Source organism: Myotis myotis, unplaced genomic scaffold, assembly GCF_014108235.1.
Source record: "Myotis myotis isolate mMyoMyo1 unplaced genomic scaffold, mMyoMyo1.p scaffold_m19_p_3, whole genome shotgun sequence".
Classification (NCBI taxonomy): domain Eukaryota; kingdom Metazoa; phylum Chordata; class Mammalia; order Chiroptera; family Vespertilionidae; genus Myotis; species Myotis myotis.
Genome location: NW_023416335.1, coordinates 126,603,607 through 126,675,695, shown reverse-complemented (window position 1 = coordinate 126,675,695; position 72,089 = coordinate 126,603,607). Strand labels below are relative to the sequence as shown.

Sequence of the window (72,089 nt, the reverse complement as noted above, 5' to 3'; positions counted from 1 at the left end):
ACCCAGGACCGAATGATATTTTCCGAGTGGGGAGGAAGGACAGTCAGGAGACCTTACAGGCAGCCGGACCTTCAAGAAAGGTTCCTGTGCTGAGGAGAGGGGATGACAGGACATTCAGATGAAATCAAGAGCCCCAGTAATGGAGGAATTCATTCTTCGGTCTCCCAGAGAGCCCTGGGGAAGAAACACCAGCACACGGCATCAAGAAGGTGTAGGCCTCAGACAGCCTCACTGAGTTAACAGAATGCTTTCATGTTCCTGAGAACGATCGAAAGGGGCAGGCCTTGGCACCCTAAACTTTCTCATTGCCCAACACAGCTTGGGAACATACATTTCTGTCTTCCCAGGAAGGGCACGAAAGCTGGGAATTTTGCTAAATCATTTTGGAAATGAGGGTAATGTTAGAGCCACCTGTCAGGACTGACAGCCAAAGGAACAGTGAAGACAATGGGCATCAAGTGGAGGCCAGCAAGCATAGATGATGGCCGAGGACACCTCCCTAAACCAAATGCTTTCCTTCTATATGAGCCACGTACATCACATGTGCTTAAACATAACCCCAGAAAAGAGATGGGAAGAGTACCCTGCTTCCCCTAAGACTAGGTGTCTGACAAGAAGCACCACAAGGGTTCAAAATGTACACTTAAATTGATCAATAGAAAAGAATTATGAGTTGAAGTGTGTGCCTATTGCACTAAGATCAAGGTATGTCCAGGATCCCATGATTCCAAAGACAAGAGGCTAATCAGAGTAGGGTAGCTCAACGTTAGGACTGAGGATGAAAAGTTTTACCTGGGATCAGGAGTGCTCCTCACAGAGGCAAAACGGGTGCAATTGTACGAAGTGGGAATGGTGAGTTTGAGGGTAGCAAGTAATTTGATATGGCTTGTCTTACAGGACAGGTTGGGGAGTGGCAGGAGGCCCAGCTGAAAAGGAGAACCTGGGTCAGACCATGAAGACTATTATCCAAAATGCTCTAGCACTTTAAAAGGAACATTCAGGCAATTATGCATAATGTTACTTGGGAGGGAAGCGTGAAGGCCTAAAATTAGAGATCACAAGTTCAAACGAGCTCAGACAGAAAATGAAAAGAAAACCGACTAAAGGAGAAAGCAAAGAATGAAGCTAATGACGTCACCCAGCACACCTAGGAAGAATAAATATGAAAGAACAGGCAGAAACAGGTTTAAATGGTGTTTATTTAGTTCACTAGTGGGAATCCTAGCCGTGTTATTTAATTTAGTTTTTGTTTTTCAGAAAAGGATAAAGTCCCAGGATCAGAAATCTTGTTAGAAGTTCTTCTATAAAAAATACCAAATTCCAGACGTGGAAGATCCTGGCCACCAGGGTTGCCCTCTGGCCCCAGCTTTAGGAGCTTAGGGAAAGAAAGTCCCCAGACCCTTCTTTAAAGTGATCAGACACTGGGTCCCCAGCCTTCCATGGCAGCTGTGCTGTGTAGCAAGGTGGCAGCAGGCTAAGCTACATCCGTGTTCGTGGGTAGAGAGCACACTAGCCTCTCTCTGGCATGATGAGGGCTGGGCCCTAAGCCTTGGGAGCTCTGTCTTGGATGATGGGCCCTTACCTTTCACCCCAACACACCTTCTCCACCTCATCCATGCTGATGGGGACTCTGAGTTTTGACAGAGTATTTGGCTATGTAGGATACAGACTGCATTTTACAGAGTTCCTTGCAGAAGGGTGTCGTCATGAGATTAAATTCCAGACCATAAGTCATAAGCTAAAGTCCCATGTGGCAGCTTCCAGGAGCCTTTCTTAAAAGAGGAATGCGTGTGTACTCTCTGCTGTTTCTCTAACTCATTCTCCGGCCTACTTCTAAAACACAAGCTCCATTATCTTGGACGATAATGTGGGGTGAAGAAACAAGATATAAAGGGAATGTGTGTCTCTGATATAATGGAACATTATGCCAGCCCGGGGCCCACCATCAATCCAGACTTTTACGTGAATTAAAAATACACAACTATCTTGTTTTGTTTTGTTTTCTGTCACTGGCATCCAGATAATTCACATGGGCAAACTCTATCCAGGACAGAGTATACACTGGCCAATTTTTGACTTAAGCCCAAAAATTCAAGCTAGGGGCTCCTCAGTGAGAAGTTTCTCCCTGCAATGGACTCCAATGCATCCAACTCTCATAACCTTGAGATATTTGCATCATCAGAAAAAAAAAAATCCCCTTAGTCTGACCCCATACTCATCTGACAATTAATTTATAATTTGGTTTTCTGTAGAGCATGTCTGTAATGAGCGCATGTTCTGATCCAGAGAGGAGTGGCCCTGGTGCCCCTGACAGTATAATTGCATATTTGGTAAATTAGTATTCTAGTTTTTACTATAGTCTCCAGGAGCCCATCCCAGACAGGTTAAGCTTCCCATTAGACTGGCCATATCAGGTTTCTGTAGATGTGTAGGGCTAGTTCCCATGTGGAGTAAACTTGCCATGATTTTGGCAACCTATAAAATGTTTTTGGATAATCACCCCACCTCTCCTGCCACCTCTCCAAACTTGCCTCACGCTTGCTTTTCTAAACTTTAACCATTGCGGTCATAGTGGGACACAACCACCTAGACTGATAGGAGTGGGTGGTGCAGTCTGTTATACTGGCTCTCATTAGCCCAAAACATATGGTACACTAAGAACATGAGGGAAAAACATGTATTCACATTATCCTAAAATGGATTTTTATATGCATGTATTTTTAGAAAATATTTTGAGGTAAAATTATAATGGTAAACAACCATTAATCAACTCTTCACAGCTATGATTAAAAGATTGTTCTGGAGTCATGTTGTCCTTGAGTTTGATTACTGGCTACATCGCCTAGTAGCTGTGCAATAGTGGACAAGTGATTCAGTTTCTCTAAGCCTCCGTTTCCTCATCGGTAAAACAGGAGAGATAATGGTACTATCTCATTAGGTTCTCATCAAGATTTAATTAGTATTACATTATATATATATATGTATATGTATATATATACACATATACATACATATATATACATATACATATACATACATATATATATATATATATATAAAATCATTACTCTGAGAATAATGCCTGGTATATACTAATTGCTACCAGCTATTATTCTTTTGAGGATTTAGATAATCCATTTAAAATATTTATTGTTCTGCCTAGTACAATCATTATATGTTGGTCATTGTCATAATTATTAGGCGCAGTCACTCAATAAAGCCTTCTCTAGTCCAGTCAGCAAGGGGCAGCGATGGAAGCAGCAGGGGAGTGGACTCTTGCTGCTGTAGCAGCTGCCCCGGTAAACACAGCCTCAGCGCTATTGAGCTGTGTTCCCTGATAAGGCAGGCCTTGATACTACCCAACTCTGATAAGGGAGGGGAATTATCTCCTATGAAGGCCTTTTGGAAACTCAGTGAGTTCTCCTCTCCACTTTCCTTTCTTATTCCTGGTGGAGGAACAAACACAGGTCTAGAGCAGACCCTGGAAAGCTTATCTGCTAACCTTATGGCTCTAAACAGGCTGATACAGCATGGCCCTTATAGAGAGGCCTTGGCATCTGGTTTCTTTCCTCTCTCCTCTATGGAGATGAATGTTAATCTCCCCATGATGAGGTGATGATGCCCTTCATAACGTCAAAGAGCTTCCACATGAAGACACCTCAAAAATCCAAACAACTTGCATTTCTAATAGACTTTATTTTTAGAGCAGTTTTAGGGTCACAGCCAAATGGAGTACAAAGTACAGAGGTTTCCCATATACTCCCTGTCACCACATAGACAGGCATAGCTTCCTCCACTATCAACATCCCCCACAGAGTGATACATTTGTAGCATCCATGGATCTACTTTGACACATTATTACCGCTCAAAGCCCATAGTTTATATTGGGGTTCACTCCTGGTGGTGTACATTCTATGGGTTTGAACAAATGTGGAATGACATGTCTTGACCATTCTGGTGTTATGCAGAATCATTTCACTGTCCTTAAAATCACTGATGCCCTGCCTAGTCATCTCTCTCTCCCTCCACCCATGATCTTTCCATGTTCATGGCTTTACCTTTTCCAGAATGTCAGATAGTTGAAATCATATAGTGTGTAGCCTTTTCAGTGTAGCTTCATTCACTCAATAATATGCATTTTAGATTCCTCCATGTCTTTTTATGGCTTGATATCTTATTTCTTTTTAATGCTGAATAATATGTTATTGTCTGGACGTACTGCAGTTTACTTATCTATTCACCTACTGAAGAACATCTTGTCTCTAAGCTTTGGAAATTATAAATAAGCTAGAGACCTGGTGCATGAAATTCATGCATAGGCAGAGGGGAGGCCTCTAAGCCTGGCCTGATCCCTCTTGCAATCTGGGACCACTGGCTTCTAACTGCTCTCCTGCCTGCCTGATCACCCCTAACTGCTCACCTCCCTGCCTGATCGCCTATAACCACCTCTCCCTTGGCCCCCACAGCTGCGGTTTCGTCCGGAAGGACATCGGGAATGATGTCAGGAAGGTTGTTCGGCTCTCGGGTCTAATTAACATATTACACTTTTATTATTATAGATCTTCTATAAACATCCATGGACAGGTGTTTATGTGGACATAAGTTTTCAGCTCATTTAGGCAATAAGAAGGAGAGCAATTTCTGTATCTGTAACAGTATGTTTAGTTTCGAAAGCAACTACCAAACTGTCTTCCAAAATGGTTGAACCACTTTGCATTCCCATGAGTGATGAATGAGTGAGTTCCTATTGCTCCTTATCCTCATAGCATTTGATGTTGTCAGTGTTCCAGATTTTGGCAGTTATAATAGGTATGTCCTGATATCTCATTGTTGTTTGGATTTGCAATCCCCTAATGACATATGATGTTGAACATCCTTTCATATGCTTATTTACCACCTGTAGATCATCTTTGATGTAGTGTCTATTTGGCTTTTTTGCCTATTTTTTAATCAGGTTGTTTATTTTCTTACTGTTGAGTCTTAAGAGTTATTTGCATATTTTAAGTATCAGTTCTTTATTAGATATGACTTTTGCAAATTTTTTCGCCAGGGTGTGGCTTATTTTCTCATTGTCCTCTTGATAAAACTTACATTTTAATATCTATGTAAATATCTTCCTTTCCTTGCAGAAAGTCTATTGCTGTTGCTTTTTCTGTTGGCCATGAAAAGAACACAAAAAATGGCAGAGAAATCACAGTGAAAAAACAGCAAAACAAAACAAAACAAACACTTTGCAGACACACTCAACTCAGGAAGTATAGAATAGTTCTCACTGATCAAATATGGATAGTATAGCTTGCTGGGTCAGCTTTTACTGGATGAGAGTACTCAGTATGGAAACATTATGTGATCACAGTGTATTATAATAGATTATTACATATATTTTATTTTAGGAACATATTTCAGAGACAAATGTCATTCTAATGAGTTGAACACATTAAGAAGAATGTTTTGAGTAGGTGAGGAAGGAGTTTCAGGGGCCCCATCTCCTTCCAAGGTATTGTCCTTCCAAATAAAGGCTGACTGGAGAAAAGCAGATGGTCTTCATGGGGCCCTGAAGACCTTCTGAAACTGGATAAGGATTTATTCTGATTTGGTTAAGGAAGCCAAGAGTGCATAAATCCCTGAATCTGTCATAGAAGAAGAGGATATTCTGGGCCTGATATGGTCTTTGTGTACTATGCTGAAGAGCATCCAAATTTCCAAAAGAATATTCACAGAGGCAGATCTTAGGTTGCCAAAGTGCATTGTCCCTGAAACATGGAAACTACACATGAAGGTATTTCAGGTGTTGCCCAAATCATGTAGGAAGCTGGAAGTAGATAACGGTTTCTCCAATGCAAGGCCATGTACCAGACATACACATTCACTAATTTAATACAAAGTTTATTGTAAAATGCTGAACTCTGATATTAAACATAGGTAAAACACTTAAGGAGGTCCCTTGTTGTTGGAAGTATCAGCTGTTCGAGTCTAAGGCTCAAGATGCTGCATTTGGGAGGGGCCGTTTCCTTCAGCCATTAGGAAGGGCTGTGCAATCCTGAAAGTCCAGGGAATGAATACCAAGGGTTTTCTACCCTTAGCAGATCCTATGCTCACATTGTCATCATGTCACAGAGACCAACACAAAAGGGTGCATAGATTCTCCACTCTCAGTCTCACATACGGAGAGCTATGTAAGCTATGCTCCTTGAACTGGCCTTTCCAGTGATTCCCCAAACTCCAGGCTGGAAGTTGGTCCTGCAAAAAATCCTGATACACTTATGTTCTTTGTCCCTTTCTCCTTACAGTCCATCAAGTAGAGAAAATAGTGAGTTAGCATACAAAGGCATCTAGTATTGATCACACCAACTCTTAAGAAACTTTCATTTTCAATCAAACCTGAGACCTTTCTGTGTAGGTGACAGCGCTCCAACCAACTGAACCACAATGGCCAGGACAAAAGGTCTGAAATTTCTGAAAGGCTAAGAAAAAGATAATATATGATCCTGGGAGAACCAAGATGGCGGCATAGGTTAACGCCGGAGTTTGCTGCCTTGAACAACTACTTCAAAAGTGAAACTAAAAAACGGAACGGACGTCACCCAGAATCACAGGAACACTGGCTGAGTGGAAGTCCTACAACTAGGAGGAAAGAGAAACGCATGCGGACACTCAGAGGAGGCGCAGTGGCTGAAGTCAAATTCTGAGGTGCGGAGTGCGCGGAGCGGGCTGGCGCCGGAGGGCGCGGTTGGCGTTTTCAGTCGGGAGGGAGTCGCAGACTCTGAGCTCCAGATACAGGCGAGTCTTTAGGGACCCAGACTCAAACAGGAGAAGCGGGACTGTCTGGCTTCGGTCAGAGCGAGTGCAGCTTTCTCTCCGAGCTTTGCAGCGGGTGCTGGGACTCAGAGAGGCAGAGCCCCTGGGGACAGGACTGAGAGCCGCCATAACTGCTCTCTTCCGCCCACCCTGTTGATCCTGTGCGACCCGCCCCGCCCAAGCCCTGCACACAGGCATTTGCCGGATAGCCTCAGGCAAACGCCAGATTAGCACCTCCCTAGAGGACAGAAGTTCTCTCACTGCAGACACAGCTGATTCTCATAGCCACTTGGCCTGGAGGTCAAACCCTCCCTGGTATTAGCTATAACAATCAAGGTTTAACTATAAGACTGCGCACAAAGACCACTAGGGGGTGCACCAAGGAAGCATAACAAAATGCGGAGACAAAGAAACAGGACAAAATTGTCAATGGAAGATACAGAGTTCAGAAGCACACTTTTAAGGTCTCTCAAGAACTGTTTAGAAGCCGCCGATAAACTTAATGAGATCTACAAGAAAACTAATGAGACCCTCGATGTTATATTGGGGAACCAACTAGAAATTAAGCATACACGGGCTGAAATAACGAATATTATACAGACTCCCGACAGCAGACCAGAGGAGCGCAAGAATCAAGTCAATGATTTGAAATGCGAGGAAGCAAAAAACACCCAACCGGAAAAGCAAAATGAAAAAAGAATCCAAAAATGTGAGGATAGTGTAAGGAGCCTCTGGGATAGCTTCAAGCATACCAACATCAGAATTATAGGGGTGCCAGAAGATGAGAGAGAGCAAGATATTGAAAACCTATTTGAAGAAATAATGACAGAAAACTTCCCCCACCTGGTGAAAGAAATGGACTTACAGGTCCAAGAAGCGCGGAGAACCCCAAACAAAAGGAATCCAAAGAGGACCACACCAAGACACATCATAATTAAAATGCCAAGAGCAAAAGATAAAGAGAGAATCTTAAAAACAGCAAGAGAAAGAAACTCAGTTACCTACAAGGGAATACCCAAACGACTGTCAGCTGATTTCTCAACAGAAACTTTGCAGGCCAGAAGGGAGTGGCAAGAAATATTCAAAGTGATGAATACCAAGAACCTACAACCAAGATTACTTTATCCAGCAAAGCTATCATTCAGAATTGAAGGTCGGATAAAGAGCTTCACAGATAAGGAAAAGCTAAAGGAGTTCATCACCACCAAACCAGGATTATATGAAATGCTGAAAGGTATCCTTTAAGAAGAGGAAGAGGAAGAAAAAGGTAAAGATACAAATTATGAACAACAAATATGCATCTATCAACAAGTGAATATAAGAATCAAGTGAATAAATAATCTGATGAACAGAATGAACTGGTGATTATAATAGAATCAGGGACATAGAAAGGGAATGGACTGACTATTCTTGGGGGGGAAAGGGGTGTGGGAGATGCGGGAAGAGACTGGACAAAAATCGTGCACCTATGGATGAGGACAGTGGGTGGGGAGTGAGGGGCAGAGAGTGGGGCGGGAACTGGGAGGAGGGGAGTTATGGGGGGGAAAAAAGAGGAACAAATGTAATAATCTGGACAATAAAGATTTAATTTAAAAAAAAGATAATATATGATCCTAAAAAAAAAAAAAAAAAAAAAAGAAACTTTCATTTTCGACCTATGTTCAGGAATTCATGCTGGCCTTTATGCCAAATATCAACAGCCATAAATAAAGGCTAAATATATTCGTTTATATCCCTTTAATAGATTATATTTATATCATAATGAAACATTTTTTTTTAATTTAAGACTTTAAAAAATACACTTAGTCATAGGGTACAAATTAGAATGTGACCTTAACGTTCATGAATTCAACTTCTTTGTTGGATTCAATAGAGATGATGTGACTTTCCACAGCAAGTTGGTGATAGATAAAGCTCTATCAAAGATCTTATTTAAGCTAAAAGGCATGGTATAATGGACTCGCGGCTTCTGCTATACAGAATCCATTTAGCCTTTTTTGGTTCCCCAATTTTCCTGAGGAGACTGCTGGCCACCCCCCTCCCCCCGCCCCAAAAGGACACATATCTCCTTTCTCCGTCTGGCATTCCAGTAGAACAAGTGACATAAGCATGAACCCCTCAGCACAAAGCATTTGTCCCGATCACAATAATTGGTTCAGAAATAGGCAATGACCCCATCAGAGCAAAAGAAACAAAATGAGATTTTTCTGATAATATGGAGACAAATACCTTTATTCTTCCCATAGAGTTGAAGTACAAGGATGTAAGAATGAAAGACATACAGTGAAAAAGGCCAATCTATGAAGAATGAATCCATCACATAAAGGAGAACAGGAAAGAAAATGTTTTACTAATCCCTTTATCAAACCAGCCTGAAGCCAGCCTGAGCCCTTGAGTTTTTTCAGATACACTGAGCCAATAACTTTCCTTTTTTAACCTAGTTTCAGAAGTCACTATTAAACTTCATATTCCTCTGCCCAGAATACCCTTCCTCCAGATAACCACAATTAGCTCTATCCTTTCCTTCAAATATTCTCTTATATGTCACTTCTTCAATTAAACATTTCTTGACTGCCATATTTAACATTGCAACCCTCACCTTCAACATCTATAGCCGCAGGACCAGCTCAAAATGGTCCTATTCTTTTTAACGAGATACTGAGTTGCTTTTTAAGAGACAACAGACCAAAATGGCAAGTCATGCAGCCAAAGCATGCACAGAGGAGAGAATTCTGGCCTCCAGTTGCACCCAGAACCAAAGGACAAGGATACACTAGTAATGGGACTTGACTACCAGAACCATTTCAAAAGCAAAAGGTCCATAGTCCAGGAAGAACCTGTGCTGACACCACTTAACAAAATGGCTAAGCTCCAAGGTCCTCCAGTTAAAACCTGCCCCACCAGCATTCTCACCTACCTGTCCCCCTAGACCCTTAAAAGCCTACCCTGAACCCTGGCTTGGGAAGTTCAGGCTTTTGAGCATTAACTTTCTGTTCTCCTGGGTGGTGCCATTCTTAATAAAATAGCCGATCTTCCCCTGCTGCAATTCTTGGCATTTAGTGTTTGACTCTGCTAGCCCTGGGTGGACAAACTCTCTCTGTTCCATAACAAATTTTCTATCCTCCTTACCTTTGTTTCCCTCTGTGGAACTTATCTGCATCTAATACTTTATGGATTTTATTTACTTACTTTATTGTCTCTTTCCAATACAATGTTAGCTCATTGAGGTTACAGATCGTTGTTATAGGAACCCCAGGTATAGAGTAAACATTAAATAAAAAATGGTTAAATTAATTAATTAGTTAATTAATTAATTATTTAATCAACTCACCATATCTAACAGATTGTCCATATTTTTATTTTAAGTATTTACCTGGTGTTCATGATGGGGACAGGGAACAGCCACAATAGCAAACATGGACAGTTACGAAAGTCTCAGAACCTGTCAAGGAGCTCATTGTCTTTCTTTCTGATTTATAGATTCTGCCTCCCCACTGAGCATGTTACCTGGAACCCCAAAGACCCAACTTTCTCTTTTAGAGCACTGCAATTTGACTTCTCTTTCTTCTCTTATCTATCTGGTCCTCTCTTTACTGAAATCAAATAAAATAAGAAATACACTAGGTACTAAGTTAACAAAACTGAGTAATTTGTGTCTCTGAACACCCACAGAGATCAGAATAATACCTTTTCTGACTCTCAGAAGAATATCTCTTAGGAATTTTCTCATAACCTTCAAAAGCAACAAAGATAAATGAGTATATTTCTGTTATTAAAACCTACATCCCACCTTTCTAATGACTAACATGAGAAAATACCTCCTATGCGACCCTGCAAGATGCCATTAATATCTATCTCCTGTTCCTTCCCATGTTCTTTCCTGTGATTTCAAATTAGCATGCGGGCTCCAGGAAATTCTCTAAGCCCTCTGCAGTAGTCCAAAGCTAATTGTGCTATCTCACTTTTTGAACACTTTTTCATGTGTTTTTTTTTTTAAATACACCAGTTTTTATCCAAATGAAAGATGAGACAAAAGCAGTCTGAAGAATAACCCTTTTTGTTGTGAGTAGAATTAAAAACAATAAACCTGCAGCCTCAGTAAAACTCAAGCACTATCTTCCTGTGTGACAGCCGATTTAAATAGACAAAGGCCACATTTTTCCATGAGGGCTTATGTCCTCAGCTAAGATGCAGTTGACAGGATAAACATAGACTAGTTAATCATTACTTCCTGATCATCATTATCCACCAGAATTTATTAACAACATTATCAAGTTAGGTGTGCAAAAGAAAACCAAATAAAACTGTAAGAAGATATCATTAACCTACCAACACCGGGGCATGGATTCCTACTAGTGAGTGTGAATTCCCACTAAACTCATCACATATGCCATCCCAGTCTCCCTAATTAACACCCTCACACATTTGTGAATTGACTGGATAAGATTAAGGAATAGGCAAGGACAGCCATTCAGATGGGCTTCTGACCCAAACTTTGGTGTCATTAGAAGCATGATATAATACTCTGACATTTCAAATTTAACAAATATTTCAACTTCTGCAAACCTTTATTACAGTCAGGGAGGAACAAACTTTCCTCTACCCTCAAGGTCCTTCTGGCTGGTCTAATAATCAAATAAACATCAGAAAGATTAGCAAGAAAAAATAACCAAATTTAATGCCTACATATGTATGGGAACCCCACGTACGTGAGAGAGTCAGAGACCCCAGGTGCAGGAGAGGTTCAGAGATAGAAAAGGAGGTTGAGGACCTGAGCTAGAGATGAGATAATGCACCTTGGGGGCTTTCAGAAGGACATTGCGTAAGAAAAGCAGACATCTAGTAAAAAAAAGTTTGTCCTTCCTTATAGATAAGTCAAAAGAGGGTATCTCTGATAATCTCCAATTGTAAGCAAACCTCTAATACAAGTTCTTCTAGGTAGTCAGGGAGGGGCGGAAGTTTCTGTTGAGTCTGCAGCTAACTTTGCCTTTAGCTCAAAACAATCTGCATACCCCAGAAGCACCTCTTGGGGTGACTGGTTCTGAACTCCCATATCACTTTTATTAACAAAGCCTGTGTTAGTGCTCACCCTTAAACACAAACCTGGCCATTCTCCTGACCTCCTATGGTGTTTATCTATTTTGTACACAAGACAAGTAACTACTCTCTAGAACTACCACCCACCGGAGAAGAGGTCTAAATGTTGGGATTAGTGGAAAGAGAGAGATGAATTCAAAATGAGGGGTCTCAGTTTCTGAGAGGAGGCAGGGTAAGAATTATGACCGAGACTTTTATAGATATCGTTGCACTCATTCATTAAGTATTGCTCCTGGGCTGGATACAGGGGATACAACGGTGAGCAAGGTGGTCCATATCTCTTCACTCACAGAGTTTAAAGTGGGGGATCAGTCCTTACTCAAATAATCCCACAAAAACAGTGCATCTTTAATACTGGGGCTATGACAGTGTTTAGCCTGACTAGAATAGGGTGGGAAGCAGGGAAGGCTCCCTGGGAAGGACTTGTGGAAAGCCTCCTGAAAAGTGGTTTTGGAGTGAGATCTGGAGAATGAGTGACAGTTATACAACCAAGTGCAGCTGGCAGACAAGCTGGAGGGCACCGCTGGCAAGGACTGTAGTGGGAGGGGGCAGTCAACCGAAAAGAACTTGTGTGGCTGGAGCGCAGAGAGATGGAACAAAGATTTCAGCAACGAAGAGATTCTGGGGTTTGTCCAGGGAATACAGTCCACCACCCTGGCTAGAGAAAAATACGCATAGAAGGACACAGATCAAACTGAAAATAATGATTGGGGCCCCTCGCATTCTGGAAGAATATGCAGCACAGGTTAGAGGGTTTGCACTGTAATTCTATGGGCAACGAGAAAGCATTATAGGCACAGAATGATGAGGGCACATGTTTAAGGATGATTGTTCTAGAAGCAGTATTAAAATGGATTTTGGTAAAATGAGAGAGTGAGGAGAGCTCCTGGTGGAAGGCATGATGGGGGGGGGGGGGGATTGTAGTACCCAAGTGAGAGGGAGCAAAATCTCAAACTAAGGCAATAGATCTGAAAGAATGAAACGGATGTAGGAACACTGTAAAGTAGAATCAACAAATTTGATGGGTAATTGGCTATGGATGTGAAGGGAGTAGGAGAGAGAGACAGAAGAGAAGAAGCTAGAAATGACGAAAAAGGGTTGAGCCTAAATATTATGAGGAGGACACCAATATCAGAGAGAGTTTGGGAATAAGAAGAGTCAGAGGTTTGGGGGATATTGGATTTGTTTCAGATATGCTATAATGACATCTGGTGCAGACAAGTTGCTGATCCTGATAACCTAGCATTTTTCAAAAATGTGTTTGGAAATAAAGGGACACAGGTCAGCCCATCAACAATATTTTCTGCGTGCCTAATATGTATCAAACATTATTTTGTACACTGAAGACAGAATTAGAAATTAGACCTAATTTCTGTCTCCATGGAATATAACTTGCATATAAACAATAGTTTGCAAAAAAAAACCACAGGAACCCAAAGGTTAAATGATGAACCCCCAAATAAACCATAAACAAGTGACATATAAATAAGACCACAGTTCAAGACTTGTCTGTTGTCTGGTATAAAATTCACCAAGTGAATGTTGAGGCTTTCCTCTTAGGAGAGACGTTAGAATGCAAATTCACCAACTATCATTAAAGGAGAGGTAGACTTTAAAGGCCCCTTGTGAATTTCATCCAAGAATGTAGAGGACACAGCAAAGGACAGGATAAATAACAGATTGTTTGAAAAAGAAAAAAAAAAAGAGGACATTGGAAAGTCTCACTTAGCAAGGACACTTAAACATCTTGGCTCATTATCAACACTCAGAGTACAAATTAAATTTTAGGAAAGAAACAAATCTTTCCCATTTTTACTCTCAAGGAGGTGCCAGAATTATTTCATATAGAACAGCAGGAGTGCTAGGACTCTCAGGCCTTAACATTTTTGAAATAAATAAATAATGGACAAAACCTAATATACCAACTAAAATTATATTCAAAAGAAGTAAACAACAAAGAATCATTCCGGGTTCAAATTAAGAAAAAAACAATATAAAATAAAATAAACTTGATTAATTTAAAAGCTAAAACCCAAGCATATATTTACATATATAGTATATGTCTATATATGCAGATACATAGCTATATGAAGACTAGATGATAGAGATAAACAGATGATATATAGATAGATATAGATATAGATGATATAGATGATATAGATATAGATATAGATATAGATATAGATATAGATATAGATATAGATATAGATATAGATATAGATATAGAGATGGAGGTGGAGGTAGAGGTAGAGGTAGAGATAGATAGAGATAGAGATAGAGATAGAGATAGAGATAGAGATAGAGATAGAGATAGAGATAGAGATAGAGATAGAGATAGAGATGAGATAGAGATAAAATTAAGCTAAGATATTTTTTAAAATTTAAGCAGGAAATTAAAACTAAAATGTCTATATCATACAGCTAGTCAAAAAGTTATTAAATCTCTGGTTTGTTTAACTACCTGATGCTAAAGTTCCTTGGAAAAGTATATATGAGAAAATGTTGAAAGATAATTCTAATAGGTGGAAGAAGGGGCTTACTCAACTAGTATTTCTTTACATTTTTATCTATTGCTTTAAGAGAGAGAGAGAGATTTATTGTTCCACTTACTATGCATTCATTGATTAATTCTCATATGTGAACCAGCAACCTTGACATATTGGGACAATGTTCTAATCAAATGAGCTACCCAGTTATTTAACTACTTTAAATCTATAATAATTAAAAACAGTGCAGATTAGGCGAGCAGAACAATGAAATAAAACAGAGTCCAAACATAGGCCAATGTATATGACTTCAGTAAACAGAAAGGGTTCATTGCAAGTCAGTTATAAAGATTTATTGCTGCCTACATAAATGGTGTCAGAATAAAACGCAACTTATTTAGAAAAATAAGGTGCAGTCTCCATAGAAAAGGATCATCTTAATTCCACAGATTTGGCCTGAACAACCAAATCTGGTGTTATCAATAAAAACAATTTTTAAAACTTGCTTAGAAACAATTTTTAACCAGCCTTTCTATGTTTAACCCTAAAATTTGAAGTCAGACAGGGAGTTTGACTTCCTTACTCATCCTAGATGATCTATAACACTGCATCTTTCACATGTTACACGAGGGTGATCTGGGGGCCTAAAAATCAGGGTTTCTCACCAAGGGAGGAGGTGGGGCTAAGGGGCTGATTAATAACAGGTGTAGGTGGGGACGATAGCTAGTCAATATTCTGTGGAAAACACATGTGGGATTTGGACTTTTAAATCATTTTCATATATTTTTATCATTACAAGTGTAATTAATCCTCATAATTAAAAATTTAAAATAATCTAACAAGTTTAGCACAAAGTAAAAGTACCCATTACCTCTGAATCTACTGACAGAGATAATTACTGTTGATAATTTGATGAGTATCATTCCAGGTCTCTTTTTCAGTTTGTTCATCTTTTTATTTAGATGCTGGACCCAGAAACTAGAAGTCCGGGGTTTGTCTGCGTTATTTTTTTTTAATGCAAGTAAACACATGCTCAGATACTCTCCATCTCTCTCGCACACGTCATTTTTAAATGAAATCATATTATACAGAGTTGATTTACCTAGTTTTGTGGATTTAAATATCTGGGCATACTTTGAGAAGAGATGGAAAGAAGGAATTAAGACACTCAAAAATAAAGATTACTATTACACTGGCACTTCTAGGACTTTTTATAAAACTTTTTTCTTTTTGATATAAAATAAATACATTCCTGAGGAAACACAGGCAAGCACAAAGAAAGGAATAGTCACCCATAATCCACCACTGAAACTTTTGATGAAGAAAGATCCCATGTTTACTAGACCAAGAACAGCTGTGGCCAACAATCTTGCAAAAGCCAGAGTTCAATAACAAGGCCCCAGCGCCATAAGATAAAGAAAGGGGAGCAGGTCGGAAGCTATAGACCACATACCCAATACCCCCTGACAAACAGGATGAGGAGGAAACAAAAACGTGGTCAGTGGCTGAAAGAGAGGAAGAAAGAGAGAGAGAGAGAGAGAGAGAGAGAGAGAGAGAGAGAGAGAGAGAGAGAGAGAGAGAGAGAGAAGAAAGAAAGAAAGAAAGAAAGAAAGAAAGAAAGAAAGAAAGAAAGAAAGAAAGAAAGAAAGAAAGAAAGAAAGAAAGAAAGAAAGAAAGAAGTGAAGGAAGAAAACTGTTTGAATTAACAAAGGCTGAACTCTGAGCAGAAACACAAGACAGCAGTTGTGGGATGGGCAGATCCATTTCTGTTGGCTCAGATAAGCTTACAGCCTTGAGCTGCAAACCTGCACAACAAACACTGTGGACTGGCAGAGGGAGTCTGGAAAGTGAACATGCCACAATAAGAAGCCTTAGCATCAGATTCCTCCCAGACCAATTTTCCCCCTTAGATTTCCACTCAAGCTGAACAGACACCAGTGGGGCATTTCAAACCTGAAGTATTTGTTTAAAGACCAGCACAGGCGTTGACTGTTGGAGAGACATAATACAGAAAGGAAGCATTAGCAAGAATTTAAAAAACTGGTTCCATTTCAAGCTAGAAAGGAGGGGAAGTGTCTCAAATGGTAGCACTAACAACTTTTTCAGATAAAGGCGATGGAGATACTGGAATTATGGAGAACTTTTCACCCAGCTGAACATGCTCAGGCTTTGGAAATGGTCGGAAATGTGCATTAAGCACCCACTCTGTAATTCTGCCAAAAACTCGAGGCAGGGATCAGACTTTTTCTGTAAAAGGCCGGACAGCAAATATTTTAGGCTTTGCAGGCTATCCTGAGGTCTCTGAAGCAACTGCTCAAATCCCAGCTGTAGTTTTGCACTACAGCCATAGACAATACACAAATGGATGGATGTGGCGCTGAAACTTCACTTTCGGACGTTAACATTTGCTTAATAGAAGTATCCTGTGTCACAGAATGTTCTTCTTTTGATTTCTTTCCATTATTAAACAATACAAAAATAAAACACAAACGCTCCTTAGCTTTGTTGGTGGCACAAAAGCAGGTGCCGGACTGGATCTGATCCATGTGGTGGCTGGTAGTTTCCTGACCTTCGGTCTAAAAGCAGAGTTTCTGTTTCACGTTTACATTCTAACCACTGAGATAAGAGCAGAGAATCCAGGGGCATTTTAAATGGAGAAGATTTCTGCTCCTGTGGGAGTCCAAGCAGTGAAAGAATGTTTGGTGGCCACGATTCAGCTGGGATTGGAGCAGGACTGTGGGGACAGAAGGTACAGGAGCACAGGAAGACTTCCCAGAGGGGCTGGTACCCAGGGTGTATCTCCTCGGAGTTGGCCTGTAGCATCAAGGGAGAGAGGGGTGAGAACATGCCTCCCTATCCAATTATGCATGCTCTATTTTTCCCAGTGAATCAGGCCAGTGAAAAGATTAGCAGCAGCAAAGTCAAATTTAATTCACAGAACTTTTTTAATTCTTTTTTGCATAAAGATGAGGCCCTACTTTGTACACAAACAGAAACTAACAGTTCTCAGGTCTACATGGGTAGGCTGTCTTTGTTTACCTGTGTGCACAGGCTCTTATGCAAATTCCAGCAGCTGGTAAAAAAGTAAGCCTAGGCTTGGCCTTGGTGGATTTATTTCTCATTTGCTGCAGGCACAGACCGCTTCTATTGAAGAGAGAAAAATACCAGCTCCTCCACAGCCGCTTGTCCAGGAGTCCGGGCCTGCCTGGCAACTAGCCTCTTTGCTCCCTCTCCAGCGTGGGCCTGACATTACCTTGCCATTGAATAGTCTGGTGGAAGAGTTCAGTGCAGGGTTTGCACTTTCCCAGCCATTAGCCAGCTGCCAAGGCATTTCATTATCTTAGAAGTGTTTTGTACATCAAAGAGAGCCCCAAACAGTGTGATCAAGTGGAAGTAACAGCGCCTGGTCAACATTATAACCCGCAGCATTTTTTTTTCATGGATATAATGCCATCTGGCACCCAGGAACAGCGAAGGCCGGTGATGGAAAAACCCTGCCGCCCTGTTTTGCTCAGGGGTGTAACAGTTAATCCTGATAAAGGCCAAGGCCTCAGAGCAACTGCCCTGTTGTTATCTTGCATATCTATTGTCTTACACAGGCCAAGCTGTCCTGAACCTGCAAAAGGAAAGGTTCCCCATGAGATTGCCTGAGGGGAAAAATATCCAGGAGAGTTGTCTTTTTGTTTGTTTCAATTATTTAGCAAACACACACACACACACACACACACACACACACAAATACACACACTACACACACACAAACACACACACACACACACACACACACACACACACGGAAGGGACAAGGCTTTAAAAGGCTTCTCCTTTTCAAGCTTTAAGACTTTCTGGGGAAACAATAAGTAGCTGGCTTTGCAATCCCTGAATGAGGGAGCTCTCTTATATCAGCTTAATATCTTCTGTATCGATTTGCTTTTGATCATTCTAGAAAAAAATATCTCAGGCCTTCAATTTTCGATTATAGACCACCAACTTTCCCCCCTGATTTCTGATAACAAATGTCTCACTGAGCCTTTCATTGCTCTCTTGCAATTAAGGAGAAAAAAACTTTTCTGAAATGGCAGCTAATAGAAAGGCTCTGAAAAAAACTCATCTGTAGTGCACTCAGAACCCTGCTTTCTGGGTAGCTGATCTTCAATTGGCAAATTAGGAAAGAAAATACCATGAGTGTCTTATTGTTTTTATTTTGACATCAATCTTTGAAACACAGAAGACCAAAACAGAAAATGGACAATCTCCTTCTTGGCTGAAATGAGGGCAAATGATGGGTTTATGTTTCTTTTTTTTTCCCCCCACAGTCTCAAATGTGGTTGCCTCAATGCACTGCAACTGTTTATAAACTCTTGGATGATTTTTCCACTCATTACACAAACTCCTCCCCCTTCCTAGCTTCCACAAACATCCCCCCCTAGCCCCTCCATCTCTGCAGGAGGAAAAGCCTAAAATTTTGAGAAGGACACATTTTGAAATTTCCTTCTCTGGGTTAAATTCACATCAAGGGATGATTTTGCAATTGCCACACAAGCCATTATGCAAGCTTTTCAAAAGCATGGAAAATTTCTGGGGCAATCGTCACCTATACACAATTGTAAGAATGATTTTAAAAACAAGTCGATATTCCCCAATAACCAACCTGTGGTTTGAATAATCCTACTTGATCAATCTTCTCCCACTGTTTTTCTCTTCACTGTCATAAATTCTAGTAGAATTATAGCACTCACAAGGGGCTAGCTTGTTATTTTAGGCTGTCATGAAAACCGAGCTCCAAGAAATGAAGCCCCCAGCTGCCAGCATGAAGAACAAAGTTCTCTCCAAGTCCAGGGGGGTGGTGAACACCCAGTACAATATACAGATGATGTATTATAGAATTGACACCTGGAACCTATATAATTTTATTAGCCAATGTTACCCCAATAAATTCAATAAAAAAATTCAAGCCAAAAAAAAAAAAAAGTCTCTGACTTTCAGTATTCGCAATACAATGACTGTTTTCCTCACTTCTTTTCTTCCTCTAAGAATTAGTGGGGGGGAAAAACAAAACGAGCCAGAAAGGAAAGGAATTGAAATATTTGGCAAAGTGTGGGGGGAGGGGGAGGGTGCACAATAGTCAGATTTCCTAAACATGGTGGTCAGATATCAAAATTTGAACTACTTATTCATTATATGTTTCACACTTCACATTTTATAAAATGCTATAAATCACTTGCTATAGAAATAAAAGTTTTTTGGAAGAAATTTTCAAGATCATCTTTTGTTGGTGAAGAAACATTAAATCAACTGTTCAACAAACTTTGTTAATGACAGAGCTTCAGTAGAATTCAGGACCACTAACTATTGCTTTTGCCACAACACGCGCACATGTATTCACGCATACATTCAACAGCATTGGTTGACTGCCTACCATAGACCGGACATTGTGGCAAATACTGACATGCCTTTCACAAGAGTAAACAAGAATAGATCCCTATGCTGGAGGAACTCACATAGTGGAGAATGCCATACAAACTAAGAATCGTAACAGAGTGACTGATGCTGACATAGAGGGGCTAGCACAATGGTGGCAAAAAGAAAACAATTGGTCAGAATAACAGAAAAGGTCTCATTATTCTGACTTTACCCTAATGTTAAAATAGTGATCTGCCATTGTGTTTAAAAAGTCAAATTTAAGCCTTTGTTCGTAAATTATCCTAGAAAAAGAATCAATTACTTGTGGCATGTCCTAAATTTCACCATAGGTAAAACATAATCTGTCTTGTGCTTCCCCTGATTATTCTGGATTTGTCAGTGCATAATTTGAAAGCACGGGGGCTCTGTGGTTTCCCATTCAAATTGCTGGAAAGTGATGTTCACGGCAGGATTTGGCTGACATGCTAAGTAGCTGAAGTTTGGAAAGCAGTAGGCAAAAGGAGACTAGTTCAGATGAGAAAATTACACATAATTTCTTTCCTCTCATTTTGTGAAAATCTTAAACCCACAGTTGCTGGGGATTAAAAAGAACTTCAAGCAAATACTTACTCCAGCAAGGGTTCTTAAACATTTCTGAATCTATGCCCGGGATTTAAATTTCTAAATTGACTATTCCATCACAATTTCCCTGTGGAATTAAGTCTAATTTTAAGTGGATGTCCATTGACATTTTCCTGGTAGTACTTTGAGAGTCCCAAATGTTCATTCTATTTTTCCCACAAAGAGGTAAATGTTCCTAAATGGAAAGTGAGTGACTATCTTGTGTTGGTACTTGATTTTGTGCAAAGGTGGTGAGTGGAAAGGCGGAATGATATAATATTGTAGTGCTTTGAGTCTGGCTTGACAGGCAGATACAGAAGACAAAACTCACCCTGTTTGAAACCCAGTATAATCTCTAATTTAGCACCTACCAGTCTCAACCTAGTCAAAATCACCAAGTTAGAATACTATTCTTATTGATAGAATTGTCTTTTTTTTTTCACTCTAAATCATTTTTACAAAGATAAATAAAATTCAGCTAGGAATAATAATTTTCTAAAGACCTTCCCTGTTTCTCTCTGTCTCTATCTATCCTATCTTATAAAACTACAGAAAAGATGGGCATTCAAGGGAAATAAAAGGTTGATGAGGCCTGGTGTACACATTGTAAACCAAAATTAATTTTAGACTGTAATAAAGAGTAATAAACATTTATTTGAGCAAATGCAGCCCAGGAGACGCAGGTTGAGTTAGCAACCTAAGTTATGTTCTGCCTACACAAAGGGAAGGGCACTTTTTGTAGCTAGAAAGTTCCTGACACAGTTCCTAATTAGGTCCATGTCATGTAAAGAAATATCCAAATTCATACACTTCTGAACTGTACAGTCCTGGTTGGTCAGCATTATGCATCCTGATTGGTTGTTACGGAGCAGTTCTGATTGCATGGGGCAGGTCTTGGTCCACTGGTGGGAAGAGGATACCAGGAACCCCCTTATAACAGTTGGCTCAGGCAGTGTAAAGTAGAGCATTGCTTAGGAAGCCAAGAGTTCAGTCTGAAGTTCTTCCTGGGATAAGCAGAACGTGGGGCGCCCCTGTCAGCTGCTAGACTCTCAGTGTTCGTAAAATGTGGCTGCTCCACTGATTTCACCTAGTTTGAGACCGTGGGGAGTCCATCGCAGCAGATACATTTCTTCTCTGGGTTCACATCAAATGAATCTTTCTTCTTGAGGTCCACAACATAAAGAAAATAACATAGCCTACCATTACCATTGGTATCATGTTTTTACTTGTTTAGAAAAATATTTTCTGAGGTAATTGTAATAGTATCTGCCTCAAAGAGGTGTTGTGAGAATTAAATATGCTAATGGGCTAAAAGAGTCATAATAGTTTCTGGCACATAAAACACTGTCAATAAATGTTAGATGGTATTATTATTACTCGTGCTATTATTTTTATCATTGATATTATAATCATAGCCTACACAACCATATACAGTTCAGCAAGTACGAGTTGACATTTAGTTGGTCATAATATAACTTAGTTTAAGAAAGAATAATTCTGTTTCTAAACCCTAAATTCTCAATACTTGGCTACTTAGGAAACTCATACTCAAACTTTAAAGTCCAATAAACTATACCTTAACTATGATGTTATTTGAAGGTTTGCTGTATAAGATTTGCCTTTAAAATAATTCTGAAAAAATTCTAAATTCCATGGAAAAGCAATCACAACCCAATTCTGGCCTATTTCTCCAGCCTTTACAAATGCTGATTCCCGTTCTAGCCATCTGAGGTACCCGGCACAAAGGGCAATTAGCCATTCCCCAAGCATGCCTTGGACTTTCACGCCTTTCTGCCTCTGTGTGCATGCTGTTCTTTATGCCACTATCCTCTCCTTCCAAATCCATTGTAAAGCCTTCCAGTTCTTACCTGGCCAGAAAATGTAGGAATCCCCTCCTATCTTCAGTTTTGCTGTCCACAGTTTCAGTTACCCACAGTCAACTGCAGTCCAAAAATATTAAATGAAAAATCCCAGAAGTAAACAATTAATAACTTTTAAATTGTGCCCCGTTCTGTGTTAACGTGATAAAAATCTCATGCCATCCAACCCGGGATGTGAATCATCCCTTTGTCCTTTGTCTGGAGCTTCTCCATGCTGTATATGCTCTCCGCCCCCCACCCCTCACCCCACCACATCCACCATTAGTCATTTAGTAGCCGTCTTGGTTATCAGATTAACTGTCACAGTATCCCAGTGCTTTTATCCAAGTAACTCTTATTTTAGTTAATGGCCCCAAAGTGCAAGAGTAGTGGTGCTAGCAATTTGGATATGCCAAAGAGAAGACATCAAGTGCTTCCTTTAAGTACAAGGTAAATATGTATAGAAAAAAAAAATACATATATATATATATATATATATATAGAGAGAGAGAGAGAGAGAGAGAGAGAGAGAGAGTAAGAGAGAGAAAGAGAGAGAAAGAGAGAGAGAGAGAGAGAGAGAGAGAGAGAGAGAGAGAGAGAGTTTGAGACTATCCTCAGTATCAGGCATCTAATGGGGGTCTTGGAACTTATCCCCTGAGATAATAGAGTGAGGAGACTACTGTATCCCTCATTTCTGCTTGCAAAGCACATTTTTCATCCTACTGCTGAGATACATTCTTCCTCCTATTAGCCATATCTCACTGCATGGAAATTCTTTACTTATGGAAATTCTTTGTTTGCAGGTCTGTGAGTTCTTTCAAGGTTACAGCCTGTGTCTTACTGGACACTATCCCCAGTGCCAAGCAGAAAGCCTACACATAAGCTGGACTTCTGCATTGTTTGCCAGATTTCAGCAAATATATTTCACACAGGATAGATGAGATCCATGAGATATTACTAAGCTCCTGGTTCAGAGTTGAGGACAGAACAAGGCCAGTGATAAAGGCTGTTCACTTGGTGTCCTTGGACCTACAGAATAAGCATTTAATTCCGATAACAAAACAATTTCCCATGTAAAAGTCATAACTGTAACAATAAAAATAGCAGCCATTTGTTGAACTCCAGTCTCTATTCTCAGATTTTAGGACTATTAACTCATGTAATTCTCAGAACAAGCCTGTTAGTTATGTTCTCCTATTACTCCCATTTTACAGATTAAAAACAAAACAAAACACAGACACCGAGAAGTTGAGTCTTTGCCCATAGTCATACAGCTGGAAAGAGCTGTATGCAAAATGTGACAGCAGAATTCGAGGCCGGGCACTTTCTGCAGTGCCCAGTTCCCTAATCACCTATCTGAGGTTGGTTAAGGGAAGTTTAATACTTATGGTATGATGTTTTACTGAGTTGTAGACTTGAAACATGGATGGTTTTGTGAACCAATGTCATCCCAACTAAAAACAAACAAATAAATAAATAGAAAGAAGGAACTCAAAAAAGAAAAAAAAAAACACACATAGTAGATGATAAAATAGACTTATCCCAATAATCTAAAGGTTGTTAGTGGAGTTGATAATGACAAGTTTTAAATTCTTATTTTTCACAACCATTAAGTACAGATATACCAACTTTCATTGATTATAATCATAACTAAATCTATCTCATATATTATCCACTGTAAATAAATTACAGGTTTTCCCTAAACATGCCCCATCTTTCCAAACCTATCTTACCTCCCACTAGTTTTACAAATCTCCCATGCTCCACATTGACCAGCCCATTTGCTCCCCCTAGGCCCGCTGCCCTCAGTAGTGAGGCAGGCTGTGCCACCTGCACGGCATAGCACGTCTCCACCTCCCTCAGGCTGTTCTCCAAACTGTCCTTCAGATTTCTCATTGAGTCCAGGCCCATCTCTAAGGACAGGACCCTATGTCTGACCTTATCTCAGTGGTCTGTGAGGTGACCACTGCGGTGCTCTCCTCCATCTACTGGGACCACTACTTGTCTAGCTCCTCTCGGTCCTTCTGAGCCAGCTCGTCATACTGGGCCCAGATGTCTGCCATGATCTTGCTGTTGTCCTGAGATTCAGGGGCATCCAACTCCACAGTCAATCCAGAGTTGGCAGTCTAATTGTAGACCATTTACTTCCTCCTCATGGTTCTTCATGAAGAGCAGCTGCTCCTTGAGAGCCTCGATCTCTGTCTCCAGCTGTAACTGAGTGACATTGGTGTTATCAGTGACCTTTCAGAGCCCATTGATGTCACTCTCCACAGACTGGTGCATGGCCAGCTCCATCTCATACTTAACTCTGAAGTCATCAGCAGCAAGATGGGCATTGTCAATCTTCAGAATAATGCAGGTATTGTCCACAGAACTTGCAAATATCTGAGCCCTCGGGTCCTTGATGGTCTTGAAATAATGCCCCCAGTCTCTGACCAGGTCCCTTCTTCTTCAGGTGTTCTTGGATTTCACTCTCCAGTCTCTGATTATCAGCCTCCAGGCTTCTCGCCCTCTCCAGGTAGGAGGCCAGGTGGTCATTCAGGTATTTCATAGTATCCTTCTCGCTCTAGACATTCCCTATTATACCCGCTAGACCCCTGGCCATCCCCCTAGCCAGGCCCTGGACCCCCAGACACCCCCACACTGGTGGAGTGGGGCACAGAGATCGGGGAGCCGAAGCCCCTGGCACCTGCATAGACATTGGGTTGAGTTGCTGGCCAGCCGGCCCAGTGGCTGGGTTATACTGCACAGAGTTCAGGGTCTGGTAGTTTGTGGAGACGCTAGAGGGGATGCTGAAGTTCATGTTCTTCAGGGAGGAAGGTGAGAAGCCTAGACTCAGGTTAAAGCAGTGAGTGCCAGGTCTGAGACTCAAGTTACTAGTATATGTCTTTTCTTTGGTTTGTTTAATTATTTTGTATAATTCCATTTCCTCCTGCTATTAACTTGGTAGCTATATATTCTCTTGTTATTATTTCTTACAATATGCAAAGATGACTTCTTGCAGTCTAAGACAAATAAGTATAACCTCTTCTCAGACAATGCAAAAACCTTAGAACCCTTTAACTGCTTTTATCCTTATTTATTTCATTTTATTTTCCCATCAATGTATCCTTTTAACTCATTTGTAATATGTTAGCCCCACAAGGTAATATTATTATAGTTGTATATCAAAATTGAATAATTCTTTTATTTGATATTCTTAAATACGTTCTGTATCTTGAATTTCCACGTAGAATAATTTTCTTCTCCCATGGTCATACAGCTGGAAAGTATTTCTTTCTGTATGGGTATGTGAGTGCAAAACTTTCCTGCATTTACTGGAGAAAACCTTTTTTCAAGCTCATTTTTGAAAAATCATTTTTCAGTTTATAGAAACTTTTTGCAGGTGTTTTCCCGGCATTTTTAATATATCGTTCCATTGTCTTCAGGCTTTCTTTCTTTCTTTTTTTTTTTTTCCTGTAGGGAAGTCAGCTATGTTTCATTGTTGTTGCTTTGGTGGTCTAAGTTTTCTTTTTTTTTTTTTTTTTTCTAGCTGGTTACATAATGCTTTCTCTGTCATTGTGCCTCCTAATATTTACTTCTTTATAATATTTATATTCCTTAGTGTGGTTTTCTTTATATTTATCCAGCTTGGGTTCACAGATTTTTTTAAAGAAAATATCATTCATTGTTACTTCAAATATCGTTTCTCACTTATTATCTTTCTCTTGGTTTTTTTTTTTTTTTTTTTTTTTTTTTTTTTTTTTTTTTTTTTTTTAGGGGGAGGGGAACTCTATTAATATACAGGTTTTGAGCTTCTCAATTGTTCCCCTATGTCTCTTACATTGTTTCCTCTGCATGTTTTTCTATCTTTTCCTCTTTTCATGCTTAATTCTGTATATATTATTTTTATGCTTATCTTCCAGTTCACTAATTCTCTCTTCAATGTGTCTAACGTCATGATAAATCTGTCCACTGGGTTCCTGATTTTAGTTATATATTCATTTGTTCTAGAATGCCCATTTTGTATCTTTTCATAGTATATTGTTGGGGTCCAGCCCCAGCAGGTCCAGGGGTTCCCAAAGGTGTGGACAGAGTCGGTGAAGAAGGAAGGACATGGCTTTCAGTTGATTAGCATAGTGAGGTTCTCCAGCCAGGTTCTGTAGCCAGGTTCTATTCTTTATTGTCCTGTTACATCTGTGTTTATACCAGTTGATTTTAATCCTATCCATTCTATTCTAAAGGTTAGGGTGTTTGTTAATCTAGTTCTGTTGAGTTTAATCCTGTCTAGGTTAATCTCTGTGTTCCATTATAAGGGCTATTCCAAGGTCACTGGTCTACTGATAAGCTACAAGGAAGTGACTGAAGGAGATTATCTTACCCAGTAAAGGTTATGTCCTCCCAGCCTCGCTGCTTGCCTTCCCTGGGACTGCCCTGTGTCGGTGAGTCTCCAGGGGTATAGGTTTTGGTCCTTTCCCTGGTGGGCAGACCCCTGGGGATGTGGGCCCAACAAGTCCCAAATTTATTGCCAACAGTCTTAGCCCAAGTTCTTCATAAGTAGTACATGGTATTTCTGTAACACTAGGGGGTTTCACTGATTTATTCTCTCCCTTAGTCCTGTTAATCCCTAACTCCAGGGAAAAAATCCTCACCTGGGGAAACAACCTTTCTTGGGGAGGTGGTCTTGTTTAAAACACATAGCGCTAAGAGGGGGAGCAAACATATTAAGAACAGTATGCCAGATATGCCAGGTCCCTTGGAACATGTGCTGTGCAGATGTTTCTTCCCTGCAGCGACTGTGTCAAGCAGCAACCATGGACCGGCTTCCAGCAGTATATTATTATCTGTTAAAGTTGTCTTCTTATCTCAGCTACATTTTTCATATGTAACTTATAATTCATCCATGTGTGAAAAACTTCATTTTTAAGATACCTGATGAGTTCCTTACACTGTTTGTTGCTTCTTTTGATTTTCCAATACACTGTCTTGATTTTTTTTTTCCGCTATAAGTCCTGTTTATTCTGCAAGCGAGGTTCAGAAATGTAGGGACACAGGTGTGTGTGTGTGGGGGGGGGGAATCTGAGGAGGCCTCGAGCCCCACTTCCCGGCGGCAGTGCCTCGGCTTCCCAGCACAGCAGGACAAACACAGGGAGAAAGGGGGGACAAGCGGCTCCTAACCTCTCCCCAGGGCTGCGGCTAATCTCTCAGCACCAGCCCGGCCCTCTCTTGTTAGGCACCTCCTTGCCTCGCAGCGCTTCACAGTCACAGGGGAGAACTAGAAGCTGGCCCCGGCCCCCAGTCATGAGGATCAGGCTGTCTTACAGCTTCTCCACGTGATTCTCTGAGTAGCCGTAATGATTTCCATTCATCATTTTATCTTTAGCCAGTGAGTGTTTTGTAACTTTGGTTCCAAAAGCTATTTCATGACCAACAGAGCCGTAGAACCTTCAGGATCGCCTTCGCAGCAGCAGACTCGCATCAATGCTGTGCAGACTCGCATCAATGCTGTGCAGATTACCTCCCGGCAGGACCACTGCATTATAAAGTCCCTCTTTTTTGCATCTTCCAGGCTGGCATCAGGACAGATGACAACATCGTGGCTGCACTGGATGGGTCCTTTCCAGCCAAACCCGCAACAGTGACCTGAACTCCAGCTCGTCTCATGACATCTACAGGGATAAGCGTCTCCATCTCTTCTGCTCCTTTAGCCAGGATGACCAGAACTCTTTCAGAAGCCATTCTTGTGCTGTATTTTTAAAGACTGAACCTCGCCTCCCCTCCACAGACAGGACTCCTCCTCGGTGCCGCAGCACCTCTGCACAGTGATAACTGAACCAGAAGGGACTAAACTGGATGCTGGGGGCCGCACGCGAGCGAGCTGTCTTGATTTCTTATATGTCTGGTTGTCTTTCACTCAGTGTTAGATATTCTATATGAAAAGTGGTAAGATGTCATTTGAGACTAGAATGTAACCTTCCTTCAAAGAGGATTTTTGTTTGCTTCTGACAGGTGGCTAAGGACATCAGCAGTCCTGGATTATCCCAGTTCAATGATTAAATGATATGATTAGAAACTGTGCTTCAGTCCCTTGGGGGGAGATCTATTTTAGGACCACACTTACTCATGGAGCATCCTATAAAGAACTAATATGCTAATTAGACCCATCAGCTAGAGGACCCCAGGGCGAGCCCCTTGCATGAATTTCCTGCCTTGGGCCTCTAGTAGCCTTAGAGTTTGGAATCCCAACCTACAACCTGTGAACAAATGCCTCCAGGGGAAAAGCAGTCCCAAGTGCAAAGCTCTGTTCTCTGCGTTTCCTTCTTTCTTTGATTCGTTGGCTCTCTAATGACTTCAGTGGTGAAATTTTGTCCAGATTTTGTCATTTTCTTAGCAGACAGAAAATGATTGCTTAACTAATATGTTTTCACATACATAAATTTAAAATGTTTATTTAGTCATAGTTCTTGTTTTGGGGGTGTTTTTTTTCCCCATCATTCATAGACAGGCCTGCTCTACTTCAGCTTATACTAGTAAGCTGGTGTTGATATTCGTATGAACTGTGAGATAAGGATTTGGCTCTATATTTTCCCCCCAAATAGCTGATTATTGCCTAACTACATGTTGAATAATTAATATAGTCTCTTGGATTTTATACACATACACACACACTTTCCATTAATGTGCAAAGTCACCTTTATATTATTTTGGTCTTTTTCTGGATTTTCTATTCTGTTTTACTGTTTTCTTTTTTTATTTTTGCACCAATGCCTAATTTTTTTAATTTGCTGTAGCTTTATGTTATGTTTCTATATCTGGTGAGAAAAGGAGAAAAGGCTTCCTTCTTCCAACAGGCCCATTACACCTGCTTTTTTGTTATTATTTCCTGGCTAGTCTAGCATAATTAATTTTAGGAGACGGACTTTAAAATCCTTTGTCTCAACTGAGAATACCTCCTTTCCCCAATACATACCCAGAAAAGAAATCTCATTGTGACTTTGATTAGGATCACATAAATTTTGGAGAGTATTTTAAAGCAAATAGACATTGTTACAATATTGATTTTATCTAGCTAGAGACATCTTAAATCTCAGTTAAAGTACACATATTTTTTATAAATGCTGCATATTTCTTAATAAATTTATTCGATATATTTTATAATTTTTATAAGTGATATATTTTCTTCAATTATATTTTCTAATTGGTTATTTTTTGTTATAGGAAAGCAAGGTTTTTTTTCCATTGTTAACATTAATATTGTAACTGTAACCTTACTTATTATTTCTGGTATGTTTTATCAGTTGATCCTCTTAGTTTTTAAAGATGAAGAATTATATTATTATTCCATACTGAGAATTGTGTTAATTTCTTCAAAATATGTATACTCCTTACTCTGTTGTCGTAAATAATGGTACATTAGCTTGGGTGGGAATGAATCTCAAACTCACCATTTAGCATAATACCAACCTCACCAAAGCAATTGGTTCAAGAATGAATCACACAGGCCCTGACCAATGGTATGGCACACCACTTGGTCACAGTGATTTTTTTTTTAGGGTTTGGCAGGTGATTAAAGAATTTTCAAGGTTTTCAGAAGAGGCACTCTTTCTTTTCCTGGACTGTAAAGTACAAGCACAAGGAAGGCCTTGATCCTCTGTGGCCATTTTGCTCCCACGAGAGAAGCAACTCAACACAGAAAGGAACACAGAACTGAAAGAACTGAGAGACACCAAACAGCAGCACTGAAACAAGCCATGCTTGAAACTAAACCTATCCTGCAAATACATTCCCCTTTATTTTTGAAACCAGTGCACATTATTTGCAACCCAAGTTAATCTAACAGATATATCATCCCGGTGCTGTAGTCAAGTAACACACCTAAAACAGAATGACAAAGAAGGTTTGAAAATACAGGCATGTGGACAATTACACCAGACATACGTGTGCAAACAGAAAGCTGAAATGGCAGAATCAAAATCAGATAATAATACAAAATCAAGACCATTAAGCAGGGGAAAGAGGTATATTATGAGATCTACAAGTATAATTAATGAATGTCTATACACCAAAAACTATAGCAGTAAAAGCTATAAATTCAAAACTCTGACAAAGACAGATATAATGACTATGGAAATCACAAGTCATTGTGGGGAATTTTTTTAAAATATATTTTATTGATTTTTTACAGAGAGGAAGGGAGAGGGATAGATAGAGAGTTAGAAACATTGATGAGAGAGAAACATCGATCAGCTGCCTCCTGCACACTTCCCACTGGGGATGTGCCCGCAACCAAGGTACATGCCCTTGACTGGACTCGAACCCGGGACCCTTGAGTCCGCAGGCCGATGCTCTGTCCACTGAGCAAAACTGGTTAGGGAATTAATTCCCTTTTAATGTGCATGAATTTCATGCACTGGGCTACTAGTTTACGTATAAAAGTAAATGTTCTCAATAAAATATTAGCATATTAAATATATCTAGGCATTCAAGGAATAATATAGCATGGTCATGTAGATACATTTCTAAAATTATAATTATTATAGCAACAATTCAAGGGAAAATATTATATCTCTAAATTTTAAAATAATAAAATTCTGATTAAGACTAATAGGAAAATTTGGCAAGGCATCAAAATACAAGAAAACCATAGACAAACTAATAATTTTTTTGTATATGTTTTTATTGATTTCAGAGAGTAATGGAGAAAGAGAGAAAAACATCATTGATGAGAGAGAATCATTGATTAGCTTCATCCTGCATGCCCCGCACTGGGCATCAAGCCCACAACCTGGGCATATGTCCTGACTGGGAATCTAACAATGACCTCCTGGTTCATAGGTCAACACTCAACCACTGAGCCACGCCAACTGGGCCTAATAGTTTTCTTTATATGAATATTATGGAATTAGAAATGGACAGATATAATTATCCTATATTCAGTAGGTATACAGAATATAAGTGATCTAGAAATATATCTCACAAGCAAAGAACATGCAAAAAATATACTAAAAAGTAAGATGTAAATGAATGTAAAGATATAATTTTCCTAGATAGAAAGTCTTAATGTCATTAAAATGTTAATCTGTCCAAATAAGAACATAAAATTAATATAACTACAATTAAAATTTCAAAAAAATTATTTTAAACCTTGCTGCATGCATTAAATATTTTATAATACAAAGTTTTAGGACATAGTAGAAAAACAAAATCCTGAGTAAGGGAATTCCTTAATATGAATTTTAAAAATGCCCACTAAAATTACTAATTACTATGTTGTACACTTAAAACTAATATAATATTGTATGTCAGCTATAACTGAAAAATAAAGTTTAAAAAAATGTGTCCTCTAAACTCTATAAATAACTTAATAAAACTCACACTCCCATCTATAAGGTATGAGAAGGCCTATTCTTCCACATCCTTACCAGCACAAAACACAGAGCTGTAAATAATAATGAACAGCCACTAGGTTACCTAAAAAAAATAAACATAATCAACATAGTTGAATCTCACTGTGTATACATTTTAGATTCCATTCCCCCATGGTAGCCACTCTCTTGAATTAGGTGTTTATCATTCTCATCCATTGCTTTATACTTTCACATTATACATACAGACAGAAATGCTTATGTTTTTAAGCTTTACATACATAATAAAAATCTGCATGCATAACTCTTCCATTGCTTTATGTTGTTTTGGAAAATTGCATGTTTATAAGATGTTGATGCATTATTTACCCCCAGCTCATTCTAGTTTTTCATCTTCCAGTACACAATTCATCCCTGTGTTGGGTCTCCACATCTATGACCTCCTCATTAATTTCTTTCATTGCCTTGTATTTTTCCACTTCCTTCTGGGTGGTTTCTTCTCATGCCTACTCTTCATATCTCTGTGTGGGTTTTTTTATTTTCAATGTTGATTCTGTTTCCTCTCAGCTTCTCAAGCAGTTTTCATTTCAAAACTGATCATATTTTCCCTTTTAATTTCTTTCTTAAGCTGCTCTTCTTTTCATTCACAAAGATGGTAATTCCTTTGAGAGGACAGAGGAAATTTAGCCTTTTATTTTTATTTCCTGAAGTAATTATTATTCTAAAGTGTTTTATGTGCCACTTTTCTTTTACATGTCACATTCCTTTTCCATTATTTTTTAATGGTTTCTAAGGAAGCTCGTTTTTCCTGCCTCTTATTCAACTTTTACTAGGCCCAATTTCATCTGGTTCAGATATTTGTACAATAGCATTCATGGATTACCATCATGTCCCTTTGAATTATTGCTTAGGACTCAGGCTGGCAATCTGGACATTTAAGAAACTGAGGAGGAAAGAACATAGAGAAAGTAGACATAGGTGATGAGTAGCTAAAGGTATGGTTATGTTGTCCATAGACACTCAAAAAATATCTTGATCCTCACCCCATCCAATCTCATTAAGAAAAATACCTCTTAAATTTTTGTCATTTGCCACCAAGCCGGTGTGGCTCAGGGGTAGAGCATTGACCTATGAGCCAGGAAGTCACAGTTCGATTCCCGGTCAGGGCATATGCAGGAGGCAGCCAATCAATGATTCTCTCTCATCAATGATGTTTCTATCTCTCTCCCTCTCTGAAATCAATTAAATATATATATATATATATATATATATATAGCCTATCTAATAAAAGAGAAACATGGTAATTGGCGTACGACTGCTACCCTTCCTATTGGCTAATCAGCGAGATATGCAAATTAACTGCCAGCCAAGATGGCGGCCGGCAGCCAGGCAGCTTGAAACTAACATGAGGCTTGCTTGCTTCAGTGACGGAGGACTCCAACGTTCCCCGCCTGCCGCTGCAGGCCTCTGAGCTGGCAGTTTGAAACATAGTTACAAAAATAGAAGCTAAACAAAACCCCAGAAACCAGCTTTCAGCTAGCCAGGATCTCAGACCTGGAGTTGATACAGAGTTTCGATTGTAGAACCTAAACAAACCAGATACCTGCTTTCAGGAGCGGAGGCCTAAGAGCTGGAGCCTCAGAGCTAAAGCTGGCTCAGAATAAAAAAAGAAAAAAAGGAGCAGTTGGGAGCTTCAGTCTCAGCCTGAAAACAGCCCTCAGCCCCTCACCCAGACTGGCCAGGCACCCCAGTGGGGACCCCCACCATGAAGGGTGTGTGACCAGCTGCAAACAGCCATCATCCCCTCATCCAGGCTGGCCAGGCACCCCAGTGGGGACCCCCACCCTGATCCGGGACACCCTTCAGGGCAAACCAGCCAGCCCCCACCCATGCACCAGGCCTCTATTCTATATAGTAAAAGGGTAATATGCCTCCCAACACCGGGATCAGCGGAGCCGCGAGGTCTCCCGGCACCAGGATCAGCATGACAGGGGGCAGGGCCCAAATCCCCTGATCGCCCTGCGGCTCTGTGTGTGACAGGGTGCGGCTCCCCAACCCCCCCACCCCACGGGCCCTGCTCTGTGTGTGACGAGGTAGAGCCATAATCTCCCCATCGGCCCTGCCCTGAGAGTGACAGTGGTGGCGCCCCAACCTCCTGATCAGCCCTGCTCTGTGGGTGATAGAGGGCGGCCCCCCAACCCCCTGATGGGCCCTGCTCTGTGCGTGACAGGGGGGAGCTCCCCAACCCCCTGATTGGCCCTGCTCTGTGAGTGACAGGGGGTGGCGCCGCAACCTCCCCATCGACCCTGCCTTGAGTGTGACGGGGCGGTGCCCCAACCCCCTAATCGGCCCTACCCTGAGCGTGACTGAGGGTGGCATCGCAACCTCCCAATCCGCCCTGCTCTGTGCATGACGGGGCGGCGCCCCAATTCCCCAATCGGCCCTGCTCTGAGCCCGACCAGGGGCTGCACCTAGGGATTAGGCCTGCCCTCTGCCACCGGGAGCAGGCCTAAGCCAGCAGGTCGTTATCTCCCAAGGGGTCCCAGACTGTGAGAGGGCACAGGCCGGGCTGAGGGACCCCCCCTCCCCCCGGAGTGCACAAATTTTTGTGCACCAGGACTCTAGTATATATATATTTGTCATTTACCCTTTCAAGGTGAAGTTAACTCCATAGGAACCCAGGTCAGTGTGAGCTCTTAGCTCAAAGGCCTTTTGTTAGTGGTTAGTTCTTTCTTACCTCTGTTTAGTCAACTTTTCTCAGTAGGTGTTTGATTCTCAGACACCACTCTCTCATGTTTCCCTTGACTTACTTAACTTTTTGTAAAAACAGGTTAAAGAATACTGCCCCTGGTTAGGTCTCTTCCCCTCCAGCTCCTCTATTTCTCTGCAGTGTAGGGTTCCATTTCTCCAGTTCTCATTTCTCTGAAAATTTCTGTTAAAAACCCTAGAACATATTTCCCAATAACTGCACCATTAGAAATGGGGCTAGATCTATATTAACTCTGTGTCTTTGCTGAAATTGTCATAGTTAACTGGCAGATCTTCCTCAAAGTCTATGGAACAAGGAGGTAGGTGGCTGTTCCCCAGTTGATAAACCATTGATATGAACATGTGTCTTCATGAGGAATAAGGGAATTGTATGCTCTAATGTGTATTTGAATCACTCAGAGATCTTGTTAAAATTGCAGTCGCTTATATGGCCTGAGAATCTGCATTCTTAATCAGCTTTCAGATGATGCTGATGCTGCTGACTACAAAGCACACTTTGATTAGAAAGGTTGTGCATTCACCAAAGTTCTCCAGAGAAGCAGAACCAATAGGATATATTACAAAGAAATTTACTATGATGAATTGGCTCATGCCATTATGGAGGGTGAGAAGTCCCATGATCATGTCTCTGCAAGCTGGAGATCCAAGAAAGCCATAGTGTAGCTGGAAGACCTGAGAGCCAGGGAGGCCCTGGTATAAATTCCAGTCCAAGACTGAAGACCTGAGAACCAGGAGTGCCGAGAGCAGGAGAGATTGATGTCTCAGCTCTAACAGCAGAACAAGAATACAAATTTCCTCAGCCTTTTTGTTCTAGGTTAGGCCCTCAATGGATTGGATGGTGCCCACCCACATTGGAAAAGGCCCTCTGTGTTATTCAGTTCATTTATTCAAATGCTAATCTCCTCCAGAATCACCCTCATGGTCATACCCAGAAATAATGTTTAACCAGATATCTGGGCATCCCATGGTCCAGTTTAAATTTGTTAATTTTTGACACATAAAAGTAACCATCACAGGCTGTAATCATGAGGCATAGAAAGCAAGAAAGTACTAAATGGCTGGCTAAAAATTTTACAATAATAGCTAATATTTATTAAAATGTGACTACATCCTAACCACAGCACTAAATTCTCTGCATGGATTATCTCACTTAATTCTCATAATGATCATGTGAGGTAAGTACTATATTTCCATGTTATAAGGGAGGAAATTAAGGCACAGAAGGATTGAGTAATTTGAGATTAAATATTTAGGAAGTGTCAGAATTGAGCAATCTGACTTCAATTTGAAACACCATCTCCTAGGGCCCTGTGTTACTCTACTATAGTACAGAAAGCAAGGGTCTGGCCATGCTTTTATAACAAGAGGGTTGTATTTAATGAAACTGGTGGGATGCTGGGGAAGATGGCCTGGGGGTGTTCTCCGAAATGTAAAACCGCACTGGTGCTTCCTACAAGGCCCAAGTTGAGAAAGAAGTGAATGTAGCTTTACTGAGGAAAGAAAAGTGATACATACCAGTAAGAATAATAAGAGGAAAAACTAAGAGAAATTGGTGATAAAGAAAAAGAGAAGTTGGAATCGTTACACTTCAATTTAGAGAACGGAGAATCATGACATAAAATTTCTTTAGAAAGTCCCAGAGAAGTTGTGTGTGTGTGTGTATGACAAGTCAGAAGGATAAGGGGAACTCATATTTCCATGGGCAAAATACTATTTCAAGAGTCAGACCCCAATGAAGTTTTATAATCAAACCCCAACCACCACCACAGCTAAGGTTTCTTCCATGTTCCAGTGACTTTTGTGCATAACTCAAAATGCAAAATGTACTTATCCACTCTTTTATTTATATTTCCCTCGCTAGGCTGTGATTTTTATTTGATTTATTTTTATTTTTTTATTACAAGGTCTTATTTTATAGACATACCCTGAGGTTTAGGTACACTGGAATACTTTATTCACTGATGGTCAGCTCTACAATCTTGACATTATTCCTTTTTCACTATTGGCATCCCTCAACCCATCACAGTTCACTTAAATGGCACTGTTGTTATGAAGCCTTCCCTAAATTAAGCATTTCACTCTGCACCTTTATCATGACACAAAATATCGTCTTATTGATACATTTTTGCAAAGCTCTTTTGTGCATTAAATTATAGACTCCTAGTGGTTAAGACTCTGTCTTCATGACCTTTGAATTCTCATTAGAGCTGAGCATCAGTTGATACTCAAAGAATAAGATAATGAATACATAGTTTAAAAGAAAGAAAAGGAACAGGGATTTAGGCAAAATGTACCTGGATTGGCTAAAATGGACTCAACAGCAGCTTAAGACAAAGTTTAAACAATCCAAGAGAGCTTCCAGATCCTTCCATATATATATATATATATATAGTATCTTTCCAGATCCTAACTTCTTTTTCTAATGAACACACCACCAAAGAATGAGCCATTTTCTCCTTATTCTTTGGAAAGTTATCATGCAGGTGTTTTTAGGGCAGAAGAGAGAGGGTACCTGGAGCTAGATTTACCTTTGAATTAAGATAAAAATAAAAACAATCACTTAATAAAAACATTTTAATAAGCAAATGATTCAGAAATGCAGAAAGAGATTTAAGAAACAAAAACAGGTTAAATTTTATTTTGTTTGAGGGGAAGATCAGAGGATGCCTGCCGTGGTGCCTTACCTGGAGACCGAATGAATGCAAAGCTTGTGATGGCAATTACTGATTTACTCTCAAGTGGATTCCATGGGCTGTGCGCGCCCTTCTCTAAGGGCAAGAAAAAAATGAGAGATTTTGTGATTTCCTTCTTTTTTTCCTAACTCCAACGGTGTTTTAATTTTCTACAAACTCTTTATTTCTGTTTGGAGACAATATGATTGGGGAAGGGGGGTGCACTACACAGAACCCAGAAAGCCATGACAACTAAAGAGGAAAAATATGGATCCTGTAAAAATAAAATTCATAACAATTGTGCTCAAGACAAATTTATTTCTTTGGCTTCTAAAATAACTGTCAGCAAGAAATGACTCTTAGCTGAGTTTACAAAGTAAACATAAAATGTTATGAAAACTTTTGGGTTCTCCGTGTCCTGTTGGCATCTCCTTTTCACTTAGAGTGATTTATTTAGTTCACTATCATGGTCTTTTTAAATCAAGACAACAAAATTTCAACTCTTCGATGAGGTTCTGAGAAGCCAAAATCTTAACAGCAAGACAAAACACAACAAAATAAAAACAAAAACTACTTCTTACAACTTAAAATAGTTCATGTAGTACGTACTCAGAGAATCGCCTCAGTCAGTCAGTTTGGGAAACCGGCACAGTTAGGCAAAATGAACCCACAACTTTCTACCAGCTGTTTTGCGTTTGCTTTTGTTTTTTACTGAACATCAAGATTTCTTACAACAGAAGAATATTTTGATGATCTTATCATCATGCAACATTGGTTTTTAATTCTTCATTTCAGTCACTCAAATTCTTCTAGCCTAGACCCATGTATTCTTTTGGAGAGTCAACCTCCTAAGTGTATGTGCAGGAAAACAATTTTACTTACCTCAGGTAATAAGGCCTTACAGTGGAGAAAACACCGAACAAAATGCCACTCCGCCCCCACATCACCTTATGTATGCAGCCTAAGTCTTACACTGTGTGTGCTTATTTTCCATTTTTTCCCACTAAGTTGTCCCCTTTGAGAAGTTCTTAGCACTAGGCTCCCGAGAGCTTTACCAAATTACTGTTTCACGTTTAGCATCTTTTGGCCATTAATCACCACACTCAGAGAAAGGTGCGACCGTTTGCCAGTAATCAGCTCTTTGGTTCCCTGTGATCCGGGGACAAGAACGTGTAAGTGCTTGGGGATGGAGAGGAAGAAAAAAGGGAAGAAAGTAGGGGAAGAAGAAAGAAAATACAATTTTTCTTCAGATAAAAAATGGAGTTAGAGGACATCTAGAAGGTATCTAAAAAAAAAAATAGGAAACAAGCCAACACTCAAAATAGATATAAAAAACATGCAAAACAAAATGATTGTAAAGTGCACAGCCCTAGGTACTTCCTAACATCAAGCTTTGTAGCTACTCTTGGAGCAGGCGTACAGTAATCCTCCCTTACCCACTGCCAGGGAAGCCTCAAGTCGCGGTCAGTACCAACCCTGTGTGTACTGTTTTCTCCGGTACATACATACCTATGATGAAGTTTAATTGGTACATTCGGCTCAGTAAGAGTTTAACAATAACTAATAGAGCAATCATAACAACGTACTGTAGTAAAAGTTATGTAAATGTGGCCTCGCTCTTTCAAAATACCTTCTTGTACTCTACTCATCTTTTCACTTAAAAGAAGCAGTTTACAGCTTCGCTGAGGTTTATTTGAATTGCCAGCATCACTATTGCACTTTGGGGCCATTAGTAATTAAAATAAGGGTTACTTGAATGCAGCACTGTGTTGTGGCCACCAGAAGTGACTAAGGGCGGGGACTTATACAGCGTGGGGATGTAGGACAAAGGGATGATTCAAGTCATTGATGGGACTGAGCAGGATACCTGAGATTTCATTGCTCCTCAGAACAGCAAATAACTTAAAACCTATGCATTTATTTTTATTTTTGTACTTTTCCATTTAATATTTTCAGATCCCAGTTGACCGTGGATAACTGAAGCTGCAGAAAACAAAATTGCAGATTAAGAGGGGGGACTACTGTACATGTAAGCACTCATTCCACAACACAGTAAGATGGTAAAGGCAGCCAACATCTACTGAGTGATCATTCCTGTCCCGGGTCCTGTTAGCCCCCCATAATTATCCCATTTAGGATCCCAAATACCCTCTGAAGTAGATAACCTGATCCCAAACCCACAAGGCCCCTCATATTTCTGCAATTCAGCATTTTTCAGATTTCACAAAGCCCTCAAAGAGCTCGTGCCATATAGTATGAGTCCCTTTCAACATTCCTACAGTAAGATGTGTAGACAGACACAGGAGTAGGAAGATGACTTCTCTTCAGGTCAGGTCAGGTTTGATTGCCCAAAGTGTTTTTGCCAAACCTAGATTTAAAAAACACACCTGTGTTCAGAGGTTGAATTTCAGAGTTGAAGATTGGATGTATTTCTGTCATTTCACAGGCAAAGAAATGGGCACTCAGAGGATAAAGTGCCTGCCTCCTGCGACCTGCAGCAGGCTTGGGGCTGGATCCAACCAGGAAATCTCAAACTCGAGGCTGTGCCTAACACCCCTCTATCCTGCCTCTCAGGCTTCCTCTGAGGGGTCTAAGTAAATGCAGACGTGTCTGAAGGCTTATGTCAGTCCTGAAGTCTTCCACTGTCTTTTCTGCTCCTGGTTACCTTTCTCCGCAACTGCACCTAGAAAATAATTTTGAGGGGCAGGGCGGGGGTGGGGGGAGGGGGCGGATTTCCTTCAGCGACAGTAGAAAGAGGAAACATTACCCTGGACTCCCTTAGGAACTGGAGTTTTGCTCCTGAGAAACAAAGCTGAGAAGGTAAGGGAGGGGAGTGGGGAGGAGAGTGGCGGAGGGTAGAGTGAAGGAAGGGAGGGGAAGAGAAGAGGGGGTAGTGGGGGGCAGGAAGGGAAAAGGAGAAGAGAAAAAGGACCTGAATCCCGGGATCCAGAAATGACCAAAGCATTTGAAAGATCCTAATAATGCAAATGCAAAATGTCTATGCTGCTGCAGGGTCAGTCTCTTGTCTTCTCACACCTTTGCTAAAATCTGTTTTCTAGGAGTGAATATTTGCCAAAATGAGGATGGGGCAAAGCTTCACATCTGGCTAGCGTGCACATAGGACAGCCCACACCGGCTGGTGAGGTGGTCACCAAACTGATCTCACCCAGCAGAGGCAGTGCTTCAAGGGCAGAGTTCGGAGGAGAGGATGTGCTACCTAGGGATGCGGGGAACCTGAGAATGACATTGGACTTGATCAAGTCAGAAGAACGGGGTTTGATCAATCTACAGGGTGAACATGGCAAAAATCAGGTTGCATTGGGTACCTGAGTTCGTGGGTGGTGGGTTTCCTGCATGCAGTGGGGCATCTCCAGCATTTAGTCGTGCCCTTCTACATTCTAACATGCTTTCCCCGGGAGAGAAAGGAGCGCACCTGAAATCACACATGACCCTGGCATGGCCACAGGAGCATGTTCGGGGAATGGTTTTTGCCTTGCCTGCTAAAGCAGGAAAAGGGATGAGACACATTGCTGGCGGTTTTAATTTAAGATCCTAATGGGTAAACTTGAGCTTAGTGGCCAAACTAGTGCCAGAAAAAAATCAAGCCCTCAGGAGTGAGTCTTGCATGAGCAAAGCCGCTTCAGTACCTCTTTCCCATCTCCCAAACCACGGCAGCTGCACCCTCTAACCAGTGCTTCTGCCTCACTATCTCGGGTGCCGAGCTCACAGATGGGCATTTAACTGGGATCCAAGCATCATGTGGGGCTCCATTTGCTTCTTCCTTTTCTTCTTCTTTTTTTAAAAAATGTTGTAGCTTTTGGTACTTCACCACCAGCATGTATGTGGCTAGGGCTTGTCAACGTGCCTGCTTGTATATTCCCATTTCCAACGTGAAATAGAACTCAATTCCAATGAAAGCGTCCTTGCACAGTCAGCACTCCCTATATGTTGGCGATCTGAAAGCTTGTGAAAAATAGACCTTTGAGTGTTGACCTGTGAACCAGGAGGTCATGGTTCAATTCCCAGTCAGGGCACAAGCTTGGGTTGCCAGCTCGATCCCCAGTGTAGGGCTTGCAGGAGGCAGCCAATCAATGATATTCTCTCATCAATGTTTCTATCTCTCTCTTCCTCTCCCTTCCTCTCTGAAATCAATAAATATAAATATTTAAAAAAAAAAAATAGACCCTTCTTGGCTCACAAACTATTTTTGTCAGGTGCTTTACTCTAAACCAAAAAGGATAAGATTTTAAATGTTACGTACACGGGGGGTTATTTTTTTGGTGTGATAATGGGAAATATTTTTTCTTTCTCTGTAAACTTCCTTTTACCAAAATTAGTGTCCACGCATTAGAACAAACCATATATTAAGCGTTTTTAAAGATGACCAGAACATTTCTTTCCCTGCACTAATTTAAGAAGGGCATACACACCGGACACTCAAATGGATGCAGAGATTTTCCTTTGCACCATTTCTTAAATTTTACTCTCCTCTTCTCAATGCTAACCTTCTACTTCCCTAGTCTCCCAGCAAGCACATATGTAATACACATACACACGTGTCTGTGTTTTGTTCCCCTGAAATAAATTTCTAGTGAAATGAAAGTTTTCTCAGGAAAACAAATATACTATATTAAGCCAGAGAGTGGGACTCAAGATAGTGAAATCTATTTTTATTCTACTAACACCCTAAAATCTTTAAGTTATTAAATAGTCAACTAAAAGCTCCATTTTGGTAAGTTTTATCAGAACTTTAATTATTACCTCACACAAAGTGTTACACCAAACGACTCAGATTAAAAATAAGTCTGTCCAACCACACATTTAAATGTCTTTATTTTGTTCTACATAGTACAGGGTTTTCCTATCTAATGAACAAGTGCAGTATGAGTAGGTGGAAGGAAGAAAATCAAAGGGACGTTCATTAGTAAATGAAGGCAGACTTTTCTCATGAAAACAGAAGGGCAAAAGCACACCTTTCAATGTCAGAGAGTCATTGCCAGCATTTTGATAAACAGAATGAACTTTAATCTGCACAGATGAATCTGAGAAATCTTCCTGGAGAGATGCCATAGATTATCATAATAAATATTATTAGCAAAGTCACAAGGCTATAATCACTATCTGTATCTATGATACAGAGTTTCAGATTAACATGTTTATTTTACTTGTGTCCCCAAATTTAACATTAGGGAATTTGGGTTGTCCCAAAATTCCTATCTAATAATAGACAAACATGGTAATTGACTGTACCTTCGCTATGCCTCCCATTGGCTAATCAGCACAATATGCAAATTAACCGCCAACAAAGATGGCGGCTAATTTGCATACTGCAGGCAGGGCAGGACAGCTCCATCCCGCCTGCCCTGCCACCATCTGGGCCTGCTATTTGTGACCCGGGGTGGCGGGCGTCTGTGTGCGACCCGACCCGGGGCAGTGCCCCAACCCCTGGATCGGCCCTGCCAAGTGCGCAACCCAGGGAGGCGGGGCAGGCACCAAAGGATCAGGCCTGTCATCTGCCACCTGGGGAGCGGGCCTAAGCCAGCAGGTGGTTATCTCCCGAGGGGTCCCAGACTGTGAGAGGGCACAAGTGGGGCTGAGGGACACCCCTCTCTCCTCCCCTTCCCTGCCAGTGCACAAATTTTTGTGCACTGGGCCTCTAGTATATATATAAAAACCTAAGCGACCGTTACGACCAAACAACTGGAACGATCGGTCAACCAGTCACTATGACGTGCACTGGCCACCAAGGGGCAGACACTCAATGCAGGAGCTGCACCCTGGTAGTCAGTGCACTCCCGCAGCCAACCTTCCGTAGCCACTCCACCCCGCCCCACCACCAGTGGCCAACCTCCCCCAGCCCCTCCCCTGAGCCATCCGGCCCCCTGATAGGCCTCGATCACTGGCCAGGCCGAGGGACCCCACCCATGCATGAATTCATGCACCGGACTGATAGTGTGTGTGTGTGTGTGTGTGTGTGTGTGTGTGTGTGTGTGTATAAAAGCGTAATATGCAAACCAATCATATGGCGGAACGACTGGTCACTATGATGCGCACTGACCACCAGAAGGCAGACACTCAATGCAGGAGCTGCCCCTAGCCTGCAGGCTCCAGATGGGGAACAGGGAACCAGGGGTGGATGGCAGCAGATGTGGGCGGTGCCAGGCCAAAGCGGGTGCAAGCGGGGCCCCAATCACCCTGCCAGTAGCCCACACACAGAGGGCAACCAACAGCAGCGACAGGGGGCGGGGCCGGCTGCGGGCAGCTGGGGAAGATTGGCTTTGATCGCAGGCCAGGCCTAGAGACCCTACCCATGGGTGAATTTCGTGCGCTGGGCCTCTAGTATATATATGTAAATTCTAAGATATTCTGAAAATGTAGATTGATCAGCATTTACAAGAACATTTGGCGGTTTTAAGAGTCTACTTAAAAGATCTCCAGGAAAGGTCCCATAGCACCGTTGGTAAATATTTGCTTTGGATAAAAGTTCTAGTTCTGCATAAAATCCTATATAATATCACTATTGCTTTTCAAAGTATATTTTCCATTTTTCATTCATTCTCTTCCCCTTTCCCCACCATCCCATCCCACCATTATTAGTCAAATGGCCAGAATTATCTGGTTCATGTTTAGGAGTTTTTAAAAGGATCCTCTGTACACCCAGAAATCTGGTTTCTGCTTCCTTTTTAGCTTTGCTTCGACTTTCAGATGAGGGAGAATCATATCTGATTTGGACTTAACCTTAAAATGTTAAAAGTACTCATCCAATTTTTATACAATCAAAGGAAGACAATTAGACTGGATGGCTACATCAAGTTTCAAACTGCTCAGAAGGAGATTCTTATTCCTTGGGTTCGGAACATGGCTGGGGTAGACAGAATTCATGGTGAAATATATTCGAGAAATTACATTTTCAATCATCATTGACAAGGCAAGTAGAACCAGGGAAATATCCATTTTTATATCTTAACATCAGGGACTTTCTGTAACTCAAGAATAGGCCAGATACCTGCTAGCACCTTAAATAGAGTAAGTATTCCATAATTTTTGAATGGCTGCATGATGAAAGTAACGTACCTTTGCTTTTATCTTGTCTCATTCATGAATGGCAGGGGCTCTAAATGATAACAAGCCTCTGTACTTTAATCTCAGAGTCTGAGGAACAGACATTTTGGATAACTGAATTTTCCAGTTATCTAAATGTCAGCAAGAAAATCCTTTGTTTTCAATGTTTGTCTGTTAGTTTGCCTAGCTATACATCTTAACAAAATATTGAGCATCTTGCTGAGACTCTATCATTATACTGAATATCAATTCTCATTTCATATGTATTATAAAGTTTTAAAAAGTCAGACTTAGTTATTTTTTGTTAATCTTCACTAGAGGATATTTTTTCCATTGATTTATTTAAGAGACAGTGGAAGGGAGGGGGCTGGAGGAGAGAGTGGAGAGAGATCAATGTGAGAGAGACATTGATTGGTTGCCTCCCACATACATCCCGACTGGGGCTGGGGATCAATCCTGCAACCCAGGTACATGCCCTTGACTGGGAATTGAAACTGGGACCCTCCTCTGGTCCATGGGCCAATGCTCTAACCACTGAGCTACCAGCCAGGTCTAGACTTATTTTTTTGTGACAATTGTCTTCTTATCAGCCTGCTTATTATGATCTGTAATTCTCTCTAAAATGGGGAGGATTAAAACAAAAATCCAACCGGGTATTCCAATTATCAAAGTTGTGCTGATTCCTATAGCATACAATGACCAACAAACGAAGTAAAAAGTGGTCAGGAAACACCTGTCCTAAACCAGATGTTTGACATTACTAAAACAGCATCCAACAATACCAAATTACAATTATGTATTTGGGGAGGAATGAGCCTGGCAGGATTTTGGAATTCACTCAATCTGTTGAATGGAATGTTCTTTTCCCAGATATCTCCTAGGCTGTTTCTCTGGTCTCCTTCAAGTTTCTGCTCAAATATCACCTCCCTGACTATTTTACTTAAGATAGCAACCTTCCTCTTGCTTCCACCCCAATAGGGGTGTCCCAAGGTCTCCCACAGCATCCACAGCACCAGCACGGCCGCCCTGTCCCTGAGCACTACCACCATCTCATATATCATACATTTCACTGACTTGTTTACTTTCCTCTCCAAGGGGAAGGATTTTTGTTTGGTTTGCTGCTGTATTTCTAAATGCCTAGAATAACTACTTTCAACTTTTTTCTTTTTTCATCTCATGGCACACATAAACTACTAAAATTCTGTGGCACACCAAAAAAAGATATATATTTTTGGCCTATCTACCAAAAAAGATAGGCATAATTTTGATTCGTTTACACCAGAAAGATATTGTTCTGTTGGTTGTCATTTTTTTTTTTTTTTATTTGACAATCTAAGGCAGTGGTTCTCAACCTTCCTAATGCCTCAACCCTTTAATACAGTTCCTCATGTTGTGGTGACCCCCAATTTCATTGTTACAAATTGAACATAATTAAAGAATAGTGATTAATCACAAAAACAATATGTAATTATATGTGTTTTCCGATGGTTTTAGGTGACCCCTGCGAAAGGGTCGTTCGACCCCAAAGGGGTTGCGACCCACAGGTTGAGAACTGCTGATCTAAGGGAAAAGAGATCAGTATCCCTGACTAAATAGTCAGGTATTGCATGTTTGAAAAATTCTTTCAGCACAATGGCTGAAAATCACTGGCCTACAACAATTCTGGACACATAGCAGCTGCTCAACTAATATTTATGAATGAATAAGATTAACTAAGAATTAGCATTTTCTAAAGCTCTGTTCTGAGTTCCTGACTTCAAGTTCTTCTTGTCTAAAGGGAAAATCAGGCATGGATGCAAACAATTACAAATACAATGGGAGCAGAAAGCAATGCACTGAGATGGGATATTGGTTAGGAGCTGGATTCTAGCCTCCAATCATCCCATAGTTCTCTGAGCTTGGGGAAGTCACAATATAACATCACTCTACCAAATCAGAGATGACTTATAGGCTTGTGAGAGGAGTTAGTGAAGAGATATGCACAGGAGTTTAGCACAGTCCTGGCACTCAGGATGTCTACAGGAAGTGCCTGCAACATCAGGTCAGATTCTTACAGAGGAGAGAGCACAGCGCAGGGTCTACAGTGGTTTGCTGCTCCTGGAAAGGGTCACCAGGAAGAGGACAGAGGAGGAAATGGAGGAAAAGTTGTCCTCAGCATGCATACAAAGGAACACCATTTAAATTTTCCTGTGCTTAATGCATGAAACTTCTTTTTAAAAATAAGTAATATGAATATGTAATCAGAGTAGGACTTTCCAATTGCAAATGGGTATTGACAAGTCTCTCTCTCTGCTAACCAAATCTGGCTCATCCTTCCATACACCTTCACTTGGTTGCCATTCTTTCGAAAATTGAATGTGGGGGAGGAGGGGGGGAAGTCCAACTGGTAATAAAATATTAGGTGTTATTGCAAGAAATACCGAAGCCACTCAACCACCACACCATTGCTTTGGCAGCAGAGGCTGTGCTTAGCAGAACACATTGTTCTTCTCAGGAAAAATAATAGTTAATTCAAGATCTGGTTCCAGTTCGTGTTCCTAATCAGAACACTAAATCCACAGGGGGAAATAAGGAGTTAATCCCCTTTTCAATCCCTGGTGAATTATCTCCTTTCCCTGTCCCTCAGTAAACCCCAGTCATTAACTAACAGTCTCTTTAGAACAAGTCTTCCCATCTCTGCACTCAAGAATCTTTAAAGACAGTGACACACAGCTCTTGAATTCAATCCATTTCACAACTAATGGTGCTGTAACTTAAGTCTATGTTCTAACTGCTCTTTGGCAACTGGAGTTGAGAATTTTGAGATGGAAGGAAGTCCTCAAGGCTAGGACTCAGATGTATATAGTTTTAACACTCGGCTCCTTTTATCTGAAAAATCTGCTAAAGAATGACATGATCAGGCTAAAAGAAAAAAGGGGGGGGGGGTGTAATGTAAATTTGGCATGATCACAATCTTTTTCAATTGATCATGATTCTAAAGCTTCGGCCTAATAATAAACACCAGGCAATCCTTAGTAAGCTTGTGAGTCAGTCAGTGATGGGGATATGACTCAAATTTTACTACTCACTTTAAAGACCAAAAAGCCGTACTAAGTTGAGCAGGGACGTACTATATTAGTAACCACTCAATCATAACTAGTTGAAAGGCAACAGTTTCTTCTGGTGACAATTTGTTTCATGTTTAAAGTAACCATTACCGCATGATTAGGAAGCAAAAATAAAGTCAGAAAAAGGAGAGGGAAGACAACTCATTTTTTATTGAGTCAGGACTCTATAACCATATTATTTAACCAAATTTTAAATGCCCCAAAAGGGAGTTTTCTGGGAAGGTAGACATGTTCTATCTCTTGATCAGGGTGTGGATCACATGGGTATGCAAATTCTACTGAACTCTACTCATTTAAGTGTATACAATTTCACATCAATTTAAAGAGAGAGAAAAAATGTGACACACACCTTGAAAGACTGGCCAGGTGGTACTGACACTCAAAATGTAAACCTAGAATGAAACCATTTTTTTAAAAAAATGCTATTCAAATAAATACTCATTGCAAAAATGACAAGTGCTATAACAAAAAAAAATGTGGCAAATGCTCAAGATATGGTTAAATTGTGCTGTTTTGTACGTCATGAAAGTGCCTCTAATCTAGCAGCTCACACGAAAACCCAACCTGCCATGCTGAACCCTGACAACGTGAACATAACTAACGTCTGTGCCAGAACAAATCATAACAACCTAGCTGTTCCAGAAAACACTGAGTTCTGTTTGGGTTCCTTTTGGACTAGATAAGGTGTTCTTACTTCTTGATGCGTGCACTGGAAAGGAGACACAGTGCTGGTTGCCGAGCCCTTATTCAGAGATTAGACTCTTAACATAGGAAAATGAGGTGACAATCTGTTCTGGCTGATGCTTATAATCTGGGTTTAATTATTAACAGCACCCTGTTTTACTCTCAAGAGTTACAGTTTGGTTGATAAACTTATCGAACACATTATAAGGTCAGTCTACGTCTAAAGCCTCGCAGCATTGGGCCTCACTTCCTTAGTTCCTCTCCACTCCAGACCCCGGTCTTCTTCAGTCCTCCAGATCTCAGCTCGTGCCCCTCCTCTGGGAAGCCTCTCTGTGGCAGTCACATCTATTATAGCTGTCAGGACACCACTTTACCACTATCCTTTCCTTAGTGATGTCTCGGTCCAATTTTTACATTTGTTGTTAACTTTCTTTCTGTCACTAGGCTCTAAGTCCCTCTTGGGCAGAGCTGATGACTAGTTTTGCAACTTCAGTGCTTAGTGCAGTACTGGGCACACTGAGGAACTCAGTGAGCACCTGTTAAATGAAATGTGATAAACAGGACAAAGCACCAATCACATTTTAACCATTAGAAAGCACCCCAGAAGACTTAGAAAGGACAGGGTAATGTGGAAAAAGCAAGAATCTGGGAGTTAGAAGGGTAGCTAGTATCTAATGTTTCAATGTTACATCAGCATTCCATCTCTAAACTCTACAACCGTAACTCCTGCCTCTAGGAATAACTGTTCTGACAAAACTGGCCACCTACACCTTGCTTTAATTAATTCAAAACTCTAATTCTTACTTCCCAATTTTAAACATTACAGGAACACACTGACTGATTTATAAGGCTACACGGGGCCTGAACCACACAGGGCTCTAAGATGCAATACTTCTGGAAGGGTCAAAGGAATCTTGCCTGTAAGTCTCTTGAGGTTCTTTTAAGAATGGGGCCCTTTGTTCCCTATAGGATTGCAAAATAAATTAGCAAGAAGCTTTGCTGGCTAAGTACCTCCTTCACTGAGGTATACAGTAATGCTACACAACCCGGCAGCAAGTTATTCAAGGAAGATATCGTCACATAGAAAAAGGGAATTGAGTTTAAACTAAAAAGAACTCATGGTCAATGATTCATTTATGACTGACTAAAAGAAATCAATTACAGTATTAGTGGTTCAAGCAGAGGTTGCATCAGGTTACATCACAAGAAGAAACTCAAACCCAAACTGATAACTTATAAAAGGCTGCTTTTCTTTGCAGTGAAGGAAGTACTCACACCACTCTAGATTAAGATGAGATTGAGAACCACTGAGTTCTGTTTAAAAACCAGCTTGAAAATATCTTGCAAAAGCACGGCCAAGTACAAATAGCTTGAAGGGCTGCAAACCCTGGGAAAAGTCAACTTACTTTATACAGCAAAGAGCTCTTGTAAGAATTACACAAGATAATGAGTGCAAATGTGCATTGTACAGGGCTGCACTGCTATACCCACCTGGGTATAGCACTCCTTTCTCAAGGTGTCTTCAATATAGACAAAAAGATTTTTTTTTTTTTGCTTTACTGAGAACATAGCTATGAAAACCACAATATTAAAGACACAGCCCAGGAAAGTCTGTAAAATAAATATGAAAGGCCTGGTTTATCTACTTCCACCCTTAAAAAAGGGAATGGAGTGTTCATTTTCCTTCCTATATTATTTCACAAACACAAGTACATTTCTTGCAACTATTGGCTAAAGCAAACTTTCAAATAACCCTAAAAACAATCACAGAAACATCAAATTTTCAAGAAAACAATCTGCTATATTTAATTTGCCTCCATGATATAGAACTTGTAACTTCCAAGAATCCAACCATTATCGGTAGTTTTCATGCTTGACCTTGACAACAGACTTATTTTTATGCCCAGTTTTACACATGGAGTGATGAGCTTAGAAAGGCAGGGCAACATGTCCAATGTCACAAGCTGGTACCTGGTACAGGCCTGGATTCCAACTCATCCTTATGAGTCCAAGACTAGTATTCTTTATACTACATCCCAACTGCCTCCTAAAAAAAGCCGAAGACAGCTGTAAGCTTAGTGGACACAGAGAGTGAAAGGGTTTAAAGAATAAAAATGACCAAAGATGGCCAAGAGCAATGAGAAGTTAAAACACACATGTTCCAACAATGGAAAACAAGGTAAATAAATCATACTCCACTATATAACAATAGTTAAGAGCTTGGATTCTGGGGTTAGAATAGACTGAGGTCAAATGATGAATTAGCTCTTTATTAGCTGTTTAGTATTGGAGCAACTTAAACGCTGTAAGCCTGTTTTCTATCCATAAAATAAAAACTAAAAAATACTGACCTACTTACTTGCCAACCTCACCCAGTTGTTGGGAGGTCAGGTAAGAATATATATTGGTAACTTAAAAGGCCCACAAATGCAATTTATAGGCAATACAACTCCATTCACTTTATTTACTCAAGGGGACAGAACTGCCATAAATTAAGTCTGAAAAATGCATTCAATCTTGTTTATAGTATAACTGTAGAATCTTATCACTTTAGGTTTAGGCCCAGTAATAGAATCTTCTCAAGTAAAGTTTAATTTGTTAGCCATTTTTCTTTCCTAAAAATTTAGGGATTGCTCTGAACAAGAGAAAAAAAAAATACAGGGGACTTCTGGTTAAATCATAATTGCTAAAACAAATTTAATCACTGATGTAAAACTGCATTAACTCAGTTACTTTGCAAACATGAAAATGTTACAAAAGCCGTAACATTTAAAAAGAAAATTTCTAAAAACATAAAATATGAATTTCAACACATAGCAATACATAGTTTAATATACAGGAGCACATGGACTCTGAATTGGTGTAACACTTAATTTTGGTATCTGTTGGCTATAAAAGATATCTTCATTTTACAAATAAGGACTAAGCAGATAAGCTAAAATTAGAAAACACAACCCTCTTTGGATTGCTACAACAGCTTTTCATTTTAAGACTTATCACTTAAAGAATACAACAATCAAATTATTCTTGGAAGAGCAAACACTCATCTACTTTAGTGATAACTAGAGAAACAGTTTCTAAACATTTTTGATCATGCACCCCTATCAAAAAAAGTTAGCATATCCCCCAAATATGCATATTTGTTTATAAAAGGTACCATGTGCTTTTGCATACACACATGAAAACACATGTGGAAATATTTTAAAAGAATGACATAACTTTGGAAATGGCCTATCTAGAGAATTATTAAACATGTCTTCTATCAATGTTACAATCTGAAGTAATATGCTCCAAATACAGGAATGCTGCTAACTCCACTGTTATTTTCTTGCCTGGTGGTCCCTATTGTGATGCTAGGTGTCTGGCCTATACTTAATCTTCCTTCCAGCATCAGGAATGGGGTCACAAATGGCCTTCACAGCTTAAAGGTACAAGGAAAGAGGCTATAATCATTAAGTAGTTTATGACAGACAGCTTAACAGATATTTTCCCTTTATAAAATTCTGAGACAAAGGCATACACCTTTAGGAGTATGTTTTATTCATGTTCCCATCCATTCCTCCCCCAAACCCAGTTTCTACTTAGTATGGGCCATAAACCTTACTAGCACTTTGGCCTGCATGTTCACAAATGAGTGCAGACTTTGTCCCAGATTCATGAATTACAGAATCCCTACAGTAGCATTCCCCAAACTTTCTGCCAAGACTGTGCTGCATAACCGTCTCTTGATAAACGTCCATGACCCCAGCAAATGCATTTTTATTACCAAACCTTTAAATTCCTCCATCTCCCATTTTCATTTCTCTCATCCTTTCCCTTTTTATCTAGCCCCTAGATTCAAATCACTTCACCCTTCAGCATTATTACTATTTATAATTGTACAAAACTCCCAAAAGATCACTGCATCTTCAACACTAAAATGGTAAATATCATGAAAAAGCTCATATAAAAGTCAGAAATTGAAGTCCAGAATATTCCTTGTAAGATTTATTCAACTATGAGATGATAGAAAAGCATTAAAAAAATTTTTGAGAATCCTATGACTTGGGTGAAAGTCTTATCGTTTAACTATTCCTGTTTGACACACTGAATGATGCCAAAAGTAAGTGGTAAACCAAATTAAAATTGCAGTAAAAAAACTGGTGTCAATTACACTCTGCAAACTGTTGAAGAAATGGTGTCAATCTTTACTATTAATACAATCTATCTAAGACTTACTTATATAGGAACATCTCAAAAATACAAAATTTAACACCTTGCTTAACTTTATGCTATTATCAGAAGAAAACAAAGATATATAGAAATAACCAGAAATTATAACTCATAACACAGAATTCCTCTGGCCTATTTGTACTAAATGACTTAAGGACTCAGTTAAGTAGCTCAGTTTGGTTAGTAGTACAAACTACAAAAGATTTTTCATACTGTTATGCTCCAAACATGAAAAATAAACCATTGTGTTTTGGTAGCAGCCATACACAAAAGTTCAACTGCCAAGACTGAAATATACTAAACTATTTCCAGTCTATATACCTTCAGATAAATAAGAAATCTATTGTTCCAGGAAATCCAAAATACACTTTTTAAAGTCTCTTGTGTATAGCTAGAACTACTGACAAACTCTCCCACACAGTTTATCAATAGCATCTTATCACATCATCTGAAATAGAAGTGCAAATGGGAGAGAAAATATCGTTAAATTTCAATAAACAAAATACTATTTCTCTTCTGTAAAGAGGGAGGGCAGTATCAGAAATGTTAAAAAATCACCAAGGGGAAAAGTGTAATAGCAGATAGTATTTGTTCCTAAGATTAAAGGAAGCCTGAAAACCTTTAAACACTAGAATAGTCAGGAATACTGCTTCCTTTGAACTCAAAGGCCAATTCCATGATCTGGAACACCTAGTATATAAAGTTACAATTTCTGTGTTATAGTTACTTAAGGAAATCAAATAGTAGCAAAAAGCAGTTTTCTGGTGGCCTTTCTAGTCTATTATTACAAAAATATTGCAGATTAAGGGTAAGGACATGTGATTCCCATTCCAAATTGCCAGGAAAACAGCCACATTATCCTCCATAAACAGCTTGCCATACAATCCACTGTAAGCCTTCCTTCAGCATTAGAGAAAAACAATACTTACAATTGGAGGAAATAATTTTACAACTACCCGTTAAAACTCAAAAAGTAACATTCCTAAACTTATTGCCAATAACTGAATGTATGGTGTCAGTGGCAACTAATGGTTTTGAAAGCAGACATCCTTTCCTAAAATGATTTCTAAATCATTTCCTAAAGTGATTTCATTAAAGAAACTATCTTTAACTCAGGCAGTGTAAAAGCCTTTTAAATTTTTTCATTACTAAACTAAAAGTACACAACTGGTATAAGTGACTCTATGTACACGCTTGGTACACACCTACATGTGCACGCAACAGACACTCAAATGTTCTCATCAAAATCGCTAGGCAAAACATTCCCCAGAAGCAGCGAACAAGAACTATCCAACAGTTACTGTACTAGACAACTGTCTGGGGAATGCAGGGTTAAAGTCACAGGAAACAGCTGGCTGCTAAGTCTCAGTGATGCTTGCCTTTTAAAGAGGAACTTAACAGCTCCTTACTTGCCAGACATCACCTGAATTCAAAAATAAAATGTTTTATTAAGGTCTCTTCCTACCAAATTTAAAGTACTAAAAAGTCTGATGTGAAGATCTTCAAAACCAATTCTCCATCTGAGAAGTCTCCTCGCTTTGCCTTAGGTCCCAGATTATGGAAAGCTTTATCAGTTACCTAGCTTCACAGGAGTTACCATAGGAAATGCAGTAGGTATACAATAGTAGTCAGCACTGGTGTGAGACCTGCATCAAGACTATAGTACCATTTGTTTTATTGTAAATTAAAGTTTGAAAGACTGAGGGGGGAGGGGAGGTTTTCAAAAATGAACAGAAAAACAAAACCGTTATTAGCAAGGGTAGTCTATGTGTTGTGGTTATATTTCAAACTCCTGAAATAGCCTGCCAATCAAGTACAGTCATCTGTATTCCAAATACCTGCAGGTTCAGCTGTGTATTCCTGTATAATCTACAAAGTCAGAATTTAAATTACAGATAAAAATAAATTTTCATATTTAATTGGGATTACTAATTGCAAGTAATCTAGACTGCTTATTTCCAGTGTGAACATGTTTACATTTCTACAAAAAAAAAGTGCCACTATATGGCAAGTTACTTAACTGTGTAGAGAAAAACCCTGTTACCCTCTACAAACAAAAATTTACTAAGTCTCTATCGTAAGGGTAGTGGAGTAATCTACACTCCAGCAATGTTCATTTGTTTCATTTAGGTTCTTAGGCTTTAACTGAAATAAAAGTCTGAAAATGAGAAATCAAAAACTCAGCATTGCAACTTTTGAGAATAAAAATGTGTAAAAACATACCTTTTGTTGAATTCCAGATTAAGTGATTTTTTAAATGTAAATCTTGCAGCTGATGAAAAGCAAAAAGCAACCAATTTCTCTGTAGTGATTAGCCTGTTCTTTTAAGACTATGGGTCATCTGCCCCAGGATTTTTTAACTGAACAAGGAATCCATAGGGGCAAAATAATTGTTTCTCAAAGGTGGGTCAGAATGGAACATTTGTATCTTCACTTCAACTGGGAAGCAATGAAATGTAATCCTTTGAGTATCATTTTTGGTAGATGTTACCCTTTTGTTTCATCCTCATTTCATGCATTTGGCTTGGGAATATGTCCATGTTTTGACTTCAGAGATTTAAAAAAAAAAAAACAACCCTGTGTTTCCTCTATAACATCTAAATATGTATACATAGATCTTCACTCCTTATCAAATAAATGTTCTTAGCATGACCAGTGTGCAACTGACATTCACATAGCTTATAGAACCTAAGTCTTCTGAGAAATATATATTTTAGCTGAACGTCTATAATCATGACAAGAGATTAATTAAAATGCCAAGATAAGAAACAATTTATTATAGAGAGAAGAAAAATTTCTCATCCAAAATATAGAAATCTGTACAACTTTGCCACAATCAATATACATGAACTGTACAAATTTACACCAGTTCATAATTTACCAAATAAAAGATGACTAACAAAGTTCACAAAATAGATGGTGGTTTGTGGAAAAGACTTTTACCCAATTAAGTACAAGGAAAGTTACAAACCAGACCTCCACTTTCTAAAAATAAGAAGTTTACTCAGTCTTAGAAAACTACAAGCTAGCAAATGTACAGAGCTGGCTGGTGCTACCACCACAGTTGAGACAGTGTCTTTTTAAGGGTCTTAAATTGTAAAGCCTGTTGCCAAGGCCGATTCTGGTCACTTGCTACTTTCAAGGCCAAAAACACAATACAAGGTCTGACCATTTTCCCAGGTCATGCCTACTAGGTTTGTCTTATGTACATTTATACATATTTAAGTGCTAGGTAAAAGTCTTGTCATAAAACTTCCAGTACTACCTTGTTTAAAATGTTGAGCTTTCCTATGCAGCTGCCAAAAAGTTAACAATTTTCAAGTGTAATAGTGCAAATTTCCTCTGCCAAGACCTACTGCAGAGAACAGTTCTTTGAAATACAGATCTGCATTAAAGGGACTGATGTAAAAATTTAGGTATAGCGTCTGGGAGAAACTGAAACCACCCTAGGACTTCACTCCCTAGCAAATAAAGTGATCATTGACTTGGACTCACAGGCTATTAAATTATTGAAAGGTACTGTCCAAACTATGGCACTGTCACTTAAAAAAAATTTTTTTTTACCACTCTATCTTGTGCCAGATCTTCACAGCTGTGACATGATTTAAATTCCATAATCCATCCATCCCCAAGAGGAGCCCACCCAAAGCAAAAATCAAATTTATCCATCCATTATAAGATGATCCATCCACAGACTATATCTTAACCTGATACAGTCATCATATTGTAGTTTTTGGAAGGGCTCGTTCTGCCCAAGAGAAGTTCCTCCTTGCAGCTGATTCTGCTGTCTACCATTTGCACGCTGGAGCTGCTCTGAGTGCTACCTCCTGCTGGTGAGGCCTCGTACAACACGCAGATGGAGCCGTCCTCGCCAATCCTGTAGGACACTTCGTAGGGATCTACCCAGAGTGTGAGTTCACTGGGGAGAAGCCTGAACAGCTCCTGGCTGCTCAGTCCAATCCGCTGCGCCGCCTGTCCAATCAGAGGATCCATTTTATGGTTGATGCGAATGCAACGGTAACCTGATCCCTTGCACGGCTTTTCTGGGAACCAGTGATGTTTATAATGTTCTGTAGAAGAAAAGAACCGGAGAAACAAGGCTTAGACGGGGACGGGTAGCTACCGCTGTGGTTTTCCTTTCCCCGATGGCTCCTTTGAGGGGTGAAAATGAAAACTATCAACTTTTTTTTTTTAAGTGCTCAGCATTGCATTCACGGCTGTGCGTGTGCGGGGAGTGAGCGGGCCGGATTTTAGAAACAATACAGGAGTACCACGGGACAAAAAAAAAAAAGAATGTCCAGGAACCAACCGGTAGAGCCGCCAAAACCAGGAATCAGGCGCGCAGCCTGGACCGGAGAGATAGCACCGGCGGGCGGGCCGGCAGCCGGGCGGGAACCGGTACTTTCTCCACCGCAGCGGCACACAATGGGGTTTATGGCTTTGGAGGAGAGAAGCGCAACCGGACTGTTCACCCCGAAGGGAAGAAAAACAAGCAACCCTACACCAGGCTCTGGGCAGAGCGTAATTGTCCCGGTGACAAATGCGATGATTAATGGGCGGGAGGAGGCGGCCGGGGCGGACGGCACGTCCGTCCCAGGCTGGTCCCAGCCTGGCTCCGGGACAGCGGCGCGGTCCCACCCGGGGCCGGTCGCCCCGCACCGGACGGTTAGGGGGCGGGGGGTGGGGGCGCAGAACCCCCCCGGCGCCGTCGCTCCTTTGTCCCTAGATACGCGGACGGTCCGAGGACCGCGGCTCCCTCCTCGGGGGGCTTTAGTTTCTTTGTTGTGCGTCCCGTGTTCTTCTCCCCTCCACTAGCCAGTCGTGGGGAGAGGGGGCGCCCTCGGCCAAGCCCCTACACCCTCGCCGGAACCCGCCGTTCGTGGGCGGCCAGCGCGCCCGCCCCGGTCCCGGTCCCGCGGCGGGACCCGAGCGCCGCCGGCCCGAGGCACAGCCAGGCTCCCGCGGCCCGACGGCCCGCCCGGGGCTGAGGGACCCGCACCCCCGGCACCCCTCGCCTTCCCACCGAGGCCCCTCACCTGCCAGCAGCTCCTGCAGGCTCTGGCTGAAGGTCTGCAGCTGTCGCTCACTCGTGAGCCCCTTGGTGCGGAGGAACTTGGAGATGAAGGACACGGCGGCGGCGATCTCGCCTATCATGGTGGCAGCCCGGGTGTAGAAGGGATGCATGAGGGCGGCGGGGCTCGGCGGCGCGGCCCCGACGGCGGAGCGGCACCCCGGGCTCCCTCGCGGGTCAGAGGGCTAAGAGGAAGAGAGGGCGTGAGGGGCGGGCGGGCAGCTACTTTTTTTTTTTCTCTTTTCTTTATAGTAAAAAAGTTATTTGAGAGACAGGAGGCGGCAGGAGAGAGGAGGAAACGAGCGATGGCGGCCTGGTCACATCGCTCGGACCTCCCCAGCCGCCTCCGCCTCCAGCTAAGCAGCCTCGGGAGCTCCCAGCAGTTGCATTTCCAGCTCTGGGGGGCGAAGAGATGCGGGCTCCGTGCGGCACTTTTTATAGCGCCGCGGAGAGGAAGTGCGTAGCTGGAGCGTGACGGCTGACTCCGGCCAATCCCGAGATCGCACCATTGTGACGCAAGCAAATTCGGAGCCGGAGGGGGCGGGAAAAGGGCCAGGGGGCGGGCCCAGAGGCCAGGAAGAGAGGGAGGAGCTGACGTAATCCGCTTGTAAACAAATAAACCCCGAGTGGCGGCCGGAGCCCGGAGAGCGGGGGCGGGGAACACGAGAAACTGACGGGTGCGCGTGTGAAAGCCCCGCCCCCCGCCCTGGCTCCGCCTCCCGCCGCCGCCGCCCGCGGCCCTGGGCCAGGGCGTCCCGTGCGCGAGCGCGCGGCCCGGGCGCTCGGACCCGGCGGCTGAGTGCTGTGCGGTGAAAGCCGCTGGGCCCGGGCTGGGCTGCCGGCACGCGCGCTCTCCGCTCCGATGGAGCTGCGCACCGCGCCGCCCGCCGCCTCGCGTACGTGGGGTTTACATCCCGTCCCCGCTCCAGGTGTACCCGGCTGGCTCCCCCAGCAGGAGGAGCGGCTGGCGCAGCGGGGAGTGGGTGCCCGCGCTGAAGGTGCTGGGGGCGCGCAGCGGGTGCAAAAGAAAGTGGGCGGGGGGTGGGGGTAATGGGATGGGGGGCGGGCTCTCGCTGGGCATGCTGCGATCCGTGGGAGCCCAGGTCTCCTCGCAGAAGTGCAGCCAACGCCAAGGAGCCGTGTCTGCTTCACCCTCGGGGGAGGAGTCGGGGATGCCTTTGTAAAAGTTTAATTGCGAAATAAATAAATAAAAGGTTACTTCGCCTTTTGTGGTTGCTGTTGCAGTAACTTCAGGAGTCGAGGGAGAGAAGAGTGGACACTTTCCTGCCTCCAACTTAAGGCTGATAAGGAAAGCCTGTTACTGAATGCGGAGTAACGTGGATCTTGTACATTTTATTATGAATTGGGGGGCGGGGAGGAATAGAATGTATTCTACACTGTTTATACACAAAACCAAAAATTGCTGTTTTCTAGTACACATAACTGCCTGAACGTTGGGTTCTGTTGCTCTTTATGAAAACAGAAGAAAAAAAGATAAAATGTGAAGCTTGTGAAAATATAAGGCATAGACATTTTAGTTTACTGGAAACCCTACTTGCAACTAAAAGGAAAAAAAGACTGGCACGAAGGCGTGAGCCTGCTAAAACAGTTAGGCCCAGAAAAGGGTTAATCTGAACTCCATTAAGGAAGAGAAGAAAAAAAATGGTGAGGCGAGCAGATGGAGAAAGCAAACAAGAGGCAGAAGTTGAACTCTACCAGATGGAAATAAATATCCCGAGCTTAGTTGGTCATCAATATTGCAAAATACAGCACTTTGAGTGTTTTCTCTTTTAATATGGAGCCAAAGGGCATAGAGATGAAGCAAAAGTAGGACTTGTTATAAAGCAGGAGGAGAAAAAGTTTTACTGTTTACATGAAATATGTAAAACTGACTGAAAGAATAACTTCTAGGTTATTTTTTACTCATATGCAATTGCTAGGTACTTACATAGCATTGTTAAACTCACTGACTAGTGAAAGTATTCATTTTCTTTGGATAAATTTATTTAAAAAATGATAAATAAGGTACATTTGTTTCCTTCTAGAACTTTTCAGATAGAACTGTACTTGAAAAATAATCATCATGGTTGTTACTGGGGACCAGAAACCTCTTTTACTACTCAGAAAGGAGACAGGAAACAGAAGTAAATCCTTACAATCTCCCTAGCCTAGAACAAGGTCTTCTGATATCTCTCCTACCACTGCCCACCCTTAAACCTCTGATGTGTTAATTTTCCTTGCATTACCAGTCTTTTGAGCATTAGATTGGAAATCGGGGGCAAGTTTTTCTCCTCTAAGCCTGGTGTCCAACTTGAACTCCCAATAATTCTGAGTTTAAATTTGTTTTGTCACCTACAAAACAAATAACGAAGCTAAGAAAATGCTAGGATTTGAACTCACTGTTGTCTTCAAAGCCCATATTCTCTCCACTGCTTTTAGCCACCTTCCCAGGCAGCATCTAGACCCCTTCTCCAAAGCTTTTTAAAATGAGTTGAATAGGATTAACAGAAAGCTTAGCTCACATATCTCTGAAAGGTTTGCCCTGCCTCCACTGTTTTTTATTGTGTGTTTCCCACCTTAATTCATTCTTTTAAGAGACAAATGGATTTAAGAAATTACTGTTTTACCTGGAGAATTTGGGGTGCACTCAGAAAATAAGGAGATATATATATATATATATATATATATATATATAGAGAGAGAGAGAGAGAGAGAGAGAGAGAGAGAGAGAGAGATGTAGATCCTAAATTCAAGCTTTAGATAGTACACAATGTTAATTGTTATTTTCAGTTCTGGACATACATGTGTTTAGTAATATTTTTCCAGAAATTTAGTCAAGTTCGTCCCTTCCAAGAAACAAGCTGGTATATCTGGACAGCTTTTGGATTATAAAGACACTTTTTCACTTTGTTATGGTAAACTACAGGGCAATCTCAATCATGTACTAACTCATGGCTTGGTGTCCTCATGTAAGTTACTTAACCTCTCTGTATAGTAATCAAAGAGACAAAAGGCTGGTATGAGGTTTAAATGTAATAACTACAGAAACTATTTAGCACTGTCTTCAGCATTCAAATATATATATATATATATATATATATATATATATATATACACATATATATACATATACATATATATGCTTATATTATCATCAAGCAATTTAATAATATTATGAAATTAATTTCTAAAACCTAGAAAGTTTTCAATCAAAGCACTAAAAGTAAATCTTAGGAATTCTGTCAAAACAAATCCAGGAAATGAACCTGGCTTTAAAAATAAGTTTGCAAGAAAAGCACAAATGTCAGGCCTTTGGAAACAATGCTGAAGAGTTCAGAGCGTACTTCTATAGAGGTAACTATTGGACAGCTAACTAGAATTTCAAAGGGCTGGGGGTTTATATTCGCATCCCTCAGTTCTAATGTTACTGGAACTGTTTGCTCTATACTAAAATCTGAGATCCCTGTAGATTTTTTTAGTATTGTTTTTAACCAAAGAGAGAAAAAGAAAAACAAACATTTATATAGCATGGGGAACTGAACATTTTTCTCTGCTTCATAAACTAATAAAATTTAGGGATCAACATAAGATCTTTTATTCGGCTAAAGAATTTGTTTAAATTGATTTCAGAGAGGAAAAGAAAGGAAGAGAACGAGATAAAAACATCAATGATGAGGGAGAATCATTGATCAGCTGCCTCCAGCGGGCTTTACACTGGGGATCGAGTTGAGCTGGCAACTCGGGCATGTGCCCTGACTGGGAATCGAACATTGACCTCCTGGTTCATAGGTTGATGCTCAACCACTGAGCCACGCTGGCTGTGCCAAAGAATTTTTTTTTTTTAAATCACATTTCCATCTGCTATCACTACATTTGAGGGAAAGGATGACATTTTAACATCCCCAAAGTAGGAGTGGTATCCATATCAGAATAAATTAAAGCATGATCTTAATTCAATGAAAATTACTACATGTCACTTTTTGCATTTCATCATGACCTTACATTTGGGAACTTATCTAAACTATTAATCTATGAATATGATAACACTAAATGAAGCTATCATGCCATTAATTTATATACTTACTCTCACTGCCTGGAATACCTGGTCATTTCCCCCTCTATCTAGGTAATTTCTCCTTATTCTCCAAGTAGCCTTCCCTGACTCTGGACTTGAGTACATTTCTGCAGTGCCCTATTGTCCCTTGCTCTGGCTCTGATACTTATCTGACAGACTAGAATTACTATGTTTATTAGCCTATCTTCCTTTCCAGTCTGTAGATTCTTTGAGGGCAGGCATCTCATGCCATTCACTATTGTACTCCCAATGCCTAAGCAAAAGCCCAACCCATAGTAAATGTTGCCTTATGGCAGCGATTCTCAACCTGTGGGTTGCGACCCCTTTGGTGGTCAAACAACCCTTTCACAGGGGTCGCCTAAGACCATCCTGCATATCAGATATTTACATTACTATTCATAGCAGTAGCAACATTACAGTTATGAAGTAGCAACGAAAATAATTTATGGTTGGGTCACAACATGAGAAACTGTATTTAAAGGGCCAGAAGGTTGAGAACCACTGCCTTATGGTGTTAAATAGGCATAAAACCACTACTTGCAAATTGTTAGATGAAAAATAATGTAGAGAGAGTTTTTGCTGCCTAAAATCGGACAGTTAGTATTTAAGGGGAGAAAATAAGTTAACTCTACCGCACTTTTTTCCTGACTGCCTTGTTAATTATTGTATTGATTGCTTTTGAAGATTATCTCTTTTTAGGATAGACTGCATTTGCACAGCAAATGAAATGGAGACCAAGGTGACTTACACGTACGTGTTGCTCAGGAATATTGCGGTATCATCCACATTTTCCCATTTAAGGTCTCCCCCCCCCCCCCCCTTATACTCTTGAAACCCAAAATGTGGTGGTCAGGCCGGAGCTGTTTGTCTTGTAAAACTGAAGAATGAATTCGCAGACAAAATGGTGGGAAGAAAACAAACGTTATTGGGGGGAGGGAGGGGGACAAAGCTTAGGGGGGGATAGAAGGACTTAGGCAGCAGGAAGGGGGCCCAAAACAGATTACCACGTAAGCAAGCTCTTTGTCTAGGGCAGTGGTTCTCAACCTTCCTAATGCCATGACCCTTTAATACAGTTCCTCATGTTGTGGTGACCCCCAATTTCATTGTTACAAATTGAACATAATTAAAGCATAATTATTAATCACAAAAACAATATGTAATTATATATGTGTTTTCCGATGGTCTTAGGCCATCGTGAAAGGGTCGTTCAACCCCCAAAGGGGTCGCGACCCACAGGTTGAGAACCTCTGGTCTAGGGGATGTTCATATACTCTGCTAGCTTCTGATTGCCCCCTTCAAGGAATTCTGACAATATCCAATTATACCAAAGTTCAAGTTCACGCCTGTGGGAGGAACTGATTGAAGACTGCCACTTCAGGTTGGTGGTGGCATCACTGTTCCCGCCTGGCCAGGTCAAGGGTCAAGTTTTTCCTGCCCAGCCAAGTCAAGTTTTCCCCAGCGGTTCGCCTAGCTAGTTCTAGGTCCTTTGTTTGCCTCCATGCCTAACTTCCCTTCCCCCTACCTCCACGTGGTCCCTGTCCCTGACTGCCTACCTAGCCCTCCTTTTCTATCTCCTCACTATTTAGACACATTTTAGTATTTTTACCTCTGGTTTCCATGGATCCCATGGATATCAGTTGCTTGTGTGCTGCTCTCTCATATTGCCATCCTATCCTGAAGTTGATCACAAGGTGGCCTTATGATGCTCATCTCTCACCTCATCCATGTGATCCAGGGTTCCTGGATTATTGCTAGGAAAGTCCCAGAATTTTTAAAATGGCTGTATTACAGTTCACAAGTATATCTGGAAGGCCTTCCACAACCTCCCCTTATAAGCCCACCTATCAAAGATGCAGTTCTTCCCACTCCTAACGGTGCATTTAGGCCCATAGACTTTTTGTTGCCAGTCAGCTAGCTGCATTCACTAAAGTTATATTTACTGTGAATTTACTTCCAAATAGAGCCCTAGGTTGTCCATGGCACTTGCTTTAGAACACTCACAGCTTAACCAACAAGTACAAGGTTGAGTGGGAGAGCTATTTACAGAGTGTTAATTGTGGGAAGCCACCCATTGTCTTCACTAGCAGAGAGGTGTGGACAAGGATCCTGGAAGGCTGGGGATCCTTGAGCTCTGGCAATGGTCAGGGCTGTGCACCCACTGTTAGTCCAGACAATTGTAGCTGGAGCACCTTCCCCATTTACTATTATGTAAATCCTTGCTGATGGGCTAGTCTGCCTATTACTGGAAATTGCCTGCCTAAGGGCCATGGGTGTATCCCAAACCAATAAAAGGTTGGCGAGGCCTGAGCACCTGTGGAAGTCCTTCCTCTTGAGTTGGACTTGCCCGCCTGGTCCTCCAATATTTCCAAATTATTATTTCTTGTCTTGTCTCTTTCATTTGAGTGCGGACCTCTTCCAGATCCTGAACCCTGAACCATGTGGGACGTGGGGGGAAAACCTACAAATTTAACAGTTAATAGCAAATAGAGACAAGGCATTTATTTTGGTGTGTATTTGGGGGCAGGAGGAGATAAGCAAGTCCCCAAAGTGAAGGATCTCTGCTAAACCAGTGAAGTTGGCCATTAATTCAGTCTCTTTGGGAGGAATAAAAAGAGGAGCCTGACCTTGGAATATTTTAATGGCTTAAACCAATATAAGGAAGATAAATATTGTTGGAAAAAATTGTGAGTTGAGGGGGCATATGTGCTGAGGAGTGTTTTTAGCAAGGAAGTAATATGATCAGATTTAGCTTTTAGAAAGCCCTGGGGATGATGGATTATGGAAATGTTGAAGTGACTTCTATATTTGTATTTAATTCTTATTTAAATCTTTAAATAATTTAGCTGTTCATGTGGGCTTATTTCTTCAACTAGAGACCTATGCATGCCTTTTATTTATTCTTTTCTTGGTTACCCACAGGAAGGAGACCACTTTCAGCAGCCTCTCCATTTGGCACCCTGCCTGGCTTTGCTTAGGTGTGAATCCAAGGGCACAATCTAAGGCATAATGGGTTTACATCCACTGGGGTTCAGAAAACGCAAGAGAACTAGAAATCTGAGGGTGCATACAGATTTGGGGCTAAACTGCTGCTTCTTATTAAAGCAATTCAGATTGTTTGGAGAGAATGGGAGGAAAAGAATTAAAGAGCTCCCTAACAACAGCAACAAAAATGATCATAGAGCTCATCATCACTGACAGTGCCTCAGAAAATGTGCTGAGTGTTTTAGAGACATTCCCGTTTACTTCTCCAAAAAATACCACCACGTGAGTATAATTGACAGCATTTAACATTCGAAGTTTCAATCCTAAAGACAATAAGTCATTTACCCAAGGTCTTGGCAACCAGATTTGAATTCTCAAGTCATGGATGGCAAAACTATGCTTTTCCTGATATTACCTTTTCTAAAAGGGACTGTGAGAAATAAAACCCTATAAAGTTAGACGACTATTTGGAGACAAGTAGAGACAGCAAGGTAAAACAAACAACAAAACAAAACAAACAAACAAACAAATTAAGGCAGCTGAAGAGACTTCTTATGGCTGGTATACCTGGAAAATACAGCTACATCTCTTCAAAAGCTCACTGAAAAATGAATCAAAGGACATATTAAAACATTAATCTGCCAAATAAAATAATTTCTCTGGTATGAAAATTACCTTTACGGACAGAGAAGAGAAAGCAGCAAAAACACCCTCTAGTTTAGATTATTTAAGCACCTCACTTCTCCTTTTGAACTAAATTGGCAGGGGGAACCAGGGAGCTGCTCAGCCCCACAGTCCCTCTTCCTCAGCTATCTGGGGAGCACTGGAACTTCTGAGAGTTCAGGTGGAGGAGGCTGGAGGAGAGCAAGAAGGGCTGGTTTTGTGTCTTATCCCCGCAGGGCACTGTTGGCCAGGATGGCCCGCCCTCCAGGTATTCTCACAGATCTTTCTATTGTTAAGCCTCAAGGCCATTTCTCAAAGCCAGGCTTCCTTCCAAGACCTTCTTCCCTTCCTTTTAGCAGAGCTCCGTGGTTCTATTTACTTGCCTCTTTCTAAAGCTCCACCATCTACCCTCTCTCCTGGGGCAACCCCTCAGAGTGTTCACATTTATGGGATGGGGATGTTTATCTGCATCTCTCCAGCTGCTAAAGACCTGTTTCAGTTTTAAGGTTAACAGGAGTCTGGGAAAGAGGCAGATGACGAACTTTGGAAAATTGTGAACTTTAAGGGATTACACAAAGTTCTTACAAGTTATGATCCTGGCCTACAGTGTTTACAACTTTCTGAATCTGGAGCACATGGACCTCCCTTTCCGTTCAAACTTAATAGGGCAGGGGATCAAAACTTCTCAGTTCTTAAAGTGTGGTCCCCAGAGCATCAGCTCAGCATTACCCCTGCATATTCATAGAAATGCAAACTTTTGTCTCTAAACCTACTAAATCAGAAACTCTAGGGTTGACGCCCAGCTATCTGGGCACTAATGTTTCAGAACAACTGTTTTTCAAAAAGTAATGGCAAAATTCTGTCATCTAAAACCAACCAACAAACTTTTTATCTAGGCATATACTATCTCAACTAGAAATTTTGTCCCTTAAAAGAAAAAAATCAGCATACTAATTTAATATATAAAAGCTGCCTTTAAGCGTCAGCTAAGTTTTAAATGATTAGTTATCTGCTTCCCTGAGGTTCTATAGTCTGAGTGAAATGCCTTCTTCCCAGCTTTGGATACATTAAGCAAACTAGGGCAAATAATAATAGCTACATGTTACTCCCAAGAGAGAAGATAATACTCAGGAAGCTTGATAAAGTAATCATGAAATTAAATGTTGGCATAGTCCATGATTTTGAGAGGTGAGTGTGAACTGTTGGGTTCATTGTCTCTAGAACTTTATGAATTCAAGGACAAGGGAGGGGTAAGCAAAGGGAAGCGAAGTTTATTACAGTTAAAGTAACAGAGCTCTCCTCGCAGAGAGAGGGGTCCCGGGAAAGGGTTGCTACAGAAGCTCATTAGTCTAGGACCATGGTCGGCAAACTCATTAGTCAACAGAGCCAAATATCAACAGTACAACGATTGAAATTTCTTTTGAGAGCCAAATTTTTTAAACTTAAACTACATAGGTAGGTACATTGTTATTAACTTAATTAGGGTACTCCTAAGGCTTAGGAAGAGCCACACACACAAGGGGCCAAAGAGCCGCATGTGGCTCGGGAGCCGCAGTTTGCCGACCACTGGCTAGGGGTTTAAATTTCCTGCACTTGCCTTCTCTTGGCTCTTTCAAAGAAATACCACCCAATCTCTTTTTGCCCTCGTCTTCCCGCTTTTAGTTCCCATTCTTGGGTCCAGGGGGAAGGGCGCTCTATGGTTGACTGGTACATTCTGCCTGTCTTGCTCAATTGACCATCTGGTTGATTTCCTCCTTACCTACCATCTCCCCTCCCTGCGGCCCTTCCCCTAAACTGCCTGATCCCACTAACTCCTCATGTCCCCCCTCTCATGGTGTAACCCTACTGCCTGCCCTTAGGGAATTGGGAGGATGACTTACCGCTCTGGCTGCTTCTTGCTGAATGGGGACCTTGTCAGGCCCCTGGCAGTCAGCGTTCCTTTAGGAAAGGACGATCTACAGAGCTGAGGAAAATTGGGTTATTCGTGCGGGGTTCCATTTCCATAACCATCTGTAATTTGAAGGATTCCAGGCAAGAAAGCACAAATTTAGCTAAACGATTAAAAAATGCAAGGTCCAAACATTAGGAGGAGAACTACAGAGACCAGGGGGCCTAGAAAGGGTAGGAGACAAGTTATGCTAGGCAGCCAGGAAGAGAAAGACTGCCCATGTCCCGGCCCCGTTGGTTGTACTTATGCAGCCATTCTGCTTGTTCATAGATTTTCCTTATGTTTGTGTCCACGAAGCCAGTGTTATTGATATCAGTGCAGCAGGTCTTGTTTATAATTGCGCAGACTCCTCCTCGTTCTGCCAAGAGGTAATCAAGGGCTAAACGATTACCCAAGATGACTTTAGCTAAGGAGTCTAAGGATTTAGACTCCTGCTCTGGCTGCTGCCTTGGTAGCCAGATCAGCTAGCCTGTTCCTTCCATGACCTCATGTAATCCTCTCTGATGCCCCTTGCAATGTATAGCAGCTACCTCTGAAGGGAGGTACACTGAGGACAGGAGCCGATCAATCTCTTCGTGATATTTAATAAGGGATCCATTTGCTGTCAAATGTCTTTGTTTCCAGATGGCAGCAGGGATGTGGAGGACCAAGAAAGCATGTTTAGAGTCAGTATGTATGTTTACTCCCTCGCCCTCGCCAAGCTCTAATGTTCTTGTAAGGGCGATCCACTCAGCTAACTGAGCACTAGTGCAGGGAGAAAGGGGAGCGCGCTCCAGAGTGGTGGTGAGGGTGACCCCAGCTACCCAGCCTTATGCGCCTCATGTTCCATGAAGGAGCTTCCGTCCCACAGGATCAGATGGGGACTTTCTAAGGGAGTCTCCCTTAAGTCTCCTCGGACCTCGTAGGTTTGGAGCACTGCCTGCTCACAGTCATGTTCTTTATTTGTTTTTCTTCCACAAGGAAGGTGGCTGGGTTTAAAGAGGCCCACACTTTTATTTGACTGTAGGTCCCTCTACTAGGAGTGCCTGATATTTGAGAAGACAGCTCTCTGAAAGCCATGAGCTTCCTTTGGAGGATAGTAAAGCCATGATGTTATGAGGAGTAAGAACTGCCAGGTCCTTTCCTAAGGCTAACTGGGTGGCCTCTGGAACCAGCAGCGCCACAGCAGCCACCGCCCGCAAACAGGCAGGCCAGCCCTTGGCCAGGATGTCCAGTTCTTTACTCAGATATCTCACTGGCTGTTGAGCAGGGCCTCAGGCTTGGGTCAGTACTCCTACGGCCATCCCTCCCCTTTCAGTAACATATAGGTTGAGTTCTTGCCCTGTGGGGAGACTCATGGCTGGGGCTTGGAGGAGTGCCTCTTCGAGCTGGTTAAATGCTAGCTTAGAGTCAGGCTCCCATTCAATAGATTGTCCTTCATTCTTTTGAGACTTTCATTCATTGGTATAAAGGTCTGGCTATATCGTCATATCCTGGATTCGAAGTCTACATTTATCTCCAGAAATCCTCTTAATTGTTTGAGCATCTGAGGGAGTGGGAAGGAAGAGATGGGTTTGACCCTGTTCTCCCCTAATGCCCTGGTGCCTGTGGTCAGGTTTGGCCCAAAATGTTTTATGGAGGTATAGCAAGTTAGAGTAATTCAAATTCCTGGTAAGACTTCATCTAGCCACGGAGAAGTGCTCTAAAGAAAATAAAATGGTGATGATTAGCATATCAAATTGCATGTACTCTCTGAAGGGCACAAATAAGAGACTCCCCACTATCTTGTGTTCTTATTGATTTGTTTAGTAAATACTTGTTTTCCCTAAAGGAAGCAGAAGCAATCTTCAGCATCATTTATTAACATTAGTGCATGTGTTGAAAACATTCCATATTTGCATGTTTTTTTTAATAGAAGTCTCTTTTGAAAATCTGTTCAGTGAGCAAAATGTAGGAAATATTCTCATCTTCTGAAAATCAATTTGAATTTTGACTGTGATGCTGTCTTTTAAACTCAAGGAAAGGTTTTGTTCCTGATTTTCTTTCTTGCAGAAACAAAGCTGCCTGTCCAATGTTTAGATGATAGTGATTATGTTAGTTAAGGCACGTCTGTCTTTATGCTAGAAGGTTCTATCCTCAGTCCCTTAGAATACATGATCTCACCTTTTTTTTTTTTAAAGGAGGTTTATTGACATATGTTTTACATGTTATAAAATCCAACAGTTTCAAGTGTACAACCCAATGATTTTTAGTTAATTTATGGGGTTGTACAGCCATCCCATAATCAGTTTCAGAATATTTTCATTACCTTCAAAATAATCCCAAACTCATCTCCGGACATCCCAGCCACAGGAATGCAATAATCTACTTTCTGTCTCTATAAATTGCCTATTCTGGACACTTTGTATGGATGAAATTATACAATATGTAGTCTCTTTTGTCTGACTTATGATTAGCACAACGTTTTTGAGATTCATCCATGTTCAGCATGTAACAGAAATTCTTTCTTTCTTTCTTTCTTTCTTTCTTTCTTTCTTTCTTTCTTTCTTTCTTTCTTCCTTTCTTTCTTTCTTCTTCTTATTGTATCTTCCTAAAATTTTCCCCTGAGGGAAACTCCATATTAAGAAAGCTTAATTTTATAGCTGTATGCCAGATTGACAGGGGCCAACTTTGGGAGCTACTTTTACTGCTCCTTCCCATGGCCCTTTTCCTTGAGACATTATTCTACCCCCTCTAAAGCCTATGAGATAGCCTTTCTCGATAGCCTGACCTAGACACTGCTCTCCAAGGCCATTGCCTGCTACAGAGTTAATCACTTGCTTACTTTTGGTGCCTGTCATGTTTCACACATCCATACCCCAACCTCAACCTGCCCAAGGAATAAGTCAACTGGTTTGGGAGAAAAATATCCATCCTCAAAACATTTACTTCAGAGGAGACCTCTTGGGACACAGAAATTTCAGGTTGGAAAGAAGGCACTAAGAGCACTCCAGTTACATCATCTAACTAAGAATCTACCAGATAATTTAGCCCAGAGGATTTAGCAAAAAAGTCAAACTCTTAACAGAAGCTTTATTTAGGTTCATGCTAACAAACAAGATCAGCAGATAAATCCTCTAAAAGAAAGTTCTCTTTCATTTGACTTAAAAAAGAAGCACATTTGAACCAAAACAGGAACTACTCTGGCAATATATGTGTGAAAAAAATAAGCACCCTATGGGGCTCTTTTTAAATTAGCCAGAGTACACAGAGAAGCCTTTGAAAAGAAAACTCTGGGGGAAAAACATTTTTCTTGTTTTCATAAACACTCATTGTTTAACCATCTAAAGAAAGTCCAAAGTTATGATTAAGTCCCCTCACCTCCTAAACGAATGAGCTCTTTAAGTCACTCACTTCCTCTCCCTCAGTGGCTATACTTTCGGATGCTGGAAGCATAACTTGAAAACCAACCTACCAGGGAAGCAGGAAGTGACTTAGGAGACCTTAGTTTTCAAACTGGATACACACATGTAGGGCTGTGCCCTGCATTCATAGCACAGAGGAACTAACCTGGATAGGGCCTTCAAGATGAGTTGCTCAAAAGACTGAAAAACAATCTACAAAGGCACCATAGAATTAACCAAAGCAGAACTCTGTAGTTCTAGCAGGGAGAATAAGAAAAGACAGACCAAAGATGAGGCTGAAAAATCATGTGAGGCCAGAGTATAAGTACCTTGTAAAGTGTAGTCAAGATATTAATGATATCCAAAGAATAAGGGGAAGTCACTCAAGAAGTTTAAGCCAAGGAGTGACATGACAGATTTGCATACTAAGAATCACACACATTACGGCCTAGGGAAATGGGTATTCTGATATTTTAGAAAAATTAGAAGTAAAGGTCCATTCTTATGATGTTCTATTCCTTATTTGCTTTGTATGAGAGCTGTAAGAATATCTGAAACCAAGACCACATCTTTTAAGAAGCTTCTTTGATCTGCTCAAATATCTATACTAATAATAGCCTAGGTGGTCATCACACCCTCATGCATCGCGCCCTAATGTCATCACAAGATGGCCATCACAAGATGGCTGCATGCACAGCAGAGGTGGGGACCAGTGGAGGAGGTGAGTCACGGCAGGGGAGGGCAGCTGGGGGTGATCAGGCTGGCAGGGGAGGGCAGCTGGGGGTGATTAGGCCAGCAGGGGAGGGCAGCTGGGGGTGATCAGGCCCGCAGGGGAGGGCATTATGCTAAGTGAAATAAGCTAGTCAGAAAAGACAAGTACCATATGATTTCACTCATCCGGAATCTAAAGAACAAAATAAGCTAATAAATGAAATAGAAACAGACTCATGGATAGAAAACAGACCGACAGCTGTCAGAGGAGAGGGAGACTATGGGGCTGGGTGAAAAGGTGAAGGGATTAAACAAAACCAAACAAATAAAAAACTCATAGATACAGACAATAATATGGAGATTATCAAAGGGGACGTGGGGTTGGGGGAGGTAAAAGACAGTATGGGGGAATAAATGGTGATGGAAGTATTATGGATTTGTGCACCTGAAACCTTTATAATTTTAGTAAACAATGTCACCCTAATACAATTTTTTAAAAAGACTATCATGCTTTAGCTGGTTTGGCTCAGTGGATAGAGCATCAGCCTGTGGACTGAAGGGTCCCAGGTTCAATTCCAGTCAAAGGCACATGCCCGGGTTGCGGGCTCGATCCCCAGTCGGGGGCGTGCAGGAGGCAGCTAATCAATGATTCCCTCTCATTATTGATATTTCTATCTCTCTCTCCATCTCCTTCCTCTCTGAAATCAATAAAAATGTACTTAAAAATAAATAAATAAAAATAAAAAGACAATCATGATAAAATGAAAACTGTGTTGTGATGGAATATACATCAGAGACAAAATGCACCTCTGTGAGCTGACCAAATTGATCCAGTGAACAGAATTATCATTCATATAGATTGTCAAGAATATGAGCTATATAAACGCAGAAATTTGTGTCTGTTTTTGTTTGTCTTTACCTCCAGCTGAATTCATAGATCCTCAAGTCTTATCTATAGAATAATAAGCTAATAATAGATCTCCCTTAGAAAATGAATATTCAGTTAATGAATTTTTAGCCATCCACTTTTTTAAAAAGTCATATCACTATTGGGAAAACTTGTTATTACCAGTATAAAGAAAACTTTTACTCCAAATTCATTAAATATACATTCCATGAGAAATTATATAAATATTATGATTTTAGGCAAAGACACTCGCCAA

At 41.0% G+C, this 72,089-nt stretch overlaps 1 protein-coding gene, 1 long non-coding RNA gene and 2 pseudogenes across 3 annotated transcripts; all 4 read right to left on the bottom strand.

Annotated features, from left to right (window-relative positions):
• Positions 1 to 21,039: 21,039 nt before the first annotated feature.
• LOC118651815 lies at positions 21,040 to 42,642 on the bottom strand. 2 transcript variants are annotated; one of them, XR_004966353.1, is made up of 3 exons: positions 39,437 to 42,642; positions 37,062 to 37,145; positions 21,040 to 22,345 (listed from the first exon to the last, which is right to left on the bottom strand). It is a non-coding gene; the product is annotated as an uncharacterized LOC118651815 (long non-coding RNA). The 2 variants fall into 2 exon arrangements; XR_004966352.1 differs by lacking the exon at positions 21,040 to 22,345 and having other exon boundaries at positions 36,938 to 37,145.
• On the bottom strand, positions 22,793 to 26,508 carry LOC118651811 (annotated as a pseudogene).
• Positions 27,283 to 29,282, bottom strand: LOC118651812 (annotated as a pseudogene).
• A 12,220-nt stretch (positions 42,643 to 54,862) lies between the features above and the next one.
• BTG1 (BTG anti-proliferation factor 1) lies at positions 54,863 to 57,608 on the bottom strand. Its single transcript, XM_036301381.1, has 2 exons — positions 57,151 to 57,608; positions 54,863 to 56,184 (listed from the first exon to the last, which is right to left on the bottom strand). Exons 1-2 carry the CDS (start codon positions 57,296 to 57,298, stop codon positions 55,817 to 55,819), a joined length of 516 nt encoding a protein of 171 aa, XP_036157274.1. The 5' UTR covers positions 57,299 to 57,608; the 3' UTR covers positions 54,863 to 55,816.
• Positions 57,609 to 72,089: the final 14,481 nt, after the last annotated feature.

What these genes read in the sequence shown, in the direction of transcription:
- BTG1 (XM_036301381.1), bottom strand. Translation starts at nt 57,298, where the DNA reads ATGCATCCCTTCTACACCCGGGCTGCCACCATGATAGGCGAGATCGCC. An exon ending in CCTGCAGGAGCTGCTGGCAG is followed by an intron (nt 56,185 to 57,150) that starts GTGAGGGGCCTC and finishes TTTCTTCTACAG; the next exon opens with AACATTATAAACATCACTGG.